Below are 71,853 nucleotides of genomic sequence, written 5' to 3' on the forward strand. Positions count from 1 at the left end.
CAACTTCTCAATCATTGCTGCTACTTGGAATGCTTCGTTGATTACAAGACCTTCAGCAAGTAGATCATGAATAATCACTTGCAATTCCTGGACTTGAGTAATAACAGACTTGCTATCTATCATTTTGTAGTCCAGAAATTTTGCGGCAACAAATTTCTTCATCCCGGCATCTTCAGTCTTATATTTCTTTTCAAGCGCATTCCACAATTCTTTGGATGTCTCCATGCTACTGTATACATTATACAGATTATCATCCAGTCCGCTAAGAATATAATTCTTGCATAAAAAATCAGAATGCTTCCACGCTTCAATCACGAGAAAGCGTTCATTATCTGGAGTTTTATCCGGCAGATCAGGAACATCTTCCTTGATGAACTTCTGTAGACATAACGTAGTTAAGTAGAAGAACATCTTCTGCTGCCAGCATTTGAAATCAATCCCGAAAAATTTTCCGGGTTTTTCTGCCGGTGCCAACGCCGGTGTTCGGCTTGTCGTTGCGTTGGCAGTCGCCATCGGAACAGCTTGGTTTTCGTTTTCAGTCATCATCTTTTTCAGAAAAGAATGACACAAACAAACGTTTAATACACGTTTTCAAACTGGAGTAAAAATCACGTAGATTTTAATATCCAACAAAACGCCACGAAGGCTTAACTCTCCAAAACGGGAGTACACAAACCACAAAGGTTTTAGTTTGCAGAATAATAAGAATAACACAAGTACAGAAATAAATATTAAATTCCTTAAGATTGTTATTCCCGTCAATATTCCTGTATTTGTAAATATTAATTCTGCAAAATATAAGTTAACGTAATGAAACAATAATAATAAATTCGAGCCCACTGAATTCACAGTGTTTCCTTAAGGAATTTAATCCCCTCCTAGTACCCAAGGTAATGGATTATTTCCTCCCAGGATAGAACGAATAACACACTGGTGTAGCGGTACTTCAAACCCCAGTGTTTCGGCGAACACAAAGTTCGGTAGCAAATCACACTTACAGTTGCTTTGTTTGAAGTTAAAAAATAATGCAGAACGAAGGAGTATATACTCAGAAAAACGTATGGAAGTTCTGAGAGGAAGGAATGCAATGTATAGCCAATTTGTTGAGCGAATTGTATGTTGAGTTGAGTATCTTTCTTCAACATTTGCTGCTCATATATATAGCAGCCAAGAAGGAGTGCAAGACCAAACGTCCACCCTTCATGGTGGAGCAAGCATTACATGTTTGTGGAGCAAGCAGAGCAAGCACTTCATGGTGGGAAGACCATTATCCGGCTGCCAAATTATCAATACACGGATTGGAAAATATCCGTTTATAAATACGGATAATCTTACGTTAATATTTACTATTAACAAATAAATTTGGTCCAAAAAATTAATCAATCAATCGATCATTTGACCAAATCCAAATCCAAATCCAAATCCAAATCCGAAGCCGAAGCCGTAGCCGTAGCCGAAGCCGAGCCGAGCGAGCGACGACGACGACGGCGCGAGGCTTGCTTTCTTCTTAACTCTTTAAGAGCTACAAGAAGAGCAATTATATATATACCCACCAAAAATGTCTTCCACTTCCAATATGGGACAATGTCTCATTGTTAAGAGGGGAAAACTTAAAATTTTACTCAAAATTTCATTTTTCCTCCATTTCCCATTCACCCTCATTTTAAGAATATTACATCTTAAAAATAAAACCTCAACAATCCCCCACATGAATGGGGAATGGCTATATCACGGAAGTATGCATGAAAACACTGTGTGATTTACAAGCAAGGATTAATTACATCTGGATAAGTAGGTTTCCCTTTGAACTTTCCGTAGTAAACTTATGTCGGATATACTCGGTCAATCGGTAGATTTGATATCTTTGAACCGTCGATCTTTGGTGTATACCTAGACAACCATAAGTCACACAATCAACCCTTAACCGTCTTTGGTTCTCATTGTTGTGTTCGTTTCAGCCATGAACACCGCCTGGTTTCATAAGTGCGTAGAGAACTGGCCTTACAAAGTTCTCCTTGAAGCGGCTCACACTTCACACTTAAATAGGTGATTCCTAAACGTGTCATCCTGTAGATACACTATTTGATATACCCCGTATCAAATTTAGAAATCATTAAAAAGCCTTAATGCTTTATCCTTGGTACTGAACATTGTCTCATCACGAGAATGGACTAAAATTTTATTTGACAATGTTGAACCGTCATTAATGACTTTGTTTGATCTCTTTGAACCTAGATCTTGGGATCTCCAGTCTTCTAGGTAGAGTTACCGCCACAATGACTTGTTCTCGGCCATAGCCCCATTCCCCTTGATGATTTCTCAACTACCTCTCTAGTTAGGCCTTTTGTAAGTGGATCCGACACATTATCACTTGACTTTACATAGTCAATTGTGATAATTCCTCTAGAGAGTAATTGCCTAACGGTTTTATGTCTTCGTCGTATATGACGAGATTTACCGTTATACATGACGCTCCCAGCCCTTCCAATTGCCGCTTGACTATCACAATGTATGCATATTGGTGCCAACGGTTTGGGCCAAAATGGAATGTCTTCCAAGAAATTCCGGAGCCATTCAGCTTCTTCACCGGCTTTATCTAAGGCTATGAATTCAGCCTCCATTGTAGAGCGGGCAATACATGTTTGTTTGGACGACTTCCAAGATACCGCTCCTCCACCAATAGTGAATACATATCCACTCGTGGACTTAGAATCAGTTGAACCGGTGATCCAATTTGCATCACAGTATCCCTCAATCACCGCAGGGAAATTACTGTAGTGCAATTCAAAGTTCTGGGTATGTTCTAAATATCCCAAAACTCGTTTCATTGCCATCCAATGAGATTGGCCTGGATTGCTCGTATATCGACTCAGTTTACTTATAGCACAAGCTATGTCTGGTCGTGTACAATTCATGATATACATTAAGCATCCCAATACACGAGCATAATCCAATTGTGATATGCTTTGGCCTTTGTTCTTTGCTAATGCAAGATTCACGTCAATTGGAGTTTTTGCAACTTTAAAGCCCAAGTGCTTGAATTTTTCAAGTACTGTCTTAATATAATGAGATTGTGACAATGCCAGACCTTGAGGAGTCTTATTGATCTTAATTCCCAGAATTAAATCAGCAACTCCCAAGTCTTTCATATCAAACTTGCTATTGAGCATACGCTTAGTAGCATTTATGTTGGCAATGTCATTACTCATTATCAACATATCATCCACATATAGGCAAACAATGACTATGTGATTTGGAACATTTTTAATGTACACGCATTTATCACATTCATTTATCTTAAAACCATTTGACAACATTGTTTGGTCAAATTTCGCATGCCATTGTTTGGGTGCTTGTTTTAGTCCGTAAAGAGACTTAACAAGTCTACATACCTTCTTTTCTTTACCTGGAACCACAAACCCTTCAGGTTGTTCCATGTAAATTTCTTCCTCCAACTCTCCATTTAAGAAGGCCGTCTTAACATCCATTTGATGAATTTCAAGACCATACACTGCAGCTAATGCTACTAACATCCGTATGGACGTAATTCTTGTAACTGGAGAGTATGTATCAAAGTAGTCTAGACCTTCTCGTTGTCTATACCCTTTGACTACGAGCCTTGCCTTGAATTTATCAATAGTGCCATCATCTTTGATTTTTCTCTTAAAAATCCATTTAGAACCCAAAGGTTTATCATGAATAATCACTTGCAATTCCTGGACTTGAGTAATAACAGACTTGCTATCTATCATTTTGTAGTCCAGAAATTTTGCGGCAACGAATTTCTTCATCCCGGCATCTTCAGTCTTATATTTCTTTTCAAGCGCATTCCACAATTCTTTGGATGTCTCCATGCTACTGTATACATTATACAGATTATCATCCAGTCCGCTAAGAATATAATTCTTGCATAAAAAATCAGAATGCTTCCACGCTTCAATCACGAGAAAGCGTTCATTATCTGGAGTTTTATCCGGCAGATCAGGAACATCTTCCTTGATGAACTTCTGTAGACATAACGTAGTTAAGTAGAAGAACATCTTCTGCTGCCAGCGTTTGAAATCAATCCCGGAAAATTTTCCGGGTTTTTCTGCCGGTGCCAACGCCGGTGTTCGGCTTGTCGTTGCGTTGGCAGTCGCCATCGGAACAGCTTGGTTTTCGTTTTCAGTCATCATCTTTTTCAGAAAAGAATGACACAAACAAACGTTTAATACACGTTTTCAAACTGGAGTAAAAATCACGTAGATTTTAATATCCAACAAAACGCCACGAAGGCTTAACTCTCCAAAACGGGAGTACACAAACCACAAAGGTTTTAGTTTGCAGAATAATAAGAATAACACAAGTACAGAAATAAATATTAAATTCCTTAAGATTGTTATTCCCGTCAATATTCCTGTATTTGTAAATATTAATTCTGCAAAATATAAGTTAACGTAATGAAACAATAATAATAAATTCGAGCCCACTGAATTCACAGTGTTTCCTTAAGGAATTTAATCCCCTCCTAGTACCCAAGGTAATGGATTATTTCCTCCCAGGATAGAACGAATAACACACTGGTGTAGCGGTACTTCAAACCCCAGTGTTTCGGCGAACACAAAGTTCGGTAGCAAATCACACTTACAGTTGCTTTGTTTGAAGTTAAAAAATAATGCAGAACGAAGGAGTATATACTCAGAAAAACGTATGGAAGTTCTGAGAGGAAGGAATGCAATGTATAGCCAATTTGTTGAGCGAATTGTATGTTGAGTTGAGTATCTTTCTTCAACATTTGCTGCTCATATATATAGCAGCCAAGAAGGAGTGCAAGACCAAACGTCCACCCTTCATGGTGGAGCAAGCATTACATGTTTGTGGAGCAAGCAGAGCAAGCACTTCATGGTGGGAAGACCATTATCCGGCTGCCAAATTATCAATACACGGATTGGAAAATATCCGTTTACAAATACGGATAATCTTACGTTAATATTTACTATTAACAAATAAATTTGGTCCAAAAAATTAATCAATCAATCAATTGACCAAATCCGAAGCCGAAGCCGAAGCCGAAGCCGTAGCCGAAGCCGAGCCGAGCGAGCGACGACGACGACGGCGCGAGGCTTGCTTTCTTCTTAACTCTTTAAGAGCTACAAGAAGAGCAATTATATATATACCCACCAAAAATGTCTTCCACTTCCAATATGGGACAATGTCTCATTGTTAAGAGGGGAAAACTTAAAATTTTACTCAAAATTTCATTTTCCCTCCATTTCCCATTCACCCTCATTTTAAGAATATTACATCTTAAAAATAAAACCTCAACACCAATTTGACAAACCAGTAATGAATATGATTAGAAATTTTCATAGATTACACCCTGTTAGAATGGATTCTACATTCAACTCAAAGACATTAAGTAACATAGTTTAGAGCCAATTGAAGAACATAAATCCATATATTTATGTTTAGAGTCAACTTGTGAACAAATTCAATGTAGACTGAATAGGCAAATAGACTAAGATAAGAGTGTCAATAAATTCAAGATGTCAAAAGCAACCATAACTAAATGACTGACCTTTTTGACTAGTGATTTTCTAATCGGGAAGTCATCTTTGGCAGATTATCTACAGGAACACTTCAACAGAATGTGCTTTATGCTATATTTGCATCTTTCCTTTTTTTTTTTTTTTTACAAATTTTTCATAATTACTCTTTACCTGATTGATAAAAACAATAGTTATGTACCACTAAAGAACATCTTAAAGCTTGCCTCTTTGTACTCGCCCGAAACCTTCCATCCCCGTCGCCAGATATGGCAACAAGCCTACCTAGACTTTATCTTTTGATTTATAACAGTGTTTTCTCGGCTAGCTTGTGCGTGCTTTGACTATTCCACCAGCACATGTAGTGAGTAACTCTGCCCATCAAAACTTAAACAGACTATTTGTCTCTTTTGGAACTTAAACCTTGATCTCTCATAGTTTTCATCCCACTTCATTGACCACTGGTCCACACTGAAGAGACATAGATAGTACTAAGATCACTAAGGCAGAACATTGACAGACATGCTACTATCCAAATTGCAATTTACAAATACAAAGTGGTCATGATAGCCAGTTTCTTCATAGATAGATTACAAGAAAATGAGTCACTTTACACAAGTATGGACATAACTTACAGAAATTTACACTTCATAAATAAACGCCACACAGATCACTGCAAAAAAGCTTTTGCAGTTTAAATAACAGTCAAATGCACAACCCTTAACAGCAGTTACAAGAAGCAAAAGAAAAGAAAAGAAAAGTTCCTCCTCTTATTAAATTAGAAGACTCACAAAAGGCTCAAGAATGAACAGTTATGTCCACATTCATTTCTTCATGTATCTTAGTCATATACGACTCATTTATCTCCTCTGCATGATTGGCCTCATTGTTAAATTTGTAAATGGCAGTACTGCTCTGAATATTTACACGGTCTTTCCTATTTCTGGAATCAAAGGCAGCATTTTCATTGTAAACTTCAAGACTGTGGCAAGTTCCTCGATCATAAGTGCCCATCCCTTTGTTTAAACCAACTGAGTCACTGCAGCTCTTCCTTCTGCCCAACTTCGGTGATTTCGCACGTGTTGGCGGTGCCTGCAGTTCAAAGCAATAAGAATTTAGAATTATAAGGTGGTTATATTCCATAGACAGTTAAGGATATCAACATTTGAGTAACCTTGTCGGCACTTTCACACACTCGTAAGGCCACTTACAACAATGGAAATATTTAAGTGCAGATCAAAATTTTGGTGAACACCTTCTTCAATCCATAACAGTGACGGTAATGCATTACCTTCTTCAGTTCAGTCTTTGGTGGAGGTCCCTCGTGGTAGAAGCTTGGCATTGGACTTGCCTTAAACATCAAACTTTTTCTCAGTTGCTTTATAGCTGCCACTCTCTCTTCCTAATTATTGAAGGTAAGAAATAATGAAGGAAAAGATATTTATAGTTGAAGTTAAGATATTCATATACTCAGTCTTCCATTGGTATTCCACTTATACTAGAATAACAAGCAATAGTGGTAACAGCAATAAGATGCACCTTTGTCCTTGCCTCCCATTGCATTTTCTGGGCCTCCATAGCTTGATGTTTCTCCTCTAATTTTGAGTAGAACTGCAAAGAGAAAATCAATATAAGAACTAACCAATATTTAAACATTTTACTTTAAGAAAAGAAGTGAAAATTCCTTTCTCATCGTTGTTCTTGTTGTCATTTAAAAGGGGCTAAGTGAGAGGAACAACATTGTAGAAAGTAGGAACCCAAAACACGATAAAACATAGAACTAAATGAGCAGTTTCTGCAATTCAGTAAATCAACAGCTACCTCTTTCCTTTTCTCTGCCCGTTCAGATAATCGGAATATAGGGGCTGACGCAGCAGTGGCCCTGGATTTTCTTGATGGTAGCATAGCACTTCTCATTGTGGATAAGTTATCAAATAGCAAAGCAGCATCATAAGACAAGGGAACACATTAGAAATAGCGCAAACCTTATTAACTTAAATCAGGAGGAGAAAGTGGATACCAAGAAGTAAGTGAGCATGAGTCTTCTTCATCAGAATGCTTCTTATTATCAGGTTGTAGCGGCTTCCTAGTTGCAACTGGTGAGGACACCTGGACACAAATACAATAGTCACGGAATCAGTTACTAACAGGCAGTTAGATCCATAGACTAAAAGTGTAATCACTAAGCATTAACATTTCTGAAACAGTAACAAATTTAGGAGGAAGCTCTCTCATCATAGGAAACTAACCTGGTTTTGTTTCGTACTTGGGACTCGCGAACTATTGGCTTCAGGTGACTTATGCACAAAACTAACATTGTCTAGATCATTCCCAACAAGACGAGTTCCTTGAGACGCACGCTTCTCAGTTGCCAAAGCAAATGGCTGAGGAACTGTACACTTTGTTTTGCAGTTTCCAGCAGTAGATTTGATTGCCGATTTCACTGAGGCTCTTGACCTCTTGTTATCATCTTTTAATTTTGAGACTTCAGATTTGTTCTCCTTTGTAGGTAATTCAGTCTCACATTTTGAGCTCTGTGTATATTGCTGGTTGGTACTTTTAACTTCACAAAGTTTTGATATCTCAACTGATACTTCAGCTGTGCATTCCTTCACTTCATACTCCTTTGTTTCAACACTCTCATTCAGCGTATCAGTTTCTTGCTCCCCTATAGTAAGCTTCGGTGACTGAACATCTTGATTACCGTCAATTATGTAACTTGAATCTGGAGACGCACCATCACAGTAACTTACGCTACCATTTTGCTCCTTGTCCATACAGATATCAGTAACTTCCAGCTCCATCAATCTCTGAGATAAAGTAAAATAAATAAGAAAGCATTAAATAAAACTACGGGCTTCAAACATGAAAAAATATCTGTTTGATCCACCACATATGGATCATGTAATTTAGTTATTTGTCTACCAAGAAAATGTTTGCTTACTCATATACTTTTATGTATCTAAATTTTTTTCTTCATCCATCTAATGTTTTAATCAATCTATGCACACTGATTACTGAATAAGCAAGTGCATGCATTAAACTGAAATAGGTCCTTTAGAAAATAACTATATGAAACAGAGATCTAGCAAAGCACACTTTGAACTTTGCAGTTGGAGGCTTGGAGCTACATTTATCTTAGTTTGAACTTTGAAGCCACTAAATTGCGCACATAATGAATTTAAGATACCCATATAACAAACACATAAGGCTTGCCGTCATAATTAGCGATGGACTAAATCAAAAAAGAAAAACCACTGATGTACTTTATGTAATATTTGATCATTAATGTCCTTCTATTTGTATATTTTATAGTCAGGACAAACTACAATGACATTTCATCAAAATAAACCGAATTTTCTCTAAGGACTATGTTATCCATTGTTAAACTTGCTCATGTCTTTAAATGAGGGAATACCCCAACCCCAAAATTCCAGAATCTGAGTATTGAGCTGCCTTGGAGTCTGAGCATCCCCTCACGATAGCCAAATTTCAAACCAGTCACAATCTCACGAAAAATTAGTCAACATCTCGTCACTGTCATTATGTGTTTGACACCAAATGATTTAATGTAGAGCTTTTTAACGAACATAGGGTGATAATAATAGAGCCTTTGCAACAGCAAAATAAAGATGGAGACTACAGTTTAGGCAACATGAAAAGGTAACCCCACAATCATGAAAAGGAAAAGAGGCAAAATCTTTTTGTTCCTCAACAATTAAATAAGCAAAAGGAACATAAAGATAGCAGTACTAGTACTATGGCTCAAGAAAGGAAAGTCGATACCTCAAATGATAACACCAGAACATTTTCCCCATACCAGGTGATCAATTCCATTTACATACTATGTGAATATGAACCTCAACTTATAAACAGAAAGCATCCATATATACCTATATATGAAAATAAGTGGCTACAGACTCCTATACAAGTAAGCAAGAAATCCAAGATCAACAGTTTGTGTCTGAACTTTATGGGATCGAGTTCGAAAATCTAGCACAACTCATTTGATTTACTGAATTTGAAATCTTTCATAACTTATTTAGTGCATTTTAACACATATACAGGGTCTGAACTAAAGCTACCAAATGAACCTAATATTTTCTATAACCTAATTTTTCCATACTACATCTGCCCCTGTTTGTTAAGGAGGTTCTAGATAATAGTGATTGGAGAAAAGATAGAATCTTTAACATGCATTTCAATGGAAATGAGTAACTATTTTGAAAGTTAGAAACACATAAGTCCTTACAACAAGCAATATACATTAGGGATACGCGAACAAGAAAAACCACATATTTCTTCTGAACATTATCAGTGCTGAATGTATGATAGGAGCCAACAAATATTTTATAAGTGCTAACTAATTAATCCGTCCCAAAATATTTCGCATATTCCACTTCCCAGAAGTCACACTAAGCTCAGTAACAGTCTAAGGTGTGTCTTTTTCCACTTTGATGGAGTATCATTTTAGCTCAAAATAATGACTAAGTTTATCCTCACTAAGGGCAGTCCGGTGCACTAAGCTCCCGCTATGCACGGGGTTCGGGGAAGGGCCGAACCACAAGGGTCTATTGTACGCGGTCTTACACTGCATTTCTGCAAGAGTCTGTTTCCACTGCTTGAACACGTGACCTCCTGATCACATAGCAGCAACTTTACCAGTTACCCGAAGGCTCCCCTTCAACTTTATCCTCACTAAGCAAAAAAAAAAAAGCCAAACAACTTGGGACCGAGGGAGTACCAGCTGAAACGTAGAAAAAAACAAAATTACATGTATTGGTGTCATGTAAAACGAAACATTGTAAATTTTCAGGAACCCCAAATCAGAATTTCACCTCTAAGTCAACCTCTAAAATCTGAATAATTCTATTTAATTAATGGAAAAAAATCATTCCAAGACTCCAGAACTTCACTTGATTCTTCAACTGAAATGTGGAGTCAGCTGAAAAATCACAATTTTACCCTCATAAACCCATTTCAAGACTCCACAGTCCACATTCCTTAGCTCCTTCTAAATTCTTACACCTACCAAAACTATAGCTAAAACCTCAGTAAAGTCAGCCCGGTGCACTAAACTCCTCCGCTATGCATGAGGTCCGGGAAGGGCCGAACCATAAGTGTCTATTTATTGCACGCAGCCTTAACAAGAGCCTGTTTACACGGCTCAAACACACGGACTCTTGGTCACATGCCAGTTACGCCATGTCACCCCTTCAGTAAAACCTCGGTATTTATACCCAAAAGGACTCATCCTTTAAAACAACATTTGCTTTTAAAAAAACAGTGTTGAGACCCTATGTGGATCTAAACCCAGAATTTACATTGCATTAAAACCAAAAGTTCCCAATACAAGAACCAATAACAACGAACCAAATGAACTCACAGTAAATTTAAATTTACAAAAAAAAAAAAAGGGGAAGAAAGATTTACCAAAAATGTATCAAGAAGAACAAGAACATTAAACCCAGAAGAGAGATGTGTAATGTGTGTGAAATGTTTGAATTTTTTTGTAACTGACCTTGGAAAGGGTGTACTTAGTTTGTTTGTTTGGGTTTGGGTTTAGTTGTTTCTGTGAGTTTGCGCCTTTATCCAGCGGTTCAGGGAGCGGTGTGTCACTATATGTAGGTCGTCCCTGTTACTGATATATTTATATGTCTCTGCTTCTCAACTCCAAATAATTTAATGGAAAATAGAAAAAAAGGAAAAAGGAAACAGGAATAGATAAAATAATAATAGTAGTAATAATGATAATAAGACCAAAAAAAAGAGGATTTTAAGTATCAATAAGAAAATAGAAAAATGAGAGATCTCTTTTTATTTGTTCCAATTTGTTCCTAAATAAGGAGCCAAAATTTTAATCTAATGGGTTCTGAATTTTAAAATAACGACTTTAAGTATATAAATTTAATACTTATACATGTTTAATGAATTTCTTAATACAAATACGCTATTTGAGTAAAAACACTATTTGTTAGTAAATTTCAGGATACTTTCTAGATCCTTTAGGCAGAAAAAATGAAAAAATAGTCTCTTTAGTTTGAGAGTTGAAAATGGTCCCTTAAATATATTCGTCAAATAATTAACAAACGCTGATTATTAGATTCAACAGGATATTATGGAAAGGAAAATTAATCAGAAACAGCAAGAAAATCAGTCAAATCCCAAAAATCGCTACGCCTCAATTTGAACCAAACACCAGAAATAGTAAAATAATGTAGAAAGTACATATCAAATAGTTGCACTAAACTCCAGAAATAAACAAAAAATAGTAGAAACTGCAAACCTACATCACCAAACGTGAGCTCATGTTAAACTCCTTTTATTTTCAAAACTTTCGTTGAATTTAATTCAAGGCTTGTTTAATATTTGATGAAGATCAAAAATGCTATTTTTTACTAACTTATAAAATTAAAACTGCTTTAAAATATATTTAAGGGATCATTTTTGTCAGTTTTCACTTAGGTGCATGCATTCATAGATTGACAATGTGAGAACTGGAACTGCTTTTCCTAGAAAAATTCTGAAGCGTAATATTAATACTTTTGATCACAGCTCAGGGGTTAACTCATACCCCCTGAAAACGATGCACTTGTTTACCTATTATTGGTAATATATATATATATATATATTATCATCCAGTTAACCAAAAAAAAAGTGGAAAAAGAAAAGAAAGAAATATGAAAACCTTAATTAGGTATAATAATGGCTAAGAGGCCAATGAAATTTGAACTTGTTACAGCCAACACACATCTATATTTACCTAAGCTAAAAATTGAACAATCACCCAAAGATGTAGCTAGGCGACGTAATTGAGCTTGTCACCCTTACCGAATTGTCTTAATTCAGAAGAAGCTTTGGGTTCACGATTTTAACTAAAATTATTGAATTTTAAATTTATAATTTATATATATTTAATAAATTTTATAAGATAAATTGAGGATTTGGACAAAAGTTACAAAATTAGATCAAACTTGTAAGCATAGGAGTAGCTCCGCCCTGGTTTTAGCTATAATAATAGAAATTGTTTCGATAGAGAATGCTTTCCTTTAGCTTTTTCAAGGCGAAGTTGCACTAATTGAATTAGCAAACTTTAATGAGTATCGGAGTTTTAAAAAAAATAAAAATAGAAGGGAGAGAGACGGACGGTAAGACTTTGAATTGGTTTGAACTAGGGGCGTTCGTCGGTCGGCACGGTACGTTATTTAGACATTTCGATTTGGTATTTTTGGTATTCGATTTCTTGAAATACTATACCAATACCGTACCTAATTAAATTTGGTATGGTTCGGTTTTTCTCCTTTCGGTTTCGGTTTATTCAGTTCGATAACTTCGGTTTATTCGGTTTGAATACTAAGTTGACAAAAGCAGATACCAACCCAGAGAGATAGAACTGTACATAAAAGAATAGATTTGATCATTAGAAATGTCTTGTTAGTTGCTTAGAGTTAATTGATAAAGTTAGAGAATAAAGGAAAGTAAAATTTTAGATTTCTTATATTTATGTTATTAAATAATAATATGTGTATTGTGTAATATAATATATATTTCGGTACAATATCGATATTTCGGTATTTTATAAATACCATACCTAATACCAATTTTTTAAAAAACTTAAACCAAATACCATGCCGAATACCAAAATATCGAATAACAAATACCAAAATTTTTGGTTTTGTTACGGTATTCGGTATTTACCAAATTTCGTACCGCCCTAGTTTGAACTACTTGCAAATACCAAACAAACTATATAGTATAACTAATAACTTAATTTGCGTAATGTTGATCTTCGAAGGTGGCGTAATCATTAAACTTGAATTTCTATCTTTTATGGTTCCAGGATTTTACTTTAAAAAATTGAAGTTTCATTCTAAAGGACGATCTGAAACAACCATTACTAAGTAATTTTTTACCAACACAATATAATTCAAGAAACTTTTTTAAAGATACATATTAATAATATATTTGTCACTACGAATCGAAATACATGTTGTCGTAAAAATAAGAATACGTGTACGTTGCAGCAGACATATAGGTTTATAAGGTTAACTGGTACTGTAATATAATAACAGCAGATATATGTAATTATGTATAATGATTTGTAATCTTATTCAGTTTTGAAGACATAAATTACCATGTCTGTCATGTAATTACATTTATAACTAAGGATCTTAGAGTTATTGCATTTCTCATTCTCTTATTCTTTATAATGATATATCTGGTCAACTTGCATGCAACTTAATTATTAGGTATATGTTATCTTCTACTAGTAAATATATCCGATATTATTATCTGCTAAGACTTAATCAAATGTAAAAAATACCTAACCATTTGTGTATATTTTCACCTTGGTCGCTTATGGTTTTCTTTTCATTAATTCCTAAATTTAAATTAAACAAGAAGATGATCTTGATTAACTCAAGTAGATTAGAGAAAAAATGCCTAAACTTGACGCTTTAACCATAAAGAGTTAAACAGTCAAGATGACGTTTATGTCTCAACTAAAACATGATTAGAGACAAAGAATTGTGCAATCAATTATTGCTTTGGTCCCATCTTTGATTACTATTTGCCAACCCTTTTGATAAAGCACTAAAACCTTTTTTAATATTTTAATTCCAACCACACATTTTATTTTAGTTTATTCTTATAATCTCTCTAGTTTGACCAAAATATATTCTCCAAAATATAAAAATTAATTTAGAATATTTGGATCCTTCATATATGGACCCATTATTGAACCTATTTCAAGCAACTAGACTGTCACTATGTTGTTGCATGTTTTTTTTAAGAATAAAAATCATTACTTAACTTATTATTTCCATGCATCTTCTTAAGAACACTTCCCTCTTTTTCTTTCACTTTGTTTTCCCCCCTTTTTTGGTGAGTGGGGGAATCAATGTTAGAACGAATTTATGTGCATAAAATTTGTCTCAATCCAATGTGTGTAACCTATCAATAATTGCATTTATGAAAAATTGTTTATTTTATCTTTTTTCTTAATTTTGTGAGAACTCATGCATGTATCATGATATCTTTCAATAGGGAGAGCGACAAATTGCGCATTCATGAATAAATAATTTTAAATAGGCATCTATTCAGCCGCTTAGATTAAAAATAGTCGATTATAATATATGTATAATTCATATATAATATATATGTATAATTGTGTAAAACCAATATACTATGAAAAATAAACAGTAGATCTGACCGGATATTTGTGTAAAGATCGGTATGTATAATAGAGTATAATTGTGTATAATCAATGTATCACATATACCGAAAATCTACCATATGCTCGAAAAAAAGAAGAAGCAATATACCAGGCGACATATTCACCTTTTCTTATTATCCCCCCCTCCCCCCCCCCCCCCCCCCCCAAAAAAAATATTGAAGTGACAGAGTTATTATACAGAAAGCTAACCGAATACCAGATGAGAAATCAAAAAAAAAAAGTTCATTAATTAAGCCATTTGTTCTTATTTACGTTTCCTAACCCTAACTAAAACTATAAAACAAAAATCCTAAAGCTTCTTGGAGGTTAGTTCATCTAATCTAATTCTCCACTCAAAGCAAAGTGGCCCATGAAAATTCCAACATCTAACTAATATACCATAATCTTCTTAATTAAGTTTAATATTTAGAACACTTTAATCTAATAATGAAGTGGTTTATCAAAAGCATTCACCCTTATGCTCTATTACGATGGATGTAATACCTAAATTTTGATTTTTTTTTTGATAAAGAATCCACCTAAAATCCAACACATCTAATTATTTTATTTATTTGAATAATATTCCAAATTCTTTGAGGATAAAAGTTGATGTGTTGGTTTGATATATGACATGAATCATATTATAGTATAGTGACTTGTGAACTTTTAGTGTCGCAATCATAGGAAGGTTAGGCTTAAAAGCAAACAAATGACAGATATGCAACGATTATCTTAGAATTATCTTATTTCTTGCTCACTAAATGACATGAGTCAACTAACTATAAATAGAATAAAGTTATATTCTAGCTACCAAAAAAGAGGTAATTTTTAACTTTTTATTGATTGTTTGGTCGATAATTAGAGCTGGAAATGATTCGTGTTGTTCTACGAATTTATTGAGAATATAATCTCGATAGAAAAATTAACAAATGATGGTAGTTCCATGCACTACAATGCAAATGCATAAGTTTTGAGAAAGTTCTACCAAATACACAAAACTACACCTATATAATTGTATATCCATACATACATGTGTGTGTTGTGTGTGTCTAGAGCAAAATGGTACTACGACGACAACAACAATATACTAAATATATTTTCACAGTGTAGGGTCTGATAAGAGCAGTGTACGCAGACCTTACCCCTATCTTGTGAAGGTAAAGAAGCTGTTTTCGGTAGATCTCCAACTCAAGGAAAAAAGTAGTGAAGAAGCCATATTGAAAATAATAAAAACAATAACAATAACAACAACAAAATATCACGCAATAAGAAAACAGAAATAAGAAAAAATAACATATAGTAATAGAAATGAAGACTAGCAAAATGGTACTAATAAATTGGAAAAATGAATTAAATAGATGATGCACTGCTTTCCCATTTTAATATCTCTAATTTATTTTACAAAGTGTTGGAAGGTTTTGGGCATTAGCGAGAGGGGAATATAATGACAGTTGATAGCTGGCAAATAATAATAGTGTAAATAGATTTATTTGGGAAAATGGATTAGTTTTATGAGCTCATTAGTTTGCATCTGTGATTTTGGTTAGGTGTTTGGGTGATGTAAGTACCCTTTGTAATATTTAAAAAGGAAAATATTATCACAATTGGTAGCTACCTAATACTCCACAAAATACATTAAACTTTTAGTAAAGAAAAAGTATCAGTCTGAGCTCATAGGTGCATTTGCAATTTTTTAAAATATTGTAAGGAATTTTTATATTAAAAAAAGATGTAAGGATATATCTATTGATTCTTTCTCCAAATTTATCTAAATGTAATTTCTTGTATACAACGTATAGGTACAATTTTAGAGAACAAATTCTTCTCTTTATCCGTATTTGTGTTTCCTGTTTTCTTCACTGGCTAAACGTGACATAGTTCTAAAGCATTTATACTGAAAGATATTCTGAAGCATTACAAATATACTTTTTGTAATTTAATTTAAGATATTACTAAATATATTGGTATAAATTATGTATCATTTATGTATATATTAGTTTGTCTTTCAATATTAAAATACGAAATGTAATAAATTGTGTAACTTTATTTGGAAAAATATTGATTCTTATGAAATTAATTGCTAAATATAATTAAAACCCATAAAGTTGAAGAGTTTTATCGAAAATTCTTACTAATCTGAACAGCTCACTATATCACAAAGGTGCCATTTATCACCTTTGGTTAAATGGTGAACAGCTCACTATATCCCAAAGTAACTTTAATTGTGTGGTTAAAATTTAAGTGATATCAAATTTATTGAGCAAATTTCAATTCAACTATGATATATATTGGTAACTCCCAAAAGTAAGAATATGTTGATTATCAATAAATCATCACGTATGTATATATTAGTTTGTCTTTCAATATTGAAATACTAAATGTAATAAATTGTATAACTTTAGGTTGGTAGAAGTTGATGTTGTTGTGGGAGGTACTTGTGTGAGATAATTGTAACAGCCTAGCCCGCTAGTGATATTGTCCGCTCTGGACCTAGGCCCTGACGCGTTTTAAACATGTGAGGGCCTAGGTCCAGAGCGGACAATATTACTAGCGAGCTGAGCTGTTACAAATGGTATCAGAGCCACTCTTGTGTCAGCCTTGCCGATGGTGGGTCAGAATTCAACTGAGTTTAGGCAAATCCCGGTTAGGCGGGGCAAACCTCAGTGCTGAGTCTAGGCGAATCCCATGCGTTGGGGCAAACCTCAGCGAGTACGCTGACTTTAGACAGAGTCCCACATCGACAAAACACAAGAGTGATACTGGGTATATAACTTAACAAACCTTAGACCCTAGTGACGCGTTTTAAACCCCTGAGGGCCTAGGTCCAAAGCGGACAATATCACTAGCGGACTGGACTGTTACAATAATAATAAAATATTTTTTTATAATTTAAACTAAGATATTAATAAATATATTTTTATTAATTAATACTCCACATAATATGATTTATTTTGAATCATATAATATTTTTATTTATTTATATCACCGACTATATATTGGGTTATAATATTTGAGTTTCTGTCAATAGTTATTCATATGATTTTTTTAAAAAATTTATGAATTTTAGCAGGATCACAATATTATCCGCATATTGTACGAGTACTAATATTAGTCGGTGATATAAATAAATAAAAATATTATATATAAATTTGGAGAAAGAATCAATAGATTTCCAACTATAACATTATAACCCAATATATAGTCAGTGATATAAATAAATAAAAATATATAATTGGAAATCTGTTGATTCTTTCTCCAATTTTATCTAAATGTAATTTCTTGTATACGATGTATATGTACAATTTTAGAGAACAAATTCTTCTTTTTATCCGTGTTTGTGTTTCCATTTTTTTTTTCACTGGCTAAACGTGACATAGTTCTAAAGTATTTATTCTGAAATATATGTGAAAAATCTGAACATCTGATCAAAAATCTTAAGACAATGAGTGAAGTAGCGCGTAATTGTCATCTTAGGATAAGTGTATTCTTTAACACCATATTATGGAGACAAGGTATATTATCTGATTGATCAGCTCTTTTGGCTAGAATTCTACTCGAATCAATGTGTACTACCTCTACTCATTTGGCTAAGAGTTTTGCTGACAGAGACGAATTCAAAATTTGAACTTTATTGGTTCGGAATGTCATTATACCCTCTGATCATTTGAGTTACTTGAGTTACTGTCAAAAGTTAATATTTGTACATGTTTAATAGATTTCTTAAGACATATATAAGGTATGAGTCAAAGCTACCAGGTTCAGCTGAACGGATGAACCTGTAGCTTCTACTGACAGCCTGATGCACTAAGCTCCTGCTATGCGCGGGGTCCGAGGAAAGGCCGGACCACAAAGGTCTATTGTACGCAGTCTTACCCTGCATTTTTGCAAGAGGCTGTTTCCACGGCTCGAACCCGTGACTTCCTGATCACATGGTAGCAACTTTACCAGTTACGCCAAGACTCCCCTTCTCCTCTGTCATATATAATACACCAGAAATTATGAATTTGACTACATAGCATTACTTGCTTTTAAATTATTTTTCGACATAACTAACAATGGAAGCAATTGGTATACTGCAGATGAAGTGAACGATTTGTTAACAAAGCCAACTGCTGTAGAGAAGTAGGAGGAAATTCACTATCTGTAAATTACTTGTAGAAGTAAAAATACAGATGCCCTGAAGCATTAGGAAGTGTTCACTAAATTAAGGCATTATGAGAGAGATAACTTGGCAAGAGTTAATGCTAGAACTTTTACCCCGTTAGCAATATCGTCAACGGATGAAAACTCTTCAGGCTTATGGCTATATCCTGCAAAATCAACAAGTAACAAAGCATAAATATCAATCCAATCCTCCTTCGAAGCTGCCAATAACAAGAGTATGCTAGAACTAGCGCAGATGCTTTGTCCTTGTTGCTATCCCTAGCTCGTGATAGTTAATTCATTGTGTAGTTCTTTTATAATCATCCAGTATATATTCATCTGAAACAGTTACCCTAGCATAGTTCTTCTAGTGTCATTACTATCTTGTGTTTAAAAACGGAAAATAGGTAACTTAACTTGAAGAGAGTAAGACCATCATCAACACAGAGAAAATGGGAAAATGACAACTAGCGCCAAAAGAAAGCGAGATGACATACCCTTGTAACAAGGAATGAATATCATGCCCATCGGGGATATTCTGCAAGGATTTCAGAAATTACGATTAGCAGAAATTTTTGGTCAGATAGCATTGAGATATTATACTGCGTTATATTCAATTGGTGTCCTATTTAAGCTGCATGGATTCTCGAGTTTCACAGGGGACCTATGATCTTAAGAACATAAGTTGCATCGATAAATATGAGCGCGGAGGTGCTTCCCCTTCACTTACCTTGCCATAAACAGGGAGTCATGATAGGCTCGACTAATCATTTTCTTGTGAGTCAAATTTAGCTCTTGACATGCTAATTCTGTCGCCTTAGTGATTGACTCATCTGAAAGGGCAGGTGGATCTTGATTCACTATTTCAAATTCTGAGAGTATAACTTTGCGTTTCTTAGCAATGGCTAAAGCTGACTGATGGATTTTCTCAATTACAAGATTTCGACGGCTTTCATCAATGTCTCGCGTATCTGTCTCATCCAAAAGAACATGACTTTGTTATCAGATACAGCAAATAGAGACTGTGCACTAGGATTTGGATAGAATGTATAGTTTTATGTGAATATTAAAATCATGAAATGCTACTCTTTGTGATAAACTAGAGAAGAACATGATTCGTAGAGAATAAAATACATTAATTTGACAGGAAGTATACCTATTTCAAGGTGTGCCATGCTCGGGATGCTGTTGATTGCTCCAGGATGCAGCTTCAGTATGCCTTAAAAAAAACAAATTCATTAAATCTTATTGAGAGATTACAATAGTACTGAAGCGGAAGGCTTGACTATCTTCTAATTTGATACCATAATGCGCTGTTACTTTCACTACTCAAAGTTAAGGTCTAGGTTCATCAACATGCCTATTGTACTCATAAATGTTACTCACAATAATTAGTTGTTCCATACTTTAATGAATCCCCAATTTCTCTGAGAGTTCCATTCTCAGATTTGCAGATTAAAGCATTTATCAGTGCACAAGGTAGTTGACCTTAAACTAGTGTCTTCTGGTATGAGGCAAAAAAATCGGCTTACCAACAGTTCCAACAGTGTCAATGGATCCTGATTCTAGTACATGTTTCTCCACAGCTAGAGCCAACTCTGCAGCAGCCAGTCCAGCATCGTTTCTGTTCCAAATTAGTTGCGGAGATCAATCAGCCATATAAGGGAACGCATTATAACCAGTAACATTGCACCAGGAAGGAATATATATATGACTAATATTCCCTATTGCAATCAATTAAAAATCAGACAAAATGTTTTACAGCTCGAAGTTGCAATGCAAGTCAGGCAATAGGGAGCTTACAACAAAGAAGACGGGTTTTCAAGAAGTATATGACAGGAAATGGTCAAATCTAGAATTTCCTTTAGTTTTCAAGCTTAGAGTAATGAGAAACACAACTTAAGAAAAGGCAAGCACGTATTTCTGAAAGTTGATGCACTAACTGCCAGAATGAATTCTTCATAAGCTGGAAATTCCATATTATAAAGTTTTAAACTTTTCTAAGGAAATTCCAAGCAAAAGCAACAGCATAACACATGATAGTGGTGGTAGTTATCTGTCTATCACAAACAGGAAAACCATCTTAATACTTTTTAAGTACAAAACACATCTTTATTCATAATTTAAAAAATGAAAGAGAAGTTGTAAGCAGGCAGAGAGATCTGCAGAATCATGGAACAAAGTCTAGCTCTTCAAAAAGCAGTTACCTTTCTGGCATTAGTGCAGCTCCAGCATGACCTCCATTGCCTTCAAATGTTACTTTGATGCTTGCTGGAGCGGCAATTGCAGTCACAACACCAATGGAAGTACCTGTATATTGACACATAAACCAGTTTTATTATTGATATGGAACACATTTAAATCGGTCCTAGAATTGGATCATCAAGAATAGGATAACCCTTTAAAAGCAGCCTACCTTCTTTTTCTAGAATGGGACCTTGCTCTATGTGCAACTCTACGAAAGCAGAATAGCTTCCTTTCTTGAGAAAGACTTCAGACAGATCGCCCTTAGCATTCCCATAACCAGCAAACTTGGCAGCTTCAAAAAAGGAAATATTCTGACCGTCAACAGTCTTCTTCAGAAGTTCCGCGAGTTGTACACTTCCTGCTAGCAAACGGCTGCAAATATCGTGACCATCAGAATCTCAACTGGATATGGGACGCGTTTAGATACTCCTATATTGCAACATAAGCAGTTAAAAACCAAATGGAACTGAATAATTAATGTATGCCGTCCATTAAAGGAACTGATTCCGTGAATACATTTGCTTATGCTCTTAGGTGCTAGAGTAAGTGATCAAGCTCCTAACCTTCCCAGACAGCTGATCCCAAACCTCGTAGGCTCTTCTGAGGTGAACATAATCACTTCCAATGACCTCTTAGGCTTGAAACCCGACCTGCGTAATTTAGATTTTAAATCAGCAAACAAAAGACAGAATTCTGCAGTCAAACAAAGTAGCAGCCGAATGCAAAGTGTATCTATAGTTGAGCTCTCTGAGTTCCATGACTCGGCCAATACCCTCTTTTAATGGCAAAAGAGTTTTCTTACAGTATAAAATGCCACAATCCTTTAAACTTTAGCCAATTCCTTCATACATAGTTAGCTTAAACTTGATTAAAATATTGCATGTTAGGGAAGCATTCAATGAAGGAATAAGCAAAACCATCACAAAATCTGATACCAACACTACTTCAACAATATTCCTTTTTCCAAAATAAGAGATTTCTCATTCCTTCTTCATTCTGTTTCAGCATCGTATGACTTAAGAAAGTTAACCAGGCCCGCTTTTACACTTCCGTAAGTATCTGCTATTTTCCGGTTAAACTAAATCTTGGTCATAAAGCACACGTAAAGCTGACTGGACCCGTACACGAAAGCATACAAACCCAATCAAACAAAAACCAATAAAGGAGGAATTCGACAGAGGCCTATCAAAGAAACATAATCATGAGTAACAAATAAAAGCAACTCAGTTTAAGCAGAGAACTGCAATTTTGCATTGACAATTTCATCAAAAAATTTAAATTTCTAACACTCCACAATTATAATGCATACCGCTTTAGCACATTAATGGCCTCTATTGCACCCAAAACACCAACCACACCATCATACTTCCCGGAGTATGGTATAGCATCAATGTGAGAACCAGTTAAAACAGGGGCGAGCTCGGGTTCATAGCCATTCCTGAGAACCACCAAATGACAGTCATGTTCAAGATATCATAGACCCAATGCAAGTAGAATGGTAGATGGGTGCAAATAAATGTTAAATTAGACTATCTTGTAAAGAGATCATATTACCTAAATCAATGCTAACCAGACTTTTAAAAAAAACTGTGCCAATTTAACTAACATTTTTCGCTTTTGGAAAATTAAAATGTGGATACTCAGAAAATCTCATGAAATGTATTTCCTCGTATCAAATGGAATCGAATATATTTCAAAATGTTAGTCAGAGTTTGCCTAGCTTGAATCTAGGGAACAGAAAATTGTCAAACATTTGGCATATTTGAGTAATACGGAGGTATTAAAAACGAGTGTCTTGCAACATCTGCTTTACAATAAATAGAGAAAAGCATCATGAAAAAACGCTTACCACCGGCCAAAAATGTTCCCAACAGCATCCTCTCTGACAGAGAGACCAGAAAGTTCCATCAAATTTTTAATATACCTGCATGATAAAATAAGCAAACAAGCAATCCCAATGTATTATTTATTTACTAATTCAGAAGTAACAACAATGCTTCCAATGTTGCTTTTTGTGAAATTGGCCAGAAATGAAATATGCATTTCATAAGGATCTATGGGCAACAAGCTAGAAATCTTACAAGAGAAAAATAGTGCAAAAAATGTTGAATCATCTAATCCTAGAAGAATAAGTCAGAAGCAAAACTAATTGATTAAACATAAAATTGGAACTTCATTAACACACAGAAGGAACCTGTAGAATTTCACTACACTACCTTAAATACGCCCCTCTTTTTCAGTTCCAGGTCCATATACAAATTCCTCTCTCTAGCACTCATATCCATCTTGGGTTTCCCAGAGTAATGCTTACTTCCTTAAAAGTATCTATTTTCTTTGTTTAGTCAAGTGCAGACCATTTGTTGCATGTTGTATTTTAAAACCCAAAAAGTTAGGACAGACCCACTTTACACTTCTCAAAAGATACTATTCCACTTTTCTCCTCAAAAGTTAAAGTAGAAGCAAATACCATCTTCACATTTTCAGAACTTAAAATTAAAGATTGAAGCAGTTTCTCGAGCTGACATTATCAGGATACAAGGATCGTGGCAGTTTTCTTCTTTGGCAGAACATGTTCTCTGCCAAGGACATATATAGGAAATGGAGGAGTGCTGTATGGGAAATACAATTTCCATCGCACCAGGTCATACACCTGATTACCCGTTTTGTATCCTGTGATTACTCAAACAAGAGGAAGAGACAAAGGCAGTTCAATTTATTTTCAATGAAGGTACTGAAATGAGTACGCCAGCTACTCCAAATTCAAGTTCACATTTGCTCAACTTTTAGCTCAGTACAGTTTTTAAATACAATAGCACAACTGATGTAGTTTTTAAATACAATAGCACAACTGATATAGACTTTATGTAATGTCAACTAAGCAAAAACTTATTATAAGCTGGTTATATACCTCCTTGCTAATACATCCTTCTCACTGTACAGGATCCTGGTGACCGACGGCGCAGGCGAATCCGAGAAAGTTGCTAGCTCATCTATCTAGAATGACACACATAACAAACTATGATTAGACAGCCAGAAGTTCATACAAGGGGACTCCAAAAATGCTAGAGTGTCATGTCTAGGATTTAAACTTGTGACTAAAGCAATTTTTTAACCCTTTTACTATTAAACAGAATCATCCCTTGTGTCAAGGGGATTCAATGACTAATATAAAACCAAAAAGTAGTATCTTTTTGCCCTATTCGCGCAGAACAATTTTCCCGGCGAAGGAATTCAACTGAACCCCATTGCCTCCCTTTAGCTCTGCCCTTGTGATTAGATAAAATTCTAGATAACATTCAGCTCAATATTATACCAAATGAAATAAGTTATAGCATATACAGAACTATAACAGCCCTCTTGTCAAAAAACAGACATTCCAAATGCATAATATATCCTCCAAAAAGATCCAGTTTATTTAAGTTACTGTCTTTCTCAAACACAACATCACAGAAATGAAGCTGCTAATTTTACGCTTTTCCCATGTACTTGAAAAGACAAAACAGTTATAAATCCTACTTTAGATAAGGTACTTTTAAACTCAATACTACAAATTGTATCCTACTTTAAATAAGGTTCTTTAAACTCAACACTAAATGTAAATCACAAAAGATATCCAACAGTAAACGAAAGTGGTTGAAACGATGAACACGAAAGATTTGTTTTTTCTCCTTTTTCTCCTTCTCTTCTGCACTTTGAGCTGCATTTGATTGGATTTTAGGAACAATGATGAGTATATGCAGCAGTTGAAATGACCACTCTGTCTCATCAATAATCAATTCACATTTCAATATGCTGTTAAACAGGTGAACTTTACACAATTCCTAATGCTTAGTAAAATGAGACATCATTACTAAGGTTTCCAACAACAAAGACAATTATACCTCAGTCCCAAATAAGTTGGGGTCAGTTATATGAATCCCCACGGACCACGTTACACCACTTAAACTTATCTCATGCGGATATTATGCAAATACAAATAAAAAGTAAGTATAAGTTTTATATATATATATATATATATATATATATATATATATATATATATATATTCTCTAGACCAACGCTTCCAGCAAACAAAACAAATTTTTTGCTCTTTTATATATATATATATATATATATATATTCTCTAGACCAACGCTTCCAGCAAACAAAACAAATTTTTTGCTCTTTTTCTTTCTTTTTATTTATTTATTTATTATTCATTATTTTTTTTAGTTTGTTTTCAATAAAAAGGAAATATAAACCCAATTCAGAGTTCACAAGAACTCCATCTTCAGAGGCTCTTGTTACTCAAGATTCAATTTTTATGACAAATTCAAGAACAGACAACAAAGTGAGCAAACACAAAATTACTATCCTGGGATTTGCTAATTAAATTTACCTGTTTCTGTAGACTTTCAGAGTTGACAGAGAGTGAAGATAAGGAATTGGGATAGATTGGTTCATGAATTGGGTACCCAGAAAATTCCTCCATTGTTTTGATGGTCATGTCTTCATCATCTCTTTGAGCTGATATTGCTGAAAAATCACCGATAAAGCATAGAGAAAAGACGCAGATGAAAAGAGAGAATCTCAAAGCCATAATTTTTTGAGTTCTTGATACTGTGATTGTACTGACTGCACAATTATCATAACATATGCTGTAGTGGCCAACTTATTAGAGTCACGTGTGGGTTTTTTTGGTTAAGTAAGTGATGAGAATCATTGTGGATTTTCACATAAAAGGACAAAAAATGGCTAATGTATTTGTCACATGATCACAATCCTCCACCTTGGAATAAGTGTAACACAAAGATACCGGAAATAAGTTGAACCGCTCGTAATTGGCCATGAAATACTATTTTAATCAGCAATTTATTTTTTCATTTTATCATTACCTAAGTATGACTTGTTGACTTAACATGTTATTAAGATGAAATAATCTCCTAATGTTCACTTACAATATGAATAGAAAAAATATTTTTATAAAGATCTTGTACCAATGAAGAGGAGTTAGCTATTTAAAACTAAAAATATACTTTTTGAAGTAAGTATTTATGTACAATATTATTATTCTTTTATTATTATTATTATTAATAATAATTACCACAAAATTATTATTTTATTATTAATCATTACATAAAAAAATTACTGTATTATAATTCTCACAAAATTAGTAAGTGAACCAAACGACTCATAAGGAAATAGGAGAAAGTGCACAAATAGCCATTCTTAAGGCTGTTATTTAGAAATATGCCAGTATTTATTTTGTCATGAAAATTTAAATTAAAAATTTTAATTTCAGGACAAACCAGTATATTTGAGTCATGAAAAATTGAAATGATAAACTAAATTTCAGAAGACTTTGGCTAATTCCTTAATAGCCTCCCTTTAAAGTGGCTATCTGGTGTCATTTCTACGAGGAAATAGGAGAGCAAAGTCCATCGGCATTGAGAGCCCATTTATTGGGCCGAAAAAGCAGCCCATCAAAGTAAAGTTTGGACCACGTAAGGCGGTGAAAAAAATCTACTTAGGCCCAACAAAATCATATGCCATTCGATCGCCCGTCAACCGATCGCCGATTTGTTCTTCGCCGAAGTCATTCGAATCGCCACCGCTCTCCGCCGTCTGCAACAGCACTCTGGCTAAATTCAGTCGTAAGTTTCATCTTTCCCTCTATCTCTCCTTCAGATAGCTCAATTCTTAAGTGAAAAATTTGAAGTGCACAATAAAATTGTGAATTGTGAAAACAGTTTATTCTAAATTTTAATTTTTCGATTTTTAGTTTATCATCTCTTTCTCTCACCAGTAAAAGAACTTAATCTCTATTTTGAATTAATTAGGAAAAGTAGGAACTAATTAACGTACCTAGTAGTATGAAATTTGGTGTTCTAAATTAGGTTGTGATGCTTTATTTATGCTAAGCCCCAAATTTGCTCTTTACATAGGTCTTTGCTTTATCTTACAAGTTGATTTGCATTTTCAAATCCGGTTCCCATGTGTATTTGGCTCCAAAAGGTTTATTTATTAAATCCAAAATTATGATTGTACGCATTACAGTGCTCTGTGAGTTTTCAGTTCTTGGAGTAGAAGCTGGCCCGGACACTACTGTCATTGAAGTAATCTGTCTATGAACCAGTGCCATGATTGCCTTCATTAGCAAATTACATAATATGTGCTCAGAGGTGAATCCAGGATTTAAGTTCTATGGGTTCAACCTTGAAGATTCTTAGCATTGAACCCATTGTAGTTTTAAAGTTATGGGTTCATACCTACAATATATTGTACTTTTAGTGAGAATTACACATAAATTTATGCTTCGCGTTAGAAATACTGGGTTCAATGAACCCAGTATTAATACATTGTATCCACCTCCGCGTGTGCTGGTTATTGTATTCTGGTTGTAACCCCTCCAACATTAACCTTTTACTGTGTATATATTAGTAAAAGTTACTCTTATAATCTTTTGCAAGTTGCAATCACGCAACTACTCTAATTTGTTATATTTTGATCTTGATTTCCAGGATAGTGTTTAAAGAGCCGGCCGGTGCACAAGGCATCCCGCGTTCACGCAGGCTCCAGGATAGTGTTTGAAAAGGTAAAATTCTACGGAACTTGGTGTTAAGGTGACAAACAAAGAGCATGCTTTCGGGATTGAAGTTCGTACCACGTGAGCAGGTAGAAAAGGTGAGGCTACTGACATTTTGTCATCACAGGGTAGTATTCCATAATGATGAAGTAGCATGAATCGTTTTGGTGTTAAGATAAATTCTCTTCTTTTTTGTGATTGTTGTGAATGTTTTTCTTGAAGGTTTTCTTTTTCGTTTGGGTGGATAACATTTTAACCTTTTTCTTTTTGGGTTCTTTGGTAGTGTATGAGAAAGTTACATGCCTCTGATGCTCGCTACTAATTTTGTGTTAGGCAAAGGATGAAAGCTTGGATGATTCTCGAAAACAGAGGAGGAAATCTGGTCATAAGAAGGAAAGGGAGAGAAAGAAAAAGAAAAAATTTCGTTCCACTAGTTCAGAAGATGACGACCTTGAAAAAATAAGAGCGAGGTCAAAGAAAAAGAAATGGTATGCCTCAGATGACGATTTGTCCTCGTATTCAGATGGAAGTGGGATTGAGAGTTCTTCTGATTATGAGAGAAAGAGTAGTAGTAGGAAGACAAGTAAGAAGAGAAGAAGCAAGGATGGAAAAAGTAAAGAAAGAAGCAGAAGATCTTCATCTGAGTCTGAAAGTGAAAAAAGGAAAAGAAGTAAGAAAGATAGACAAATTCGGAGCGAGGATGATGAACTGGAAGATAACTTGCTTGGTAAGCATAAATTCAGTTATTATCCACTTAATTACGAATAGCCCTTTCCCCAAGATTAACTGATGGAGTAATTTATTGCGTTATTTTCCTTTGGTGGAATTTTAAGATAATGACACTGGTGGATCTAAGTCGCGTAATGATCATGAACTTGTGAGAAGAGAAATTGGGTTGGATTGGATGCTGCGGCCAAAAGACAATGTGGATAAGATTCCCGAACCAGCTTCTAACTGTTCAGCCGAGGAGACTCCAGCCGAAGAGGTATATTTTTAATTGATGTTATATCCTTGTGCCACTTCGAATGCTAGTCTCTTTCCATTTTATCATATCTTATAGTGGGACAATAATGCGGGCTTGCTTATCAAGCCTTATGCCCTCTGTTTTATATGTAATTTGCTTTAATCAGTCTGTTTATGTTAAGGATGCAAGAGCTAGAGCTGGTTGACATGTCATATAGTGTTCACATTGAAAAAACTGTAATGCTAGAGTTGCTTTTTCCCCAGTCTTCCACAATTCTTCCATTTGTTTGTTAATTGTATTAGGGAAAATGTCCAGATTTACCCCTGTACTTTGCGAGAAGGTCTAGATTTACACTCCTTTAGAAGTTTGGCTCAATTAAGCCCTTGCCGTTACACTTTTGGGCTAAATATACCCCTATTGACTAACAGACCTAAAAATTAAGCCGCATGGCAGTCATTGGAGTTAAATCAGATTGATTAGAGATTAATTAATTTAAAACAAGGGTCTGTTACTCAATAGGGGTATATTTAGCCCAGAAGTGTAACGACTAAGGGCTTAATTGAGGCAAACTTCTAACGGAGAGTAAATCTAGACTTTTTTCGCAAAGTACAAGGGTAAATCTGGACCTTCTCCCTTGTATTTATGTCTTTATTCCAACGTATCACAAGATTTATTTTGATTGCATAGTGAGTGACCATCCTGAATCTTTATTATTCCCAGTACTGTTACTCATTTCAATTCATTGAGGGGATATGAAGCAAGGGTAATCTTGGCGCACTGCTTGATATTGTTATGTATTGGGACCAGACTGACATCCATATGTTTCTTGTTTTAGGTGCCAAAAGTAAATCCCAGAGAACTGAACCCATATTTGAAGGATGGTGGAGGTGGTTATCCTGATGATTCAAAAGGAACAAATACTGGTGGTAGCCAACTTCTGTCTACTGCTGTTATTGGTGATGGAGGTGCAAGTTGGAGGCTCAAAGCCTTGAGACGAGCTCAAGAACAAGCAGATCGTGAAGGACGGAAGCTTGATGAGGTTGGCATTTCAGTGTTTGTCTTGCACTTCTATTGCAGTCACTTTCTAACTTTTACAGTTACAGGTGGCAGCAGAACGCTGGGGCTCACTTAGTCAGCTTGCTGTTTCTGTGGCCTCTGGTAAAGCTGCACCTACCCGTGCTCATCTACATGCTATCAACGATAGGAGGCGAGGGGTAATGGATGACAAAGAAGCTGTTGCAGACAAAAGAAATCAGACTTATGCTAAAAAGGTAATGTCAAATGAGAGCCGGTGAATTTACTATAAGACGACAGTTAGTTGCTTTGTATTTCTTTGGTTTCTCTTTACAGTTTACGCTTGTACATTTGTAATATTAGTTCTTGATGGAGTAACTTCTGAATATCAAGTTTTTGTTAAAGTAATTTTGGCTTTTTTTAAACAATTATGCAGTAGTCTCATTTCTAAGAATCTGTGCCTTGCTCCTATTAAATATAGAAGGAAAGTGGTGTAGTTTCCTTTAGTAAGGGGAAATGACAATTTGGCTATTTTTGTGCTGTGTTTTATTGGTGTTAGTTGTCTCATAAACATGTGTTTGCAGGACACATCCTCTGGTCATTCTAAAATGCGAATGCCCAACTCTAAAGATTCTTTATCATGGCGCAAAGAGAAAAATCAAAATATATCCAATGCGGATGCGGGGCTTATTGCCACTGCAATTTCTAGTGTAAATAAATTTTCCAACGACGGAAATTTTATGCGTGAATTTATGCATGAAAAGAGTGGTGATCCCAGTCTTGCTCGTGATTCTTCAAATCCAAGGTCAGGAGTCTCGGAATCAAAACCAGATTTACCAGTATATGAGAAAACAAGTGAAGATGGAACAAATATCAAACCAGCCTTGACTGCAAATCAATTAGCTGCAAAAGTGATGCAGCTTCGCATGAGAGGGATGCATGATGAAGCAGAAAAACTTCTGGTGAGCAATAATTCATTCTCTTTTGTATATTATTCAAATTAGCACGACGGTTTGTCAAGACCATTTTATTTCAAGTAACATCACTGATATTTGATGTTGCAGGCCTTTTAAAACACATCGATAGTTTGTATCGTGTCATCTGCTTTATCTATTTGTCGTAGGTTCCAAATTGATTCATCTATCCTAGATCTTGTTCTCTTAGCTAGTATCCTTTTTATTCTAAATTGACAGTCAAGACCATATGTATTTCAAGTAACATCACTGATATTTGATGTTGCAGGCTTTTTAAAACGTACCAATAGTTTGTAATGTGTCATCTGCTTTATCTATTGGTCATAGGTGCCAAAATGATTCATCTTTCCTAGATATTATTTTCTTAGCTAGTATTGTTTTATTCTAAATTGATGGCTAGATCAGTCTCTAAATTTCTTTCTTTCCCGCTTTCTCGAAACTAGTGACATTGTTAAAGCATCTCCATGTTGGGCAGCTTCTTGTTTCTGTAAGCAAATTAATAGGGGGAGGTTTATTATAAGACTTAATGACTCTTAGTCTCGAGCTGACTGTGTAGGCTCCATGATTGTATTCAACTTATAGTGTATCACTTTCTCTTTTCAGAAAGAAGCAGAGGAGATGAAAATGAAACAAACTGCTAATGATGTGTCGAGCAGACCACCGATTCATGGGAGCACAAGCAGGTATTTTGGATCTGAATCGTCAGTTGTGGCTTTCTTGACTTGATGAATGGTTCTTTTTATCTTTTTGATCTCAATGCCTACCAGCATACTGAATCTGCTGGCTCTTATCCTTTATTTAGATATGTGATGCATGACCTATCTGCTCGGCAAAATAAGAAAATGGAGGATGCTGATATGCATCTTGCTCAGAAGATAGCGCAAAACAAACAATATAGTACGTATGGTCAGGCAGATGATGAGTATGATTATGATGATGGGCCGAGGAGGAAGTCCCGGAAAAAAGTAGGAATGGAGAATCAGAAATCTCTTGAGGTAGCTCATCATGCAAGGCGCGTTTTGACTCAGCAAGAGAGATGCCAATTCTGCTTTGAGAATCCAACAAGACCAAAGCACTTGGTGGTTGCCATTGCAAATTTCACTTACTTATCACTGCCAGTTTGGCAGCCGATTGTCCCAGGTCATTGCTGCATCTTGACAATGCAGGTGACTTTGAGCCCTTCTCTGGTCATACATTTGTATGTTATCTTTTTCGTTCATTATTGTGTATAATTAGCCAACTAATTGAATTTTGAAGAAATAATCTTTAGTGTGCTAGATCAACTTGGGTAAAATGTCGTATTAGCAATACGGAGATCCCTGTTCTTATTTGTCCGTGTTACTGCATTTCAAGAAATCATTTACATCAGAAGAAAATATTTTCTGTTGTGGTAGATACGTCAGGACACTGTTGCTGCCAAAATTCTTGTTATATCACTATCTTTGCTCCCAATTCTTTGTTTTTTGTCATAATGACCTTTGCTTGCTCTCTGAACAGCATGAATCAGCTACAAGATCTTTGGATGATAATGTCTGGGAGGAGTTTAGGAATTTCAAGAAATGCCTCATAATGATGTTTGCAAAGCAGGAGAAGGATCTTATTTTTCTCGAGACTGTGATGGGTTTGGCCCGGCAAAAGCGGCATTGTTTGATCGAGTGCATTCCTATGCCCAAGGAAGTTGCGAAGCAGGGACCTCTGTACTTTAAGAAGGTTTGCAAAACCATCCTATAAGTTGGCCATTTTATTATTTTAGCTACTGTCTATCAAGTTTTGGTTTGGAATGAGTTGGGATTTCTCTGTTGGGATCTAGAAATTGCCTGGACTTCCTAATTGTGATATGAAGGGGTTTTTGACAAAGCATCTGAAGATTACCAATTGGCTTTTAGTCAATATGATTAGAAAGTGGTCGGAAACTGTGAAATATGAAATGTCGTTAGGATTAGTGCTAGTAAGTCTCACTTCTTGGTCTTCTACTCTTAACAAGTCATAGGATGTACTTGGCTTATTTGGTGGAAGCTAATGTTCACAATTGCATCGCTTCTTTTTAGCTAAATGCTTATGTATCGATGTGAAAGAAAGCATAGAACTGTCTTTTGGCTCTTAATATTAGACCCGTTGGATATTCAGAATCAAGTCGCTTAGGATTTGTTTCTTGCTAATAATGAAGATTGGCTAGAGATACTCGTGGTTACGCATAGAGTACTAGAGGTACTCGTGGTTGCGCTTCCATTCACGCTCATACTTGTGCTTTTCCCTTTCTTCTATGCCCTATTTGTTGCAATGTCATTGTAGTAGTGTTCTTTTCTACACTTGCTTTTAACAAATATTCACTGTAGGCGATTGATGAAGCAGAAGATGAATGGAGTCAACACAATGCTAAGAAGCTCATAGATACAAGTGTGAAAGGGTTGCGGTCCTCAATTCCTAAGGATTTTCCGTACTTCCACGTTGAATTTGGCTTAAACAAGGGGTTCGTTCATGTAATTGACGATGAGACACAGTTCAATAGCAGCTTTGGCCTCAATGTGGTAAGAGGAATGTTGAAGTTGCCACCTGAAGACATGCATCAGCAGCGTCGGAAGCGTGAATCAGTGGAGACACAGAGACAAGCTGTTGCTAGTTTTATTCGAGATTGGCAGCCTTTTGACTGGACTAAACAGCTCGACTGACAACACATTAGATGTATGATATCTGTACCCTGGATATAAATTTGTTATCCACATGTCGGTGTAGATTGTGTTTGTAAATGAGGTAGCGAGCGAGTAATCATACTCTCTCTATCAATATTCTTGCGTGATTGTAATTTGGTTTTAATCCTGGAAATGTAAATTCATTGGAATTTTTTATCGCGGAAAGGAAATGGAAACGATATGGTTAAAGCCTCGCAGAAGAGTAGCCATAGGAAATGACAATAAGAGGGCCTACTATTGCATTGGAGTTATAATATATGGTGCTTATTTTGTTGTTCATCGTCCACATTGTCGAGTACATATAGTAATGTTTAAGCATGTAATACATGTTTTTAGAGATTATCCTGTCGATCTTGTTCATACATTTTTTCCCCCTCGAGTATAATCAACATGGCTTAGCCCAAGCCAACCTTATTTTAGGAAATTTTTCATAATTACAAGATTAGTAAACTTTTACACATAAATTTATACTCCACGTCAAAAGTACTGAGTTCAGTTCAATCTGGTGTCAATACATTGCATCCGCCTCTGTGTGTAAGTTGTTGCTTAGAACTAATTGTATATTTTTCTAAATAGATCATATGCCTTTGATTTTCAAGTTCTTCCTGTTGGAATGATAGATCATTGTCAATAATCAAAAGTATCGTCGTAGTTTAATAGATACTTAACTACTTTCGCTTGAGCAAATGTAATGATATTTGGTGCAAACAAAATTCATATACATGCATGGACTTGGTAGTACATTCTTTCTTGCACCACTACGATAACATATTGTTGAATGTTTCTAGATATCTCGAGTTTCGTTATTCTAGTTCTAACTTCTAACACGTCTATTTGATCACGAAACAGGTCATTCCAAGTGTAATATTTTCTCAAAAGCTAATTTCCTATTAGATAAATATAACCAATATTTCATAATCAAATAAAGTCCTTTAAAAAAAATTATCGATATGAAAGGAGCAAACATCATGACTTAGATTATAAATTTGAATAGGAATGAATTGCTGGCTATACGATTCAAAAGTTAAATAGGAAACTCCGATACTGAATCAATATATTCTATTCTTCTATGCATATTGGTTTTATACTCCTAAAGCCAACTGTTAAAATTTAATTTGTTTTTGCAGATTAAAAATGATAAATATTCAGTCCCAATTGGATCAAATGTGTATTGTAATATTGCAAAGAGTCGATTATGGTAGATTAACTTTCAAGACTGTATAACTTGTGTACAAGAGCTGTTTTCAAGACTATATTGCAAGAAATCGATTGAAATATTTTATGTAGTCAGTCTAAATTGCTACGAAGAAATTTAGATTTATAGTAATCAGTGATCAGTTAACTACTGACTATTAATATGTTGGAAATTTACATAAAATACAGAGTATTCCCTCCAATAACATTTAAGAAGTGTTTTTATCTACATATAGGATAGGGTTGGTGTAGCTTTGGAACTTCAACGATTGGTAGGACACTTGTTATTTATTAGAATTCCATGCAAATTGAAGTTGGAAAGACGCAAGTTTTTTGTAATGACCTAATCGGTCATTTTTACTTTTAGAACCCCGTTCCCTAAAATAAAACTTTCCGTATGTGCTTTTAATGATTTATGACTTGCGGGGATGGTTGGTTTGAGATTTGAAAGTGTTTGGGTTGAAATCGGAACACTTGATTCCTTAAGTTGGCTTTAAAAGGCCAAGCTTGACTTTGGTCAACATTTTGAGAAAACAACCTCGGAATAAAATTTTGACGATTCCAACAGCTCCGTATGGTGATTTTGGACTTAGGAGCGTGTTCGAAATTTTAGTTGGAAGTCCGTAGTTAAATTAGGCTTGAAATGGTTAAAATAGGAATTTAAGTTTGAAAGTTTGACCGGGGAGTTGACTTTTTGATATCGGGGGTCTGAATCCAGTTTTAAAATTTTTTATAGCTCCGTTATGTCATTTATGACTTGAGTGCAAAATTTGAGGTCAATCGGACTTGATTTGATCGGTTCCGGTACCGAATGTAGAAGTTGGAAATCTTAAGTTTCATTAAGCTTGAATTGGAGGATGATTCATGGTTTTAGCGTTGTTTGGTGTGATTTGAGGGTTCGACTAAGTTCGTATGATATTTTGGGACTTGTTGGTATAATTGGTTGAGGTCCTGAGGGGCTCGGGTGAGTTTCGGACGACTAACGGATCACTTTTGGCCTTTGGGAGACTGCTGATAACTGCTGGTATTTTTCTTTTGATTTCCTTATACGCGATCGCGTAAGTTGGTCTGCGATCACGTAGAGTAATTTGGACAGAGGTGGATTTGTTCTACGCGATCGCGTGAATGGGGTTGCGATCGCGTAGGCTTATTTTGGGCAACTGGAAATTCGTTCTATGTGATCACGTGGGCACGTTTGCGATCGCGTAGGTTAGGCCAGCTTGTGCATCGCGATCGCGTGTCGTTATTTGCGATCGCGTAGGGGAAACTGGGGAGGAGCTGTGCCACGCGCTTAATACTTCGCGATCGCGTGAGGAGGCTTGCGATCGCGTAGGCTTGCGGAGAATATGCTTCGCGATCACGTAGGGTTAATATTTGGGCAGTAGAATTTGTGCTACGCGATCGCGTGAGGAAGTTCGCGATCGCGTAGAAGAAATCACTGGGCAGAGAGTTTAAGTTCTGAAAATAGGACTCCATTTTTAACGATTTGGAGCTCGGATTTAGGCGATTTTTGGGAAATTTTCAGAGAAAACAACGGGGTAAGTGTTCTTAACTCAATATTGGTTAAATTACCCGAATCTATCACTATTTTTATCATTTAATTGGTGAATTGAGTTGGAAAAGTTTGAAAACCCTCTTGGATAGATTTGAGGATTTGAGGGCCGAATTGTTATCGGAATTTAGTGATTTTGGTATGGGTAGACTCGTGGTTGAGTGAGCGTTCATATTTCGTAACTTTTGCCGGATTTCGAGACATGGGCCCCACAGATGAATTTTTAATTAATTTTGAAATTTTTATTAAATGTAGTATTTTCTTATAGAATTGATTCCTAAAAGTTTTAGTGATTATATCGAATTATTTTGGCTAGATTCGAGCCAGATAGAGTTGGATGATCGTGGAAAAGGCCTTCTAGTGGATTAAATTGGAGCAAATTGAGGTAAGTCTCTTGTCTAATCTAGGCATGATAGATGCATCTATGGATCGTGCCTCACGTCCCTCAACAGTGTATACGAAACTCTGGATCGGGTCGTACGACCTCAGCATAAATCGTGCTTAATAATAATAATAATTACACGATACTTGGACAGTTTATTGCAGCTTGTAAAGCTATTTGATAAATAAGAAATTTATTGAAATTGAAGGATTTAATTAATAGATTGAAAATTGTTGCATTTGAAAGATTTTTATTATTTCTGCTAATTGAAAAAAATTATTGTTAACTCTATGAATCATGCTGATTTGAATAATTATAATTTATTTCATTTATTATTGTTGACCCTTAGTGAGTGTCAAAGTCGGCCATCTCGTCTCTACCACTTCGAGATTAGGCTTGATACTTATTGGGTACATGTTGTTTACGTACTCATACTACACTTGCTGCACTTTTTGTGCAGGACCTGAGGCAAGTATTAGTGGGGGACCTAACGTCTTACACCCACGTTATCCAGGGGCATAGTGGTGAGCTGCCTTTCTGAGCCGTTCTGCAGTTACCAGTGTCTCTCCTTGTATTTTTTATTCTGTCCATTTTTATTTCAGACAGTGGTAGAGGTTTTGTATAATCTACTAGATGCTCATACACTTGTGACACCAGGTCTTGGCACACACATTGGTAGAATTTGGTGTCTTATATTTTCTTGGATTTAAATTTTATCGATATACGTTTAATTTATTAGTCGGCTTGCCTATCTATAGTGTTGGGCCCCATCACGACCTATAAGTGATATTGGGTGGTGATATTTTTAATGTTACAATTGTATCCAATAGATATTTAGTTTTTAAAGGGCATAAACTCACACTACTAGAAATCATATGATTTTCGTCCAAGGCTTTCCGACCGAAATCGGTCGAAAATAAGAGTATTTGGTCGCAAAAGTCAACAAAAATTTTCTGACAGCAAAAAAATAAAAATTTCGACCGATTTAGGTTGGAAATTGGTCAAATATTTGGTCATACTTGTATATAATGTACAAAAATAATTATTTATTAAAATTTTTCCAACTTTCCGACCAATTTTGGTTAGAAATTGGTCAAATATTTGGTCATACTTGTATATAATGTACAAAAATAATTATTTATTAAAATTTTTCCAAATTTCCGACTGAAATTTGGTCGGAAATTTGGTCAAATATTTAGTCATACTTGTATATAAAATATATTAATATTTTTCAGAATTTACGACCTATTTCGGTCGGAAAGTTTGAAATTTTTGTTTCCCGCCCAACACAAAAATTATATATATTTAATTAACCAACCGAAATAATTATAATTCAATATTTCCGACCGAATTCGGTCGGAAAAACGCTTTTATACAAATTAAAATATAAATTTAATAATATTTGTGTGTGTAAATAATAAAGAGCTTTTAAATAAATAATATTTAATACTTATTTGATATATATATATATATATATATCAAAAACTGCCACCGAGCCGCATAGAACGAGCTGCCTTGGGGGAGAACCCCAAGGGCCTGCCTAGATGACTCAAGGGAGTGTCAAAGGTATCCATACGAGTTTGGGAACTCGTATGGGCTGCGCAACGCCTTAGGGCCTGCGTTGGGCATCAATAGGGCAGTGGAGGCTGCTATTGTGGAACGGCCAGCCCCGCGGGCTGCCGAGTGTTGGAAAGAGACCTCCACGCCGATTGGATACTTGACGCACCTGTCATAGGGGCATCATGTGTCGACTTGTGAGCATGGCTTTGGTTCAGCCATGCAAGCAAGGGTCCGTTGGCCTAAAGGTGCAAGTGTGGGCGACACTGCACTACTTCGGAATGGAAGCGTGCTGCAAGAGGGCTATGTATGGGCATGGCACGAAAGAGGCGCATGACAATGGCCAAGGACTAAAGGTTGCCTTACTCGGGCGAGGCACGAGCTAGTTGCAGATGCACTAGACGAGTGTAAGCTTGAGGATTGGGCTGTGCACGCGGGAGCGATGCTCAGTCTTGGGCTAAGGACAAGGCATGTCCTAAGCCAAGTCCCCAGGGCGCGCATGGATTGTGATCCTAAGATGGAGCGCCACGACATGCCTAGGGCCAAGGGCCTAGGCATCTTACGGGCGGCACAGGTTGGAGCGAGCCTGAGGGCGAGCCCAACCGACAGGCACAGGATCGTGCTTGGGAAATCCTGGGACGGATTGGAAGGCTGGCCTGCAGCGAGGGGAACTGCAGGCGCCGCACGGGCGAGCAGGTGCCGCTACCCAATGTAAGAAAATGGGCCCGTGACACTTGGTATCAGAGCTGATTAAGGCCATACTATGCCGTGGCACAACGTCAAGGCAAAAGGGTGGATATGGCTAGTGCATTTTGGATGTCAGTGCCGAGATCACGTCAAAGCAGAGATTGATGTTCATATGCCAACAAAGATCGAGAACCAGATACTAATGGTCGACGAAGGAAATGGGTGATTCCATTGTCTTTCGTCAGTCTAAGGTGCTACTGAATGAGGTGATATGCCGATGAGTCGGATGGCCAAGAGAATGCCATGTTTGCCAGGTCGTGCAACCATATTACGAAAGAGTAGGCCATGGACTATAAACTTAGGCATGATCATAGCGGAGATCTTGCCAAGGATGCGTGCAACGCATCAAGCTGAGTGTCTTTCCTTCGGGAAAAGACTTTGGGTTGCCTGAGGGCATTGCCAAGGTGAGGAAAAGAATTTGAGGGTATAGCGAAGTTGCGGAATGGGACGAGTTCCCAAGTTTGGAAGGTGTCATCATTCTGGAAAGGGGTATGTCGAATGATCGGGGACCGAGAGTGTCCAAGTGCGTGGCACACCGAACCGGGAAGCCGTGCTAGCAGGACCAAGAGAGTACCTGTCTATAGGGCGAGTATTGAAGTACTACCGGGAGCATTGGCTACTTGCTGAGGAAGTGACGGCCGGAGAACAAAGAACTCTGTTCGGAAAGGCGGCGATGCTATGACTTTGGGAATGTAGTACTCACCGAAGGTCGTCTCAAGAGCTGGCCGAATGCCAAGTGAGACGACAGTGCTAAAATGTATCCTCCACATTGAGTGTGGGAGGATCCCGCCTATGCAAGAGGCATATGGGCAAAGTCGTGGGTCTGGAAGCGAACACATCTTCAAGGTAGTGGGCAAAGAGGGCTACGGGAGCGGAATGCTACGTGAGCTATGCCATAGGCGTTTGAAGGCCAAGTGAGCGAGTGAGCTACTAGGGCCGCGCCAAAGAGGGCGTCTTAATGCTACGGGAGCGAAAGGCTACGGGAGCCATGCCAAAGGCATCTTAGGGCTACGCGAGCGAAAGGCTGCGGGAGCTATGCCAAAGAGGGCATCTTGAGGCTACGGAAGCGGATGGCTACGGGAGCGATGTCAAAAGAGCACATTGATGTGCTAACTTGTGAAGGAAAGCTTCAGACGGACATGAAGACCGTGAGGGTCATGGTGTGATTTGACTAGTGTGGGTCAATCACAAAGTTAGACACCAGAGGGTGCAAGTGCGGAGGCACTTTCCAAGTGAACACCGAATAGAGGTGAAGTGCAAGAGGCACGCTTGGAAGATACTTGGGAGGAGGAGTGCATGGGGCACGACTCCTTTTGAGAAAGGACTTCGAGGAAGTCCAACCCACAGGACAAAGGGAGCTTGAATGGGCATACCTGAGGGGGCAGACTCCGGGATGTCTTAAGCCATGATGTGTCATCGGGGCGATGACATTATGAGTGTGGGAGGATGTTACAACCCAGAATTTGGGGTTGTAATTTCGGCCAAGAACTGGTGAGAAAGGAGCCTTCTGATGGTCTGACATAGAGCAGTCTACTCGGGCAACTTGGGCTTTTTAATTTTAAGCATATATAAGGGGGTATAGGTGATGAAAGCTCCGACCTGCCTCCCCCATGCGTGCTGCCACCGAGCCGCATAGAACGAGCTGCCTTGGGGGAGAACCCCAAGGGCCTACCTAGATGACTCAAGGGAGTGTCAAAGGTATCCATACGAGTTTGGGAACTCGTATGGGCTGCGCAACGCCTTAGGGCCTGCGTTGGGCATCAATAGGGCAGTGGAGGCTGCTATTGTGGAACGGCCAGCCCCGCGGGCTGCCGAGTGTTGGAAAGAGACCTCCACGCCGATTGGATACTTGACGCACCTGTCATAGGGGCATCATGTGTCGACTTGTGAGCATGGCTTTGGTTCAGCCATGCAAGCAAGGGTCCGTTGGCCTAAAGGTGCAGGTGTGGGCGACACTGCACTACTTCGGAATGGAAGCGTGCTGCAAGAGGGCTATGTATGGGCATGGCACGAAAGAGGCGCATGACAATGGCCAAGGACTAAAGGTTGCCTTACTCGGGCGAGGCACGAGCTAGTTGCGGATGCACTAGACGAGTGTAAGCTTGAGGATTGGGCTGTGCACGCGGGAGCGATGCTCAGTCTTGGGCTAAGGACAAGGCATGTCCTAAGCCAAGTCCCCAGGGCACGCATGGATTGTGATCCTAAGATGGAGCGCCACGACATGCCTAGGGCCAAGGGCCTAGGCATCTTACGGGCGGCACAGGTTGGAGCGAGCCTGAGGGCGAGCCCAACCGACAGGCACAGGATCGTGCTTGGGAAATCCTGGGACGGATTGGAAGGCTGGCCTGCAGCGAGGGGAACTGCAGGCGCCGCACGGGCGAGCAGGTGCCGCTACCCAATGTAAGAAAATGGGCCCGTGACAATGGCAGTTTTTGGGTATATATATATAGACAGGTACCGAAGGCGCCTACTATTACCCTCGGACATCAGGAGACTTTAGCATAGTTCCTGAGTGTAACGACCCGGCCGGTCGTTTTGAGAATTTAAGTCTCGTTCGGCGGCATAAGGCCCTGAGCAGCTTCATATTAAGTGTATTGACTTGTGTGCGTGGTTGAATTCGGTTACCGGATGTTTCAGAGTGATTTGGGACACTTAGTCCCTGAAACAGAAGCTTAAGTCTTAGGATTTTGACCGTAGTTGGAACTATATGAAGACGACTCCGGAATGGAGTTCCGTCGGTTCCATTAGCTCTGTTGGGTGATTTTGGACTTAGAAGCGTGTCCGGACTGTAAATTCGAGGTCTATAGCTGATTTAGGCTTGAAATGGCGAAAGTCGAATTTTTGGAGATTTGGACCGGAAGTGACTTTTTGATATCGGGGTCGGAATGAGATTCCGAGAGTTGGAACAACTCCGTTATATTATTTGGGACTTGCATGCAAAATTTGACATCATTCCGGGTTGATTTGATAGGTTTCGGCACGAGTTTTAGAAGTTGAAAGATTTAAAAATTTATAAGTTCGATTCATGGTGCGATGCGTTGTTTCAACGTTAGTTTATGTGATTTGAGGGCTCGACTAAGTTCGTATGGTGTTTTAGGATTGGTTGGTATTTTTGGTTGAGGTCCCGAGGGACTCGGGATGATTTCAGATAGGTATCGGGGAGTTTGGACGTTGGAAATGCAGCTGGAGCTGCTGTTCTGGTGTGTCCGCACCTGCGGATTGGGAGCCGCAGGTGCGATGATCGCAAGTGCGTGGGAGGCTCGCAGATGCGGAGATGGAGGCCTGGGGCTTGGTCACAGATGCGAAGAGTGGATCGCAGCCATAGGTGTGAAGCCTGGTCGGTTAAGTGGAATGCGCGGGTGCGCACCTGTGTCCGCAAATGCGGAAGCGCAGGTGCGATGAAGGGCCCGCATGTGCGATTGTGTTGGGCACAAAATTCCTAGTTCGTGGTTTTGTCTTCATTTTTCAATTTTTGGATTTGAGAAACTCGGGAGAGAGGCGATTTCCGAAGGTTTTCAAGGAGCAACGTTGGGGTAAGTGATTCTAACCATAATGGTATAAATTTCATGAATCTATGGCTTTGTTCATCATTAATCAGTAGGATTTTGGAGTGAAAGTAGGGGGTTAGGGCTTGGAATTTCTAAGAGTTAATTTAAGGATTTGAGGGACCAAATGATGTCGGATTTTGATTAATTTTATATGGTTAGACTCGGGAGAGGACAAGGTTTATTATTCTGCCGTTTTGACTAATTTCGAGACGTGGGCCCGGGTCGACTTTTTAGGGCAAATTTCGGAATTTTTGTTAAAAAATTAATTTCATTAATTAGATGAATCTATTATCATTGTATTCATGATATGCAATTGTGTTTGGTTAGATTTGGACCATTCAGAGTCGGATAATTGAAGAAAGGGCATCCTTACGGAATGTTTGAGCTTGGTTCGAGGTAAGAATCTTGCCTAACCTTGTGTGGGGGATTTTTTCCTTAGGATTTGAGTCTTCTATGTTGATTGTAGCCCGTGTGCACGAGGTGACGAGTGCTTGCACAGACTTATTTGTGAAAAGTTGGCCTTTTAGGATCCTTAGGTCCTTATATTCACGGAGTATGAAGTTGTTCTTGATATGATTAAGTTCCTAATTACTAGTTTCGCCTCTACATGCTTTAATTAAAATTTATTGCTTTCAGGATTCGCTCTTATTGCCTATTTGACTCTTATTTGACTTAACTGAAGATTTTACCTTCTCTATTGTCATGCTATCTTTTCATAACTGCTTATCTTTATTTGAAATTATTATTGTATCATTTTATATGATTTGTTCAGTCTTAAATTGAGGTTATGATTATCTTTCCGCTGCTTATCCTTAATTAAATTATTGAAAATCCTTAGAAATTCCTCAACCTTAAAAGAAGTTTTAGATATCATATATCTTAGTCGACTTGTTTTATTTGGAATTATTTGACTCGTGTTAGTTTTTCTATTGTTGAAATGTATAGTGTGGGATCGTTGATACACATTAGTTTCCCTTTGTTGAGTTGTTCTCTTTACGCCTAGCATTCTTTACTGTGGTTATTCCTTGTGATATGGTCCCACATTTTCCTGTGATTTAAAAGTTCTTGAGTTGATTTACTTGTCGTAATTTGTATTATTGCCATTGTTGTTGTTGTATTTGCTGTGGTGATGCATGAGGTTTCTGCCGTGCGGTTGTTATTATTGTGATGCACGAGGTTTCTGCCGTGCGGTTGTTGTTATGGGGTTGCACGAGGTTTCTGTCGTGCTATTGTTACTATTGATATTTGCACATGCGGCGTGACAAGGTGGGATATATATATATATACGTGTGGGTTGTGCATGTGGCGAGACAAGGTGGGAATATTATTATGCACGTGTGGCGAGACAAGGCGAGCATTTATGTTACTATTGCACACGTGGCGAGACAAGGTGGGTTGTGTCAGGGATTGATTTGTGATGATTTATGGCCTGGGGGCATTCTTGTTGTTGATATTTGTGTAGTGGTATACGTACCTGTGTGAGCTTTATCTTGTGAAAGTTGTGAGAAAATATTCTACGTGTTGTCCGTTCTTCTTCTTTCTTGTGCTTATTTGCTGGTATGGACTATGTTAGGACACTTGCACAAACATACATGTAGTTAAGAACTCTTATCGGTTAAGAGGTGTTCTTGATATTGTTGAGCATTGATGCTCATCCTTGTTTACTTGTCTTATATGTGAGAATGGCTCTATTGGCACGTGAGTCGTCAGTGTGGTTATGAGGGCACAAGATGCCAAGTGTTAGGGTTCAGGCATTGAAACCCGTGAGTTGTGATTTGTCCGAGGTTCGGTACCTCATGGAGTTGTTGACTAAAACCTGATGTAAAAACTGTTGTAATTACTGAGTTATTATTTGTCCTTGTTGTATTCGTCATTCCGGATTTAGGTTGTGTTCTATTTACTTTGTCTGCATCATTTTCATGATATTCCGCCGATACTTGTTGTTTTCTTGCTTTAATGCCATTACTGTATTGTGAGCCATATTGCATAGTCTTTATGTAGACATCATAGTTCTGTTATTCATGTGCTTATATCTGTTCAGTTTATTAGACCAGTGAGTGTCTTGACTGTTCCTCGTCACTACTCCACCGAGGTTAGTCTTGATACTTACTGGGCACTGCTGTGGTGTGCTCATACTACTCTTCTGCATATTTTTGTGCAGATCCAGGTACTTGTTCGTTAGCTAGCTGTGTGACTGTTGCTGTGGAGACTCAAGGTGAACCTGCTGCTGCGTTCGCAGGCTTCGGAGTCACCTTTCAGTTTTTGTTTTGCACTGTTTATCCTTAATTCTGGACAGTTGTATTTATAAGTTTTCTAGCAAACACTCTGTAGAGCTTATGACTTGTACTACCAGTTTTGAAAATTTTAAGAGATTCTATTTAAATAATGTTGTTGTTTTAATTATTATTAGGCTTACCTAGTTCCTAAGATTAGGTGCCATCACAATACCCAACGGAGAAAAAATTGGGTCGTGATATATACTATACTATATATACATCTATATACTATACACAAAAGAAAGATGCAAAGCAAAAACGAAAAAAAGCAAAAACAAAAACGATAACTAGTAAATAGGTCTGACACTAAAACGCAAAATAGTAAAACACGACATTGTCTCTAGCTAGCTTAGACAAAAACCCTACCAGACTAGTCTCACAGCAAATGTTATATCGAATATAGCTTATATACTATACTATACACTTAGTATATATATATATATATATATATATATATATTATACTATACTATATATTTGTGTGTGTAAATAATAAAGAGCTTTTAAATAAATAATATTTAATACTTATTTGATATATAAATATATATAACTTATAATAAGTAATAAGTAGTTAACTAATTATTAAATATTAACTAAACATTTTCGACCGATTTCGGTCGAAAATGGCATGGTCAAACGGTCAAATGTCACTTAATATTTCCGACCGATTTCGGTCAAAAATTTCCAATTTAGATCTGCCAGTGACGGGCTTCTTCCCCATTTTCCCATTTTCTCTATCTCTCTTCCATATCATCTTCTCTCTCCAGTTGCATTTCCACCCAAAACCACACCCAAAATCAACTCTTGTCTCCCTCTTCACCCAAAATCAAAGTCCCTCATCGTCTCCCTCCCCTCCCCCGCCACTGTTCGGCCGCCGGCTGCCACCACTGCTTCCTTCGCCACCACCACCCACTGCTTTTAGCACCCAAAATCAAACCCCCTCTCTTCTCTTTCAAGGTTAGTTATCTATATTTTTTAATCTAAGTAATTTTAATTCTTCTATTGTATAAACTAGGATTTAGTTAATGATTAATTAGATTTAGGGTTTACACCTCTTGATTATGTTTATGCTAGCATTATCTATGTTAGAAGATTATTATTATGCTAGGGTTAGATAATTTTATAGCTTTCAATTATATTGATTATGATTATGCTAGGGTTTAATTCTTTCAATTATTTGTTCTATTAGTTTAATTATGATTTATGATTAATGCTAGAGTTTAATTCTTTTAATTTAACTCATTTTAATTATGATTAATGCTAGGGTTAGCTAATTTTATTTCATTTAATTATATTTCCCTTTAATGGTCTAATTGAATTAAAAAAAATACTTATTTAGGGATATATATGAACTTTCAAATTAATAAGCACTCAAATTATTTAAATTAATTATATTATAACTAAATTTTATTATATAACTTAATTCTATAAATTAATTTGAACTATGATTAATATAATTTATTCGTTCTTTATGTAGATGGAATATCGTAGTTGGATGTATAATAGGAATTATCCTAATCGTCGGTTTTTGAGGGAGGAATTTATAGAAGGGGTTAAGGAATTTATTACGCATGCAATGTCACTTGAACCGTTTCGGATTGGAGGGTTGATTAGGTGTCCTTGTGTAAAGTGCAAGTGTTTGTATTTTTTTTGGATCGGAGGATGTTAAGGCTCATCTTTATAAAAAAAGGTTTATGAATAATTATTTTATGTGGACTAGTCATGAAGAGATTGATGGTAGTGATGGTGTATTTCATAACGTAGTTGTTGGTAAAAGTAGTAGCTCGGTGGGTAATAACGTTCAACATCCTAGATACCATGAAATGGTTGCGGATGCATTTGGGATGCACTTCAATTTTGAAACCCATGGAAGTGTTGAACAACCTCCTAACGAAGAGGCAAAATATTTTTATGAACAGTTAGAGGCCGTTAGTCGTCCATTAAGGGAAGGGAATAGCTACTCTTATTTATTTAATGTAATTGCTATGTTGCAGGTTCATTCCTAATCATCAGGTTACAAAGATAATCACTGATATTCTTGGCGGGTTGTATAATGCACCCTATCCGACTTGGAGTGACTTTTCAGAGGATCTCGTGCAACAAATGTTCAACCAATTTTTATCTAACGTTACATATTTTATTTGCAGATTAAGTGTGCCTGGGAGGACCGATATAACCGTGAAATTTGTGCAAATTAGGAGTACAAATGCCGTAAGAGACTCTCTAATTCCTTCTGCTCCGCTCGAAAGGTTAACAAGAAGCCTTCATGTGTTCTACCGGATTTATGGGAGGATCTGCAGAGGTATTGGGCCACCGAGAAATTCGAGAAGCAGAGTGAACTGAGAAAGAAGGCCCGAGCATCTGAGAAGGGTGGCTCCTTGCACTGTCTGGGTTCAAGGAGCATGGGGGATACGAGGAGACAACTGGTAATTCCTTAAAATATTTTGGTCTATTTTTATGGAATTATATTTATATATGTTAATTTCATTAACACGTTTTATTATATTTGTAGGAAAAAAAATATGAGATGAAGATGAGTCATGATGAGTTCTTTATGGAGACTCACATCCGGAAAAAGAAGGCACCGACAGATCCAACTAGATGGGTTGAGGACCGGGCGGAGACTACACATGTAAGTTTCATAACTACTATAAATGTTTATAATATTATATAGTTAGTAATTTTCTATCTTCTAAATAAAGGGTCGCTACAAGATTAATGTGGAAGAGTACACTCAGATCTTGCCACCGAATGAGCAAGGCGAGCGACCGCCCATTTCAGACGAAGAAGCGCAGAGGATATGGTTAGATGTTGTCGATGGTCCTAAAAAGGGGATAGCATACGACCTTCCAGATAAATCATTTCGGCGCTACAGGGCTGGATTGTAAAGTATAGGGACTTCCGCCCAAGGCGAGGTAATTAATAGGTCGACTATATCTTCTATGGAACAGAAGATCGCAAAGATGACAACAGAGCTTGAAGAGACAAAGGCTAGAGAAAAAAAGAGAGATGAACAATTTGGTACCCTTCAAGTTCAGCTAGAAAGGAGGGACGGACAATTTAATCTCCTTCAAGGTCAGTTGGCCAATCTTCTTGCTAGTGGTGCTTTCTCCATTACCCGATCTCATGAGCCTTCCCCATGTGCCGACGATGAAGGTTATAGGAGTGAAGATGGAGATGATGCTAGATAAAAAACTCATTGAATGGTGTGTATTGCTAAACAAAGTATTGAACTTGTCAATATTTAGTTGAGACTAGTTTTGAATGATGATTATATTGTTATTTTGTTATTGAACATTTTAGTAGTTGTTGTTGTGGTTGTTATTAGTTATTGTGGTTGTTATTAGTTGTTGTTGTTGTTTGATAATGGTTATTAGTGTTAGTTAATAGTTTTTGTTAGTTAATTATTGTTGTTGTTGTTGTTGTTGTTGTTGTTAGTATATTCATTGTTGTTGATTAATTATGGTTGAATGGCAGCAATGTAATGCTGCCATTATAGGATGGATATTGGTTGTAATTGGCAGGTGGTGTAGTTCAAAAATAGGCATTTTTTGCCCAGTTTTTACCCAGATTTCCGACCGAATTCGGTCGGAAATTTCAAATGCATTCTCCAGTTTATTGAAATTTCCAACTGAATTCGGTCGGAAATTATGAATATATATATATATATATATATATATATATATATATATATATATATATATATATTAAATAAATTAACAATTTATTACAATTTACAACTAATTATTTAATTAAATATAATTATTATTTTTTTAAATTTTCGACTTAATTCGGTCGAAAAATGAAAATAATAATAAAAAAAATTAATAGTTTCCGACCGATTTCGGTCAGAAATTAAAGTTTGACAGTCAGTCAACGCTTTGATGTTTCCGACCGATTTTGGTCGGTACACGTTTGCGACCATTATTTTCCCGACCAATTAAAATCGGTCGGAATTCGGTCGGAAATAGCCGATGGAATTACACTGTTTTTTAGTAGTGTCAGTCAATATTTTAGTCGTTCAATATTTAACATACCTTTTCCAAATATAATTAGGAAAAATTATATTGAGATACAATTACTTTTCCAAATAGAAATAGAAAAGAAACAAAAAACTATAAATATTTAGGTACATTAAACAACCCTCCTCCCTCAACAACTTACCACTTCCACCGCTCTTGACATCGTAATGTCAAAGATGAAAGTTCAAAAGAGGCTAGCCATTAAAGGTGAAACATCCATTGATGTTCCAACTGATACCATCTTTTCCATACTTACTAGGCTTCCGGTTAAATCTTTGTTACGTTTTAAATCTGTTTCTAAACCATGGAATGCTATAATATCTGACGATGAATTCACAAAAATTCACCATCATCAAACCAAAGCGTTAGGCCGCAAAAAGCTATTGGTACAAAGACCTACTGGTTATTTCAACTTTAGAGACCTGGAAAATCCTCAATTAATTTTGATGGAAAAACAACTATTTCCTCTAAAAAGATTACAACAATGTGCTGAAATCATGTGCTCATGTGATGGTTTGGTACTTGTTAAGGACCATAAGTCCTATGAGTATGTTTTATGTTGTTTGCTCTTTGAATAAGGGTTGTTGGATAAAGAAAACAAGTTTCCCTTGTCCACTCGTACCATCTATTAGTTATTGCTATCGGGGGATTAACATAGAAAGTTGTGTATTTTGGTCTCTGAGTTGGGGATTAATCAGCGATTATGTAGATATTAGAACTTCTATAATTATATAACGTGAAATCAGATGAAGTAAAAAAGCTTCCAAAGCCAGAATTCGTGGGTGTGAAAGATATTTTTGTTTTGACTAGTTTAAAGGTTGTCTTAGTTTATATGGCGGCCGGCACACACAACAATGAAGGATTGGACATATGGATTATGGAACGAGATGGTTGGAAATTGTTAATGAAAATTTACAACTTGCCCACAATTTGCATATCGTTTGTATGTAATATGAAGCTTTTGTGGTGCAGTGAAAATGGTGAAATTTTCTTCCATGGGCAGTCGATGAATCAACTTGTCATCTATTATCCTAAACAGAAACAATTTGTTACTGTTTCATTACCTGATATGTCCAGAGATTCCAAGTCTCCCCTGCCGTCAATATGTTTGGACAGTTTTTATTTTCCAAAGGTCGAGAGGCGGATTTAAAGGGGCATAATCGGTTTAAAACCTTCGTAAGATCATTGGTTCAGTTCTCGCTGGCCACAATCTCTTTTATTTTGAACCTCTTTAGTTAATCCTGCCTCCGCCGTTACAATCTCAAGGGAGGTGTGAGCAAGAGAATTTATCAAATTAGCCTGCCAGTATTGTTAATTTCTTATACGTGGGTGACTTTTTATTCATCATTGATATTGTTGGGTTCAATTAATTTAAAGTCACTCCTAACAATATGGTATACATGTGCGTTTTATATCAAGTACGCACGATTTTTTTGTTCTTTCAAAATATGACTTACCTATTGAGTTATATATAATGGATTAACTTACATCAATGTTGTAAAAAAATTATTAAATTTGCCATTGTATATAACTTAAATTTATTTATCATTATGGCAGAAGTAGATGCTAATGGTTTTAATACAATAAAAATTAAGCTCTTTCGGGTTAGTGAAACTCTAGCTAGATGATTTTGATCTATAATACTAGTCATTAATGTTCAACTATATATAAGTTGTACCTGATATTGCAATTATGGCTAGATCATTTTACTGTCTTCTAATTAGGGGTGTACACGGATCGGTTTGGTTAGGGTTTTATCAAAACCAAACCAAACCGATTATATCGGTTTGGATTGGTTCGGTTTTGTTGGATTTTTCGGGTTTTTCGAACTTTTTTTTATTACATAAATATTATTTTAATCTTTCTTTATTAAAGTTATAGATAAAGTTTTGATAAGTGAATATATGTTTATTAAAAATTAAAAATAATTAACAAATATATGATCTCTTAAAGTGTTCTTATGAGAGGTTTTTTTTTAATAACACATAATAGTTTATTTTCTTAGTCGTCTACCAATAATTTTTGGTTGATGTACGCTTTCAAGGTTAACCGAATTTATTAATTAAACATAAAAGTCACTATGATAACTAAATAATGATAGGTTCCATGTAATAGATTATCGAATTACCACTTCAAATTCAAAAAAGATATAAAAAATCTTGACATATGAATGCACTTTATAGTTCTATTCAATATTATATCCCATGAGGGGATCTCAAATATTTCTAGACATCTTTTAAATAAAATTCTTTATAAAGTCTTAAAAGTATATATATATGTAACAACCTAACTAGTTGTTTTAAAAGTTATAGCCCCGTTCCCCCATTTACTGCTCATTCTGTACTTTTTAACTGTTATGTGACTTGCCGGGGTAGTCGGTTCGGGTCCGGAGAGATTTCAGAATGAATTGAGATACTTAGTCTCAAGGTTGAAAAGGTTAACTAGATATTGACTTATATAAAATCGACCACGGAATAGAATTTTGATGATTCCAATAGTTTCGTATGGTGATTTTGGACTTAGGAGCATGTCCGAAAAATTATTTGGAGGTCCGTAGTTAAATTAGGCTTGAAATGGCTAAAATAGAAATTTGAGTTTGGAAATTTGACCGGGAGTTGACTTTTTGATATCGGGGTCAAAATCCAATTCTGGAAATTTGAATAGGCCTGTTATGTCATTTATGACTTGTGTGCAAAATTTGAGGTCAATCGGACTTGATTTGATAGGTTTCAGCATTGAATGTAAAAGTTGGAATTTTTAAGTTTCATTAAGCTTGAATTGGAGTATGATTCGTGGTTTTAGCTTTGTTTGATGTGATTTGAGGTTTCAAATAAGTTCGTATGATATTTTAAGACTTGTTGGTGTATTTGGTTGAGGTCCCGGGAGCCTAGGGTAAGTTTCGAAAGGTTAACGGATCAATTTTTGACTTGGAGAACAGTTGAAGAATTTCTGGTGTCCAGCTCTGGTTTCCTTCTTCATGTTCGCGAGAGAGGTCTCGCATTCGCGAAGGGAAACTGGGGCAGGCGAAGATTTGTTTTTCACGTTCGCGAAGCAATGGACGCGTTCGCGAAGGGTGAGGACCAATGTGCACCGCGAACGCGAGAGAGGAGACGCGTTCGCGAAGAAGAGTGAGGGCCGGGGTGGATTTCATGCGTTAGCCTACGCGTTCACGAGTAAGGCGTCGCGTTCGCGAAGGACTGGGATCGCGAGAGGACCCTTGCGTTCGTGAAGAGAAAATCTTGGGCAGCACATTTTTGTGCTTCACGAACGCAAGGCGAGGGTCGCGTTCGCGAAGAAGAAATTCCTAGGCAGAAACTTTAAGTTCTGAAATTCGTCCCATTTTTTATTTTTTGACAAATTGGACCTCGGGAAGAGGCGATTTTCGGGAGATTTTTAAGAAAAACAACGGGATAGGTGTTCTTAACTCAATATTGGTCAAATTACCCGAATCCATGATTATTTTTAACATTTAATTGGTGATTTAAGTTGGAAGATTTAGAAAACCATCTTGGTTTAATTTGAAGATTTGCAGATCGAGTTGATGTCGGATTTTAGTAAAACTTGTATGGTTGGACTCGTGGTTGAATGGCCGTTCATATTTTGTACCTTTTGTCGGGTTCCAAGACGTGGATCTATGATGACCCGATAGGTCATCTTATGTTTTAGAACCTGATTCTGCGATTTGAAGCCTTAAAAATCTCATTTTTATCCTCCTCGATTTGCGTGCGTAGTCCTGGCGTCTTCTCAGAAAGCTTTTATGTTATAAACTGAGAAAAAGAAGAATGTTTGCTTAAAAACTTCATTTGAGTTGACTTCGGTCAATACTTTTAGCAAACGGACCCGAATTCGTATTTTGACGGTCCCGGTGGGTCCGTATCGTGATTTGAGACTTGGGCATATGTCCGAAATTGAATTCAGAAGTCCCTAGCCCGAGATATCGGACTTTGTCGAAATTTAAAAGTTAAAGGTTTAATGAATTTAAAATATTAGACCAAAGTTTGACTTTTTGGATAACAGGTCCGTATTTTGGTTCCGAAACCCGGTATAGGTTTGATCACGCTCAACTATGCCTTATAAAAAGGACTAAGCGGTCGTTGCAAATATATTCCGATTAACAAGTCCGGAGTCGAATCCCACAGGGAATTAACCTATTAAGCACAACTACTAGACTCGCACAAATTCATGCAATCAATATTCAGAAATATTTAAATAACAATTTGGATGTTTACTAACTAAATATCACGTAATGAAAAAGCAGTAATTAATAACTAACTACGAACAGGTTGTAGACAAGAATTGGAATGGTCTAAGGTTCTGATTTCCCTCATTGTCGGAATCCTTTCCACTACGTTTCCTATAAATTTGCCTAAGTTTTCTCTACCGATCATGAGCTCTCCGAGTATCGTAATTCTCTCTTGAGTAACTACCAGAATTTACTAGACATATTCTTCCGAATTACGCTAGCTGGCACTAAGTCACGGCTCACTCGGATCGCACCAAGGTTTCGTTATTCCTAATCCCACCTTTAAACCCTCCGTATTGATCCCTCATATACGTTAGTAATGATGTTGTTCAACAACTACCTAAATATGCACTCTCTTCCGAGTAATACACACTAAATAGGACAGTTGATTGAGAGCTCTTCAACAAACCACAATATAAATGTAGTTGAACAAATAGAGAAAAACTACGGCAAATCTATATTAACGTACCAGGAAAATCATCCTCCAATAGGTTCCATCAAAACCCTAGATTAGAAGTTTAGCTACTCATGCTCATAGTAACAATATCCCAAGTATTTTGCATAAATAAATTACAAAGTAAAGATGAAGGAATGTAGAAATCGATTATTTTTTTCCCCAACAGGTGTTCCACGAGCCATTCTTGCCCCCGATCGCAAAACTCCTTCAAAAGTGGTGTTTAATGTCTATTTATATGTGTAGGAAAAGACCTAAGTGACATAGCCCAAGTCCTAGTCAAACAAGGATACGAAATAAGCCTTCAAAATCCAGATTAGGCTCGCCTCAGACCGTGCCTCGTGAGGTAAAACGCGAGATGAACCTCGCCCCAGACCATGCGACGCCTACCTCCATGCGAGCTCAACCTCGCCTTATCCCTCGCGTCGCCTTCTCCCACGCGAGCTCAAAGGCTCGCCTTGCCAGCTCTAATGCGAGGTCAATAGCTCGCTTCGCCAGCTTCCTCATTTTTCCGCTGCTCACTTCTTTCTTTCTTCTTTTCAACTGTTTTCGAGCACGCTTTAGACTTTAAATATTCCTTTTGCTCTACTCTCATCTCCAATATACCTACACATAAAATAGACCCCATTACGCGCAAATAAAGTGTAGTTTAACATTAAAGCACATAAAATGTAAGGTAAATAATGTACTAAAATATGAAATTATAGCCACCCATCAATATCCCACACTTAAACATTGCTCGTCCTCGAGAAATCAAACTACACTTATAGGCACGACATTTTTAAGCAATTTCCTTAACTCGTCACACCAAGAATCTTTAAAATATACTAAGCACAAAGGTGTTACATCCTCACCTCACGATTTGACTCACAAATACCATGCATTTTTCTTAATTCACTTACTTACTCTAACATGGAGGTCAACGACATTACCCCTCTATTATGAATCATGTGCCCTCACACAAAAAAAGAGATTAGTTCCACACACAATAAATTTTAAGACCGTAGGAACTCAAGATAGGAAGAATTCACTCGCTCTCAGAAATAACATTCATATGCCACAAATGATGCACCATAGACTTGCCCGTAGTGTAATACTCTACTAATCGAGCTCATTCAATCTAGGATCAAGTAGGACTTTATTTGGTTGTAATGTAGGCTGCGGGTCGGATATAATGTATTTAGATATGAGTAACTACACCTCCCTTAAGCACTTTAATACATATACTTTAACACTCAAGCCCATGCGTATGTCAAACCAAAACTCCACCTTTACTTCAATGTATGTTACCCCATACTTCTTTAAGCACAATTACAACACTAGCCACAACCATCAAGAATTATTTTTCATACAATACAACTATATGTATATTTTTCTTTTTCTTTCAATCCAAGTGGATTTTATTGATATATATTTTTTTTCTTTTCAAAATGGTGCACCTTTCTCCTTATTACATTTGTTCAACTCAAAAGCCAAACCACCACCCCACACTAAAACTTTTACATAATTCATCACAATTCAAGTGCTCATGAGAGGTGACACGGTTCAAATATATGTTCAATTCAAATAACGAGTAAGACTTGTACTGTGGTTACCAAAGAAACAAGATTACATGCTCAAAGGGGTTAACTACGTTATATGACATTTAGGCGGGTAAACTATATATATCTGGCTCAACAAAGAAACAAAATCAATACAGAAATCAATATCCCTGTCAGGTGGCATCCCCAGCAGGTCTGCAGGAAACACCTCTGGAAACTCACGTACAACTAGTACTAAATCCATGGAAGGAACCTCCGCACTAGAATCGCGGACATAAGCCAAATAAGCTAGACACCTATTCTCGACCATACGCCGAGCCTTCATATAAGAGATAACCCAGCTGGTAGAACGGCCAGGAGTCCCCCTCCACTCTAATCGAGGAAACCCCGGCAAGGCTAAGGTCATTGTCTTGGCATGATAATCCAATATAGCGTGATAAGGTGACAGCCAATCCATACCCAAGATAATATCAAAATCGACCATATCAAGAAGTAGAAGATCTAAACTAGTCTCAAGACTCCCAATGGTGACCACACACGAACGATAAACACGATCTACAACAATAGCATCTCCCACAGGTGTGGACACAAACACAAGAGCACTCAAAGAATCACGAGACACCTCCAAATATGAAGCAAAATAGGATGACACGTAGGAATAAGTAGAACCCGAATCAAATAAAACTGAAGCATCTCTACTGCAAACTGAAATAGTACATATGATAATAGCGCCCGATGACTCAGCCTCAGGCCTGGCTGGAAAAGCATAACACCGAGGCTGGGCCCCATCACCCTGAACTACGTCCCTGGGATGGCCTCTAGCTGGCTGGCCTCAACCTCTAACGGCCTGACCTCCACCTCTAACAGTCTGGACTCTACCTCTGGCTGCCTGACCCCTGCCTCTGGCTGCCTGAGCAGGTGGTGCAGCAACTAGTGCTGACCAGAGGCAAGAATAGCACTTAGAACACCCGTTGGGGGAAAGAATCGTCGATTTCTACATTCCTTCATCTTTACTTTGTAATTTATTTATGCAAAATACTTGGGATATTATTACTATGAGTATGAGTAGCTAAACTTCTAATCTAGGGTTATGATAGAACCTATTGGAGGATGATTTTCCTGTTACGTTAATATAGATTTGTCATAGTTTTTCTCTATTTGTTCAACTACGTTTATATTGTGATTGGTTGAAGAGCTCTCAATCGACTGTGCCTATTTAATGTGTAGTACTCAGAAGAGAGTGCATATTTAGGTAGTTGTTGAACAACATCACTCCTAACATATATGAGGGATCAATACGGAGGGTTTAAATGTGGGATTAGGAATAACGAAACCTTGGACCGAGTGAGCCGTAACTTAGTGCCAGCTAGCATAATTCGGAAGAGTATGTCTAGTAAATTATGGTAGTTACTCAGAAGAGAATTATGACACTCAGAGAGCTCATGATCGGTAGAGAAAACTTAGGCAAATTTATAGGAAACATAGTGGAAAGGATTCCCACAATAGGGGAAATCAGAACCTTAGACCATTCCAATTCTTGTCTACAACCTGTTCATAGTTAGTTATTAATTACTGCATTTTCATTACGTGATATTTAATTAGTAAACATCCAAATTGTTATTTAAATATTTCCGAATATTGATTGCGTGAATTTGTGTGAGTCTAGTAGTTGTGCTTAATAGGTTAATTCCCTGTGGGATTCGACTCAGGACTTGTTAATCGGAATATATTTGCAATGACCGCTTAGTCATTTTTATAAGGCATAGTTGGGCGTGATCAAATTTTGGCGTCGTTGCCGGGGAATTAACGGTGTTATTAATTGCAACTAAAAGAAGTGCTAGAATTCTTAGTGTAGTCAATATTCTTCATTTTAAACTAAATACATTAAAATTCTAACGTTTGTAGTCTTGGGTGTTACAGGTGCATGCCTAGAAACTCCTCAAGAACTGGTGAATTGTTCGAAGCATTATCAGATCCTGAGAAAGTTTTCAAGGCACTGAATCATGAAAACAAGAAGGGCAAACAGCAATAGAACTCAACAGAACAAATCGAACCAGACATGGATGATGGAATAGAAAATCCAAACAACAAAATCAATACGAATGACCCGAACAATCAGGGTGTGGTGCCTCTTGTGCCAGAAGCAGCATTGTATGATTGAGCACAACCCACCGCCAAAAATATGGCAACCGCAATTGCAGTCCCTCAGATACAAGCAGAATCATTTCAAATCACAAACAACATGCCACATTTGTTGCAGAACAAGGGAATATTCTCAGGGTCTTACATTGAAGATCCTCGGCAGCATCTGAAAAATTTCATGTCGATATGTGTCACGCAAAGGCGACCTAATGTGACACCGGAATCAATAAAGTTGTTATTGTTTCCATTCTCGGTGACGGGAGAGGCTCAGACTTGGCTTAATTCACTCTCCATAAACTCCATCACTACTTGGGAGGAATTAGTCAAGCAATTTTTGAACAACTTCTACCCACCCAATAAGACTACCAAACAAATTGATGAGATATTGAGCTTCAGGCAGAGACCAATAGAAACACTACAAGAAACGTGGGAGAAGTTCAAGGGTATGCTGGTTAAGTGTCCACATCATGGCATTCCATATCAGAAGTTGGGGCAGAGGTTCTACATGGGATTGGCAGACAGCTTAAAGGCCATTGTTGGTGCTTCAACAGGTGGAGCATTTTTGAGCAAATCATTCAGAGAATGCAAGATCCTACTTGATAAAATGGGTCAAAACTCAGGATGGATGATGTCACATCCCAATTTCCCCTCTGTTTGAGTATCGTGATGGCACAGAGTCTTAGGGACTAGGTAAGCCTAACATTAATTGAACAACAACCTTATTCAAATAAATCTAACAATTTAAATAGAAATCTCTTAAAATTTACAATTCCCAAAATCGGTGTACAACTCATAAGCTCTATAGAGTGTTTGCTAGAAAACTTCTAAATACAATTGTCCAGAAATAAGAATAAACAGTGCAAAACGAAAACTTGAAGGTAACTCCGAAGCCTACGAACGCAGCAGCAGGTTTACCTTGAGTCTCCACAGCAATGACCCACACAGCTACTAACGAACAAACACCTCAATCTGCACAAAAATATGCAGAAGTGTAGAATGAGCACACCACAGCGGTGCCCAATAAGTATCAAGACTAACCTCGGTGGAGTAGTGACGAGGAACAGTCAAGACACCCACAGGTCTAAAAAACTGAACAAGTATATGTATAGGAACAACAGAAAAATGATATCTACATAAGACTATGCAATATGGCTCACAATACAGTAATTGCAATAAGAAAGGAAACAACAAGTATCAACGGAATACCATAAAAATGACATAGAAAGTGAATGGAACACAACCTAAATCCAGAATCACAAATACAGCAAGGACAAGTAATAACTCAGCAACTACAACCGCTTTTACATCAGTTTTTAGTCATCAAACTCCACGAGGTACCGAATATCGAACAAATCACAACTCACAGGTCTTAATACCTGAACCCTAACACTTGGCATCATGTGCCCACATAACACCTCATAAATGTACTGACGACTCACGTGCCAATCACATAGAAGGCAAGTAAACAAGGGTGAGCATCTATGCTCAACAATATCAAGAACACCTTTTATCCGATAAGAGGGCTTAACTACGTGTATGCTTGTGCAAGTGTTCTAATATAGTCCATACTAGCAAATGAGCATAAGGAAAAAAAAGAACAGACAGCACGTAGAAACTTTTCACACAGCTTTCACAAGATAAAGCTCACACAGGTAAGTGTACCACTACATAAATATCAATAACAAGAATGCCCCCAGGCCATCACAAATCAATCCCTGACACAGCCTACCTTATCTCGCCACGTGTGCAATAATAAAGTAAGTGCCCGCCTTGTCTCGCCACACGTGCATAACAATGTTCCCACCTTGTCTCGCCACATGCGCAATATATATATATATATATATATATTTCCCGTCTTATCACTCCGCATGTGAAAAATATCAATAATAACAATAGCACGGCAGAAAACTTGGGCAACCCTATAACAACAACCGCACGACAGAAACCTCGTGCATCACAATAACAACAACCGCACGGTAGAAACCTCGTGCATCACCACAACAACTACAATAGAAACAATGACAATAATACAAAGTACGGCAAGTAATTAAATTCAAGAACTTTAAATCACAAAGAAACGGTAGAACCAACTCACAAGGAATAACCACAGTAAAGAATGCAAGTCGTAAAGAGAACAGCTCAACAAGGAAAAACTAATATGTAGCAACGATCCTATAATATACATTTCAATAACAGGGAACCTAACACGAGTCAAATAATTCCAAATAAAACAAGTTGACTAAGATATAGAATATCTAAACTTCATTTAAGGTTGAGAAATTACGAAGGATATTCAACAATTCAATTAAGGATAAGCAGAGGAAAGATAATCATAACCTCAAATAAGACTGAACAATTATAGGATGAGATAATAATAATTCCAAATAAAGTTAAGCAGTTATGAAAAGATAGCATGACAATAGAAGAGATAAAATCTTCAATTAAGTCAAATAAGAGTCAAATAGGCAATAAGAGTAAATCCTGAAGCAATTAATTCTAGTTAAAGCATGTAGAGGTGAAACCAGTAAATAGGAACTTAATCATATCAAGAACAACTTCATACTCAGTGAATAGAAGGATCTAAGAACCCTAAAAGGCCAACTTTCCACAAATAAGTCCGAGCACGCACTCGTCACCTCGCGTACATGGACTACAATCAACATAGAAGACTCAAATCCTAAGGGAAAATCCCCCACACAAGGTTAGGCAAGATACTTACCTCGAACCAAGCTCAATCAGTCCGTAAGAATGCCCTTTCCTCGATTATCTAACTCCGAATGGCCCAAATCTAGCCAAACACAAATGCATATCATGAATACAACCATAATAGACTCCTCTAATTAATGAAATCAATACTTAAACAAAAATTCTAAAATCCGTCCTAAAAAGTCGACCCGGGCCTACATCTCGGAATCGGGTAAAAATCACAAAATACGAACACACATTCACTCACGAGTTCACTCGTACCAAAAGTATCCAAATCCGATGTCTAAATCCCAATCAAAACTCAGAAATTTGGTTAGGGAACCTTTCCCCCATTTTTCCAACTTTTAATTCCAAATCCGAAATTAAATGGAGGAAACAACTATAGATTAATGGAATACAACCAAAAACGAGTTATGAATTGTTACCCCAAAGCTCTCTCTGAAGATTCCTCAAACAAATGCCAATTCCCGAGCTCCCAAGTCCAAAAATGAATAAATGAATCAAACCCTTGATTTGGAAAAACTTATATTCTGCCGAGGCCTGAAATCATCGCGATCGCGGAAGAGGAGATGCGGTCGCGAAGAGGATATTCCATTAACGGTTACCTAGCTTAAGGCATTACGCGATCGCGTAAGGAACAGTGCGATCGCGAAGAGGGAAAGAAATAATGGCCCAGGAACTAGGCTACGCGAACACGTGAAGAGGCACACAAACGCGAAGGAGGGAAAAGCATACCTTCATGATCGCAAATGGAATCACGCGAACGCGAAGAACAATAATTCATTCTCCACAAATTGCACTACGCGAACGCAAGGGAACAGATGCGAACGCGGAGAAGGAGAATACAGACCTTCGCGATAGCGAATGTGATCATGCGAACGCGAAGAACAACGAATTCCTCCTCCAAAATTACTCTTCGCGAACGCGAAGGAAGGGACGCAAATGCGATTAAGGAAACCAGATGACAGAAAACAGCACCCGAGGCCCCCGGGACCCCATCAAAACACGCAAACAAGTTCCATAACCTAACACGGACTCGCTCGAGGTCTCAAATCACATCGAATAATGCCAAAAATACAAATCGCACCACGAATCGAACTTATGAACTTCCAAAACTTCTAACTTCAAAAACTCGTGTCGAAACCTATCAAACCAACCCAGAATAACGTCAAATTTTTCAAGCAAGTCCAAAATAACATAACAGAGCTGTTACAACTCTCAAAATCGCATTCCAACCTCGATATCAAAAACATCCACTTCCGGTCCAAATCTCCACAAATTCGACTTTTTCCATTTCAAGCCTAAATTAGCTATAGACCTCAGATTCACAGTCCGGACACGCTCCTAAGTCCAAAATCACCCAACGGAGCTAACGGAACTGATGGAACTCCATTCCAGAGTTGTCTTCACACAGTTCCGACTACAGTCAAAATCCTAAGACTTAAGCTTCCGTTTTAGGGACTAAGTGTCCCAAATCAATCTGAATCATCCGGTAACTAAATTTAACCACGCACGCAAGTCAATACACATAATACGAAGCTACTCAGGGCCTTATGCCGACGAATGAGACTTAAATTCTCAAAATGTCCGACCGGGTCGTTACAGATGACAAGAGACTCTACGATCACTCATGTCGTTCACTCAGTGGCTTTGGACCCAAACAACTCCAGAGCCAAAAATATGGTCACTCTGATGACGCAAATGAGTATCCTCACCAAAAAGATCGATGAATCAGGCCAGAAGCAGAAGGTACACATAGTTGACGTGACTAATGGGGGCTTATGTACACCATGCATTAACCAATCATATGTATGCTCTTGGAGTGTGGAAAGTGACAACCAACACTATCAGAAAGATATGAACTATGTGGCAAACTATGGAGGACAGAGGCAAGGTGGTTAGAATTGGGGGAAACAGAATCAGCAATATAGACTCGCACAGCAGTAGTATAATAATAGCAACAATCCTGGAGTTATGCGACCACAGGGTCAAGTTGTGTCGTACCAAAGGCAACAGGGATACAACCAGCAAAATTAGCAACTAGCTTATCAACAGCCTCAACAACAGCAAATAGTGAGACAAGATGATGGGTTGTATGAAATTAAAGGAATGCTGCAACAATTGATTGGGTCCAATGAAAAGATGCAAGAGAGAGTGGACGCACATGAATCAGCAATAAAAGGCATTGATATTCAATTAGAACAGATATCAATGGCTCTAAATAATCGCCCCCAAGGGACGTTACATGCAGACACACAATTCAATCCAAAAGAGCAGGGCCCGAACAGCTTATGGCAGTGAGTCTAAGAAATGGTAGAGACCTAGATCTAGAGCAAGAAATTGCTCGCGAAAGCCAACCAACTGAAACACTTGTGCCAGTACCCATTGAGGTAGATGATTCAACAAGGTTAACTGAGGTGCCGATACAACATGCACAAGATAGCACAAGCAAAGAAAAAAAAGATGACGAAGGAGACTGGGGTAGCACAAGAAACGACAGTAGAAGTAGTGCCTGAGTAGGATAAAACTCAAATCACATGAAGGAAGCGACCTCCAGCACCATTCCCATAGAGATTGGCCAAATATCAGAAGGATGAGCAGTATAAGAAATTCATGGAGATGTTGAAACAAATCCAGGTGAACATTCCACTGATTGATGCCTTGAGGGAGATGCCTGGGTATGCCAAAATGATGAAGGATTTGATATCTCACAAGTTTGACTTTCAAGACTTAGCCACTGTTACACTAACCCAGACCTGTAGTGTTGTCATGACGAGACCCATAGCTGAGAAGTTGTCAGACCCAGGGAGTTTCACAATCTCATGCACAATAGGCAGCTATGCTTTTGCTAAAGCATTGTGTGATTTAGGGGCAAGCATAAACTTGATGCCATTGGCTATCTACAAAAGGTTAGGCATTGGAATAGCAATACCCACATCCATGTTACTACAGCTAGCCGACTGGACAGTGAAGAGGCCATCGGGTATCCTTGATGATGTACTAGTGCAGATTGGAAAGTTTGTGTTTCCAGTAGATTTTGTCATTCTAGACTGCAGGGTTGACGGGGAGATTCCCATAATTTTTGGAAGACCATTCTTGGCCACTGGGAGAGCTCTAATTGATTGTGAAACTGGAGAGCTAAAAATGAGACTGAACGATGAAGAGATAACATTCAATGTGCAGAAGTCTATGCAGCGACCAAGTGAATTTGCTAACTGCTCTCTAATAGAAGTTGTGGATGTAATTTTGGATGAGGAAGATGAGACTCTGAACGCTAAAGACCCTCTAGCAGCCTGTCTCGTGAACTTAGATGAAGTAGATGGATAGGACTTAGCGGAGTGGGTGCTGGCTCTTGAAGGCCAAGGATTCTAGAAAAGAGAGCTCGAATTTGAGTCTTTGCACTTAGAAGAAAGAAAGACTCCTCCAACTAAGCCATCGATCGAAGAGCCACCACAGTTGGAACTGAAACCACTACCACCTCATCTCAGGTATGCTTTCTTAGGACCTAACTCAATTTTACTTGTTATTATCTCATCTGGTTTGTTAGATATGTAGAAAGAACAGCTTTTGCAGGTATTAATAGAGTGCAAAACTACAATTGGTTAGACCATTGCAGACATTAAGGGTATTATCCTGGCCTTCTGTATGCATAAGATTTTACTGGAAGACGGCCACAAACCTTCCATAGAACATCAAAGAAGGCTGAACCCCAACATAAAAGAAGTCGTGAAAATGGAGGTGATAAAGTGGTTAGATGCGGAAATCATTTTCCCCATCTCTGACAGCAATTGGATTAGCCCAGTTCAATGTGTTCCAAAGAAAGATGGAATGACTATTGTGCAAAACGAGAATAATGAGCTGATCTCAAAAAGAACAAACACGGGATGGTGAATTTGTATGGACTATAGAAGATTGAACAAGGCCACCGAAAAGACCACTTTCCCTTGCCGATCATTGATCAGATGCTAGATAGATTGGCTGGGAGGTCCCACTTCTGCTTTCTGGATGGATACACGGGGTATAATCAGATCTCTATTGCAATAGAAGATAGAGAGAAAACTTCACCTGTCCATATGGCATCTACGCTTTCCGGAGAATGTCGTTTGGCCTATGCAATACACCCGCCACATTTCAAAGGTGTATGATGGCCATCATCACAGATATGGTTGAAGACATAATGGAAGTCTTCATGGATGATTTCTTAGTGGTGGAAGACTCGTTCGATGACTGCCTTAAGAATCTGAAAAGAGTGCTAAAAAGATGTGTGGAGACCAATCTGATGCTCAACTGGGAAAAGTGTCATTTCATGGTATAGGAAGGTATAGTCTTGGGGCACCTAGTGTCAAGTAAAGGCATTGAGGTGGATCGTGCAAAGGTTGATGTGATAGAAAATTTACCACCACCCACTTCCGTCAAAGCAATAAGAAGTCTCCTTGGCCATGCTGGTTTCTACAGACGATTTATAAAAGATTTCTCCAAAATATCTAACCCCTTGTGTAAACAGCTTAAAAAGATCACCCTTTTGTATTTTTTGATGACTACAGGGTAGCGTTTGAGAAGTTGAAGAAGAAACTGGTGACTGCACCAATCTTAGTGGCCCCCGACTGGGGGCAACCTTTTGAACTGATGTGCGATGCAAGCGACTATGCTGTGGGAGTATTTCTTGGGCAACGAAAAGATAATGTCATGCATTCGATATACTACGCAAGTAGAACCTTGAGCGGCGCCCAACTGAATTACACAGTGACAGAGAAGGTGATGCTAGTTATGGTGTTCGCATTTGATAAATTAAGGTCATACCCGATAGGGTCAAAGGTAATTATTTATACTGACCATGCTGCCCCCAAGTACCTAATTGAGAAAAATGAATCAAAGTCGCCCCTAATTCGATGGGTGCTACTGCTACAAGAGTTCGACTTGGAAATCCGGGACCGAAAAGGAACAGAAAACTAAGTTGCTGATCATTTGTCCAGGCTTGAAGGAGCGGAAAAGAAGGTTGAGGTAGAGGAAATCATGGAGACTTTCCCATATGAACAACTCTTAGAAACGAGCCTCGATGCTACACCATGGTATGCAGATATTGCAAATTACCTGGCAAGCGGTATTCTTCCCTATGACTTGTCTCCTGTGTAAAAGAAAAAAAACTTTCGTGATTGTCGCATGTATTTCTGGGATGAACCATAGTAGTTTAGGATTTGTCTTGATAACATGATCTGGAGATGCATTCCCGAGATAGATCAATCTTCTGTTTTGCAGCCATGTCATGCTTCACCGTATGGAGGACATTTTGGAGGTGTAAGGACAGCGGCTAAAGTGTTGGAGTCAGGTTTTTATTGGCCGACGTTGTTTAAAGATGCACACTTATGGGTGAATCGTTGTGATGAGTGCCAACGGACGGGGAATATTTTCCGTCGACATGAGATGCCCATGAACCCAATTCAAGAGGTGGAAGTATTCGATGTATTGGGAATCGACTTTATGGGACCATTTGCCATCTCATATAACAACAAGTACATACTTGTAGCGGTGGACTGTGTATCGAAATGGGTAGAAGCCGTGGCACTTCCAACAAATGATGCAAAGGCAGTTATTGGTTTCCTGAGAAAGAACATCTTCACCCGAGTTGGCACTCCAAGAGCTATCATCAGTGATTGGGGCACCCACTTCTGCAATCGAGCCTTTGCAAAGTTGTTGGAGAAATATAGCGTTCTCCATAAAGTTGCTACTCCGTATCACCTACAAACAAGTGGGCAAGTCGAAGTGTCAAACAGAGAAATCAAGAGTGTTTTGACCAAAACTGTAAATGCTACTCGGACTGATTGGGCAAAAAATATGGATGATGCACTATGGGCTTAACGCACTGTATTCAAAACTCCGATCGGTATGTCACCATATAAATTGGTGTTTGGAAAGGCATGTCACTTGCCGGTAGAGTTAGAGCATAAAGCCTTCTAGGCGTTATGACAATTAAATCTGGACTTGGAGGCCGCTGGAACTAGTAGAGTCACAGAGCTGCATGAACTAGACGAGTTTTGTTACCATGCTTTTAAGAGTACAAGGTTATATAAGAAAAGAATGGAACTGGTGCACGACAAAAACATTCTTGAGCGAAATTTTAAGCCAGGAGACGTGGTATTATTCTTCAATTCGAGATTGAGGTTGTTCCCGGGCAAATTGAAGTCGAGATGGTCAGGACCATTTCGTGTGCTAGAGATTCATCTCATCGGAGCCGTTGAGATTGCTTTAGAAGACGGTTCTTGCAAGTTTAGAGTCAATGGTCACAGGTTGAAACATTATTTGGGCATGGATAAGACGAAAGTAGTATCGGTGACTCATTTGCTAGAGCCAACAATGTTGAGCAAGCCTTAAGTCGATTTCATGCGTCATACAGTGACGTTAAATCAGGCGCTTCATGGGAGGCAACCCATTGTAATGTTGTACTCATTATGTCGTGACGTTAACTAAGGCGCTCATTGGGAGGCAACCCAATTCGTAGTTGATTTTTAGCATAATTAGAAGTTGTTCTTTTCGTTTGTAGGAACTAACATGTTTGCAGGCAGTTTCGACGGATCGTGCACTGGACCTCGCATTGCCAGGTCCCCACTGAGCTAGTCCAGGCAGAAAGCCTCACGTCGCCAGCATTATTTCTCGCGTGGGAGCTCGCCTCGCATGGGTTACAGTGAGGTAAAACGCGCGTACTATCTCGCGTCGCGCACCCCACATCTCGCGTTAGAGCTCGCTTCGCACGGGGTATAGCGCGCCATTAGCCTCGCGTCGCCAGGTAAGTATTTTTTTCTGGTTTTCTTTTAATCTTTTTGTTTTGTTACTTTTAAAACCCCTCCCTTAAAACATAAACTAAACACCTCAAGCATCACTCATAACAATCTCACACACTCACGCCTCAAGAACCCTCCCTCACAACCCCTTTGAAGACAAGCATTCTCTGCTCTTTCCTTCACCTGTAACATCAATTCAAGGGAATTCCTTCCTCTTAAACATCTAAGGTATGATTTATACATCCATTCTTTGGCAATTTTGAATTGTGAATGCATGTCATTGGATACAAATTTTTGGGGTCGTTCTTCATTGTAACAATGTTTTTGTGTGTCCCAACCCCATGAACCCCATAGGAATGGTGTTGTTATTGTGTGAACAAGTGGTAGAATGAAACTCCCAAGCCGATTTAGGAGGGTGGGGCAATCCCTCATCCCTACAAGCACTCCCATGGCACTAGCGCATGCTAAGTGTTTGTCATAATGCCTCAAAGGCATTCTTTGTCCCCATTGGAGCCCGAGTCTCTGGGATTGTGAGACTAGTGCTATGTAGTCGTGCACCAGTTTAAAATTTTAAGTGTGGGGTGGCTCACTGGTAGCCCGATGCTTCAAAATTGGAGAAAGCACCCATGTATCATTGCTTGATTCTGATACTAAGAAAAGATGAGGTGAAGTTTGAGTAACCTCAGAAATTATGGGAAATCATGTGTTGAACTCTTAAGTATGGGGTCGCAAGACCATGTTTTGAATTTTGCAATGCGTCCTAAACTGATTAATGCTCACTTATGTAGATACAAACATTCCTCCAAGGAAGGACACCGGTAAAGGCAAGGCCACATCCACTACTCCGTCTAAGGCTAAGGCTTCCTCCGCACCTCTACCGAAGAAGAGAAAAGGGGGTGAAGCCACTGCAAGACAAGTTGAAGGACTGCAAGCAGTGGCAGCTATAGTAGCCACTCACCCACAATCTTAAGGACAGAGGGAGTTTGGACTCAAGAGCATACCTCCACATGTTAAGGACTAGTACAAACGTTGTAGGCAGAGACATATACATCCGGAATCTGCTATTAATGAGCGTCCCCTACAAGCCAAGTACCAAGCAATCTGGAGAGGTATTAATAAGTTGGGGCTGAGTTATGTGTTAAAATAACTGGGGATATCAATGTCAATCTGGTTCGAGAATTTTATGTCGGTTTTTATCCAAAGGATCCTGAGCAGCTGGTGCCCATTCGGGGAAGGTTGATAGATTTTTCAGCCTCAGCAATATGCAATTTCTTAGGTGCTCCAGATTTTCCTCAGGAACCCTTGGACAATTTCATCACCCGTCCTACATATCGAGAACTGAGACACACTCTTTGTGGTGTCAATTCTATGGTGGCGTGGGTTCGGGATAAGAAAACCAATTGTCATAGGAAATTCCCCAAGAAGCAGATGAGGGCAGAGGCTCAAGTATGGCTGAAATTGATTAATACACGGCTCCTACTTTGAAATCATGACACTCTTATTAGCCGTGAGAGGGCGTGGGTGCTATATTTCCTCATGACTGGCCAGAGGGTGAATGTGGGTCATTTGATCTGCTGCCAGATGACTCAAGTGAGAACTAGTATGAGAATTGATCTAATGCCCTTTGCAAACATGTTAACACAGTATTTGAGACGGGAAGAAGTGGAGGGGGAGAAAGCTTTCGATCACATCATTGATCAGCCCCTACGACTAATGGACATTACAAGCATCCGGGTTAAGGAGAAGACTGTTATGCCATCAATGACAGGTGTCAAGCGCAATGCTCACGATGTTAGCTTTATGGCCCATTTTTATGGGATGATGGACTTGCAGCTTCGGATTGGGGGACGTTCGACCACTACAGAGGAGAGGGCCATATTGGAGGAGTGTTTTTCGCTCAATGCTCATGCTCAGCAACTAGTTGGGCTAGGTGATGGCTACAGACTCCCAGAGGATGAGGATTTCAACACACCTAAGCAGTCCGAGGTCGAGCCGGAGCAGTAGGATGAGGAGGAGGAGGAGGAGGAGGAAGCAGAAGATGAGAAATAGGCAGCCTTCGAGGATGAAGGCAATGACGAGGCTTAATCGGGAAGTTTTCATACACCCTACTCATTTTTTTCTTGTTTTGTCAGTTTGTGTATGTACTGAGGACATTCCATGAAAAATAAGTGTGGGTGGTAACTTTTAAATATTAGTCTTGTTTTAGTTATTTTTTTATATATATAATGTACTAATTTTTTTTAGTTAGTGTCATCTTAGCCTTTTAGAAAAAAAATGATAAAAATGTGTAGTGTCGTCTTGCTAAGTAGAAAAATTGGACTCTTCCTGACGATGGATCTCTTAGACAGTTTTTTTGAGGGAATTAAGTCTAAAGAAAAAAAAAAGATTTCCTTGTAGGTAGTGTAGTAATTCCACCTTGGTTTTTCTTTGTACCGTGGTTCTTTTCCAAGAGTTTTAGTTGAACCGGGTGTAGTTAGTTTTAATTTTCAGGAGTAGAAACCACTGGGCTATGAATTGAATTGCAGCGATATCTCTTAACTTTGTTATGCCTTGAGAATAGTGAGTACTCTGGTTGTGACGCTTAGGCTCAATGTTTGATTCTAGTATAAATACCTTAAATCGTAGATTCTTAAATTTGCTTAACTGCTTTAACTAGAGTGTCGTGATAAAACCAATTCTGAGAGAGTTATGTGCCATGTATGTGTGAGGTTTGCATGTATTCTGTGCATTGCAGTTGATGTCTAGAACTTGCCCCGTGTGTGTGCGAAGCGAAATAGTAGTCTTGTTCAGTCTGGAAAGTGAGCCTATTTCCATTTTGCCATACCGTATGGCCCCACCAGAGTTGAAAGAATTGAAGGAACATTTGCAAGATTTACTTGATAAGGGCTTCATTAGACCTAGTGTCTTACCCTGAGGTGCACCCGTGTTGTTCGTGAAGAAGAAAGATGAATCGATGAGGATGTGTATAGATTATCTGTAGTTGAACAAAGTCACCATCAAGAACAAGTATCCATTGCCGAGGATTGATGATTTATTTGATTAGCTTCAGGGTGCCAAGATGTTTCGAAGATTGATTTGAGATCTGGCTACCATCAATTGAGGATTAGGGCATCCGATGTCCCTAAGACAGCTTTTCGGACTCGGTACATGAATTATGAGTTTCTGGTGATGTCCTTTGGGTTGACAAATGCCCCAGCAGCATTCATGGATTTGATGAACCGAGTGTTCAAGCCTTATTTGGATTCTTTTGTGATCTTGATCTACTCCCGCAGTCGAGAGGAGCATGAGCAGCATCTCAAGATTGTACTTCAGACTCTGAGAGCCACCCAATTGTATGCTAAATTTTCAAAGTGCGAGTTTTGGTTGGATTAAGTCGCTTTCTTAGGGCGTGTTGTATCATCAGAGGGCATTTAGGTAGATCCTAAGAAGATTGAGGCAGTTCAGAATTGGGCTAGACCCACATCACCTATATAGATCCGTAGTTTCTTGGGATTGGCGGGTTATTACCGTCGGTTTGTGGATGGGTTATCATCTATAGAAGCCTTGTTGACCAGGTTAACCCAGAAGTATGCCCCATTCAGATGGTCGGAAGAGTGTGAGGCGAGCTTTCAGAAGCTCAAGACTGCTTTGACTACAACGCCAGTATTGGTGTTACCCTTAGGTTCAGGATCTTATACAGTATATTGTGATGCATCTCGTATTGGTCTGGGTGCGGTATTGATCCAGGGTGGATAGGTTATTGCATATGCTTCGCGGCAGTTGAAGGTTCACGAGAAGAATTACCCTGTCCATGACTTAGAGTTGGCAGCCATTATTCATGCGCTAAAGATTTGGAGGCACTATCTTTACGGTGTGTCGTGTGAGGTTTTCACGGATCATCGGAGCCTTCAGTATTTGTTCAAGCAGAAGGATCTCAATTTTAGGCAGAGTAGGTGGTTGGAGCTATTGAAAGACTATGATATCATTATTTTGTACCATCCCGAGAAGGCCAATGTAGTGGCTGATGCCTTGAGTAGAAAGCCAGCGAGTATGGGCAGCATTGCGTTCATTCCAGTCGGTGAGAGGCCGCTTGCATCAGATGTTCAGACTTTAGCCAACCAGTTTGTGAGGTTGGATATTTCAGAGCCCAGCCGTGTTCTAGCTTGTACAACCGCTCGGTCTTCTTTGTTTGAGCGCATCAGAGATCGGCAGTATGACGACCCTCATTTGTTGGTCCTTAAGGACATAGTGTGGCACGGTGGTGCCAAGCAGGTTACTGTTGGAGATGACAGAGTTTTGAGGATGCAGGGTCGTGTTTGTGTGCCTAATGTGGATGGACTTCGTGAGTTGATTCTTGAGGAGGCCCACAGTTGCCGGTATTCTATTCATCCAAGCGTCGCCAAGATGTATCAGGACTTGCGGCAGCATTATTGGTGGAGGAGGATGAAGAAGGATATAGTTGCTTATGTAGCTCAGTGTCTAAATTGTCAGCAAGTAAAGTATGAGCATCAGAGACCTGGTGGTTTGCTTCAGCAGATAGAGATTCCCGAGTGGAAGTGGGAGCGTATCACTATGGATTTCATTGTTGGACTCCCACGGACTCAGAGAAAATTCGATGCCATTTGGGTCATTGTGGATAGGCTGACTAAGTTAGCGTATTTCATTCTTGTGGCAGTTACCTATTCTTCGGAGCGGTTGGCAGAGATTTACATCCGCGAGATCGTCCATCTTTATGGTGTCCCAATGTATATCATTTCTGATCGAGGTACGCAGCTTACCTCGCACTTTTGGAGGGCAGTATAGCGTGAGTTGGGCACGCGGGTTGAGTTGAGCACAACGTTTCATCCTCAGATGGACGGACAGTCCGAGCGCACAATTCAGATATTGGAGGATATGCTCCGCGCATGTGTTATAGACTTCGGAGGATCGTGGGATCAGTTCTTGCCCCTTGCAGAATTTGCCTACAACAACAGCTACCGGTCGAGCATTCAGATGGATCCCTATGAGGCATTATATAGTAGACGGTGTCGATCACCGGTTGGATGGTTTGAGTCGGGGGAGGCTCGGTTATTGGGTACAAATTGGTACAGGATGCCTTGGATAAGGTGAAGATTATTCAGGATCGACTTCGCATAGCTCAGTTTAGGCAGAAGAGTTATGTCGACCATAGAGTTCGTGATGTTGCATTCATGGTCGGGGAGAGAGTGCTGCTCCGGGTATCACCCATGAAGGGTGTCATGACATTTGGAAAGAAGGGCAAGTTGAGCCCTAGGTATATCAGACCTTTTGAGATTCTTGAGATATGGAAGAGGTGGCTTACAGGCTTGCGTTGCCACCAGGCTTATCAACAGTTCATCCGGTGTTCCATGTGTCCATGCTTCGGAAGTATCACGGTGATC

The 71,853-nt window shown here is 38.1% G+C and overlaps 5 protein-coding genes and 1 non-coding gene across 7 annotated transcripts; 3 read left to right on the top strand and 3 right to left on the bottom strand.

Annotated features, from left to right (window-relative positions):
* Positions 1-6,083: 6,083 nt before the first annotated feature.
* LOC104119779 (protein WVD2-like 3) lies at positions 6,084-11,194 on the bottom strand. 2 transcript variants are annotated; one of them, XM_033652441.2, is made up of 7 exons: positions 11,047-11,194; positions 7,775-8,335; positions 7,546-7,634; positions 7,347-7,434; positions 7,065-7,136; positions 6,817-6,927; positions 6,084-6,617 (listed from the first exon to the last, which is right to left on the bottom strand). In XM_033652441.2, exons 2-7 carry the CDS (start codon positions 8,327-8,329, stop codon positions 6,324-6,326), a joined length of 1,209 nt encoding a protein of 402 aa, XP_033508332.1. In that variant the 5' UTR covers positions 8,330-8,335; positions 11,047-11,194; the 3' UTR covers positions 6,084-6,323. The 2 variants fall into 2 exon arrangements, with proteins under 2 accessions (XP_033508332.1, XP_033508331.1); XM_033652440.2 differs by having other exon boundaries at positions 10,959-11,145.
* Positions 11,195-18,862: 7,668 nt separating this feature from the next.
* LOC104119778 (ureidoglycolate hydrolase) lies at positions 18,863-25,790 on the bottom strand. The gene is made up of 12 exons (XM_009631358.4): positions 25,508-25,790; positions 24,038-24,123; positions 22,979-23,053; positions 22,439-22,567; positions 21,693-21,779; positions 21,299-21,501; positions 21,090-21,192; positions 20,415-20,506; positions 20,039-20,101; positions 19,613-19,853; positions 19,380-19,420; positions 18,863-19,049 (listed from the first exon to the last, which is right to left on the bottom strand). The coding sequence occupies exons 1-12, from the start codon at positions 25,706-25,708 to the stop codon at positions 18,952-18,954; spliced, it is 1,419 nt and encodes a 472-aa protein (XP_009629653.1). The 5' UTR covers positions 25,709-25,790; the 3' UTR covers positions 18,863-18,951.
* Positions 25,791-26,536: 746 nt separating this feature from the next.
* On the top strand, positions 26,537-33,615 carry LOC104119777 (uncharacterized). The gene is made up of 11 exons (XM_009631357.4): positions 26,537-26,762; positions 27,630-27,792; positions 28,028-28,421; positions 28,528-28,679; positions 29,494-29,697; positions 29,762-29,929; positions 30,257-30,634; positions 31,250-31,329; positions 31,449-31,812; positions 32,144-32,356; positions 32,983-33,615. The coding sequence occupies exons 2-11, from the start codon at positions 27,748-27,750 to the stop codon at positions 33,313-33,315; spliced, it is 2,331 nt and encodes a 776-aa protein (XP_009629652.1). The 5' UTR covers positions 26,537-26,762; positions 27,630-27,747; the 3' UTR covers positions 33,316-33,615.
* Positions 33,616-48,780: 15,165 nt separating this feature from the next.
* LOC138898406 (putative F-box protein At2g02030) lies at positions 48,781-57,651 on the top strand. The gene is made up of 2 exons (XM_070184471.1): positions 48,781-49,131; positions 57,478-57,651. Exons 1-2 carry the CDS (start codon positions 48,781-48,783, stop codon positions 57,649-57,651), a joined length of 525 nt encoding a protein of 174 aa, XP_070040572.1.
* Positions 57,361-57,467, bottom strand: LOC117273381 (small nucleolar RNA R71). The gene has a single exon (XR_004503389.1). It is a non-coding gene; the product is annotated as a small nucleolar RNA R71 (small nucleolar RNA).
* A 4,661-nt stretch (positions 57,652-62,312) lies between the features above and the next one.
* LOC138898407 (uncharacterized) lies at positions 62,313-63,026 on the top strand. The gene is made up of 2 exons (XM_070184472.1): positions 62,313-62,823; positions 62,932-63,026. The coding sequence occupies exons 1-2, from the start codon at positions 62,313-62,315 to the stop codon at positions 63,024-63,026; spliced, it is 606 nt and encodes a 201-aa protein (XP_070040573.1).
* The last annotated feature ends 8,827 nt before the right edge of the window (positions 63,027-71,853 follow it).

The sequence above is a fragment of the Nicotiana tomentosiformis genome, chromosome 9, assembly GCF_000390325.3.
Source record: "Nicotiana tomentosiformis chromosome 9, ASM39032v3, whole genome shotgun sequence".
In the NCBI taxonomy this organism is placed as follows: domain Eukaryota; kingdom Viridiplantae; phylum Streptophyta; class Magnoliopsida; order Solanales; family Solanaceae; genus Nicotiana; species Nicotiana tomentosiformis.

Excerpts from the sequence above, each read along its gene's own strand:
- LOC104119779 (XM_033652441.2), bottom strand. The coding sequence starts at position 8,329 with ATGGAGCTGGAAGTTACTGATATCTGTATGGACAAGGAGCAAAATGGT. Across the intron at positions 7,635-7,774 it reads CAAGTACGAAACAAAACCAG|GTGTCCTCACCAGTTGCAAC; the intron begins GTTAGTTTCCTA and ends ATTTGTGTCCAG. Across the intron at positions 7,137-7,346 it reads GGGCAGAGAAAAGGAAAGAG|TTCTACTCAAAATTAGAGGA; the intron begins GTAGCTGTTGAT and ends TTCTCTTTGCAG.
- LOC104119778 (XM_009631358.4), bottom strand. The coding sequence starts at position 25,708 with ATGGCTTTGAGATTCTCTCTTTTCATCTGCGTCTTTTCTCTATGCTTT. Across the intron at positions 23,054-24,037 it reads AAGGATGTATTAGCAAGGAG|GTATATTAAAAATTTGATGG; the intron begins GTATATAACCAG and ends TTTATCATGCAG. Across the intron at positions 22,568-22,978 it reads GGGAACATTTTTGGCCGGTG|GAATGGCTATGAACCCGAGC; the intron begins GTAAGCGTTTTT and ends GGTGGTTCTCAG.
- LOC104119777 (XM_009631357.4), top strand. The coding sequence starts at position 27,748 with ATGCTTTCGGGATTGAAGTTCGTACCACGTGAGCAGGTAGAAAAG. Across the intron at positions 28,680-29,493 it reads AGGAGACTCCAGCCGAAGAG|GTGCCAAAAGTAAATCCCAG; the intron begins GTATATTTTTAA and ends TTCTTGTTTTAG. Across the intron at positions 29,930-30,256 it reads ATCAGACTTATGCTAAAAAG|GACACATCCTCTGGTCATTC; the intron begins GTAATGTCAAAT and ends ATGTGTTTGCAG.
- LOC138898406 (XM_070184471.1), top strand. The coding sequence starts at position 48,781 with ATGTCAAAGATGAAAGTTCAAAAGAGGCTAGCCATTAAAGGTGAAACA. Across the intron at positions 49,132-57,477 it reads TGTGCTCATGTGATGGTTTG|AAGTTGGGGCAGAGGTTCTA; the intron begins GTACTTGTTAAG and ends ATTCCATATCAG.
- LOC138898407 (XM_070184472.1), top strand. The coding sequence starts at position 62,313 with ATGGAGATGTTGAAACAAATCCAGGTGAACATTCCACTGATTGATGCC. Across the intron at positions 62,824-62,931 it reads TGGGAGAGCTCTAATTGATT|TTGTGGATGTAATTTTGGAT; the intron begins GTGAAACTGGAG and ends CTCTAATAGAAG.